The sequence below is a fragment of the Cenococcum geophilum genome (genome assembly GCF_001692895.1).
Source record: "Cenococcum geophilum 1.58 unplaced genomic scaffold K441scaffold_27, whole genome shotgun sequence".
NCBI classification, from domain to species: Eukaryota; Fungi; Ascomycota; class Dothideomycetes; order Gloniales; family Gloniaceae; genus Cenococcum; species Cenococcum geophilum.
Genome location: NW_027137585.1, coordinates 1,218,710 through 1,290,798, shown reverse-complemented (window position 1 = coordinate 1,290,798; position 72,089 = coordinate 1,218,710). Strand labels below are relative to the sequence as shown.

The 72,089-nt window shown below is 36.6% G+C and overlaps 5 protein-coding genes across 5 annotated transcripts; 1 reads left to right on the top strand and 4 right to left on the bottom strand.

Moving 5' to 3' along the window:
- Positions 1-40,501: 40,501 nt before the first annotated feature.
- Positions 40,502-41,308, bottom strand: K441DRAFT_565740 (ankyrin repeat protein; the record flags this gene model as incomplete). The annotated part of the gene is made up of 2 exons (XM_067643715.1): positions 40,502-40,798; positions 41,195-41,308. Coding segments are annotated over 2 exons (411 nt in total), but the record flags the coding sequence as incomplete, so codon positions are not given.
- Positions 41,309-45,949: 4,641 nt separating this feature from the next.
- On the top strand, positions 45,950-46,844 carry K441DRAFT_144908 (uncharacterized protein). Its single transcript, XM_067640155.1, has one exon. The coding sequence runs from the start codon at positions 46,233-46,235 to the stop codon at positions 46,752-46,754; it is 522 nt and encodes a 173-aa protein (XP_067502887.1). The 5' UTR covers positions 45,950-46,232; the 3' UTR covers positions 46,755-46,844.
- K441DRAFT_144922 (uncharacterized protein) lies at positions 46,845-49,077 on the bottom strand. The gene is made up of 2 exons (XM_067640156.1): positions 48,701-49,077; positions 46,845-48,626 (listed from the first exon to the last, which is right to left on the bottom strand). Exon 2 carries the CDS (start codon positions 48,616-48,618, stop codon positions 46,936-46,938), a length of 1,683 nt encoding a protein of 560 aa, XP_067502886.1. The 5' UTR covers positions 48,619-48,626; positions 48,701-49,077; the 3' UTR covers positions 46,845-46,935.
- A 385-nt stretch (positions 49,078-49,462) lies between these two features.
- On the bottom strand, positions 49,463-49,702 carry K441DRAFT_566122 (uncharacterized protein; the record flags this gene model as incomplete). Its single annotated transcript, XM_067643728.1, has 1 exon — positions 49,463-49,702. The coding sequence occupies one exon, from the start codon at positions 49,700-49,702 to the stop codon at positions 49,463-49,465; it is 240 nt and encodes a 79-aa protein (XP_067502885.1).
- Positions 49,703-53,317: 3,615 nt separating this feature from the next.
- On the bottom strand, positions 53,318-53,558 carry K441DRAFT_661724 (uncharacterized protein; the record flags this gene model as incomplete). Its single annotated transcript, XM_067648917.1, has 1 exon — positions 53,318-53,558. A coding segment is annotated over one exon (241 nt), but the record flags the coding sequence as incomplete, so codon positions are not given.
- Positions 53,559-72,089: the final 18,531 nt, after the last annotated feature.

Genomic DNA, 72,089 nt, shown 5'->3' with positions numbered 1-72,089 from the left:
ACGTTAAATAGGTTTTAAAGAGACTATAAGAAGAATAGATGCTAGTAGTAATTGAGAAATGCGAGTTCTTTACTAGGAAGACCGATTTTATTAAATTTATTATTAAACTAGGCTAACTTAGTATAGATTTAAAGAAGATTAAGGCTATAGTAAATTGGCAGGAACTAGAGAACGTTATACAGTTAAGATTGTTTCTAGGGTTTTGCAATTACTGCAGAAGGTTTATAGCGTAGTAGTTAAAGAATATTAAGCTATTTACGCGGTTAATAAAGAAAGAAAAACTATAGGTATAGGGAGAGGAGTAAAGAGAACTTTTTAAGAAAGTTAAAGAGTTGTTTACCTAGGAGCTAGTTCTTAAGATCTATTAACTAGGACTAGAGACGGTTGTAAAGACGGATGCATTAGACTATATACTAGGGGCGTGCTTTATATAAAGGTATTAAGATAGATAGTACCCAGTAGCATACTATAATTGGAAGATAATACCACCGGAGTTAAACTATAACATCTACAATAAGGAGTTGTTAGGTATAGTTGCAGTATTAAAGGAATAGAGAGTATTCTTACAAGGTATAGAGAAACTATTTGTGGTTAAAATGGATTATAAAAACCTAATAGGATTCCTAACGATAAAGGAACTTAACTAAAGATAGGTTAGATGGGTAGAGATGCTTGCGGAATACTATTTTAAGATTTAGTATACTAAAGGTATAGATAATACGCGGGCAGATACTCTAAGCCGTAAAGCTAAACTATAAAATAAGGAGAAGCTATTAGGGGCTTTATTACGAAAAGATATAGACGGATTAATTAGGTATAATTATCCGAAAATTGCAGTAACTTAAGAAGATAATAAACTAGAGAAAGTCTACAAGATACTAGAAAGCTTTTGGGTATAAAGAATTCTAAAAGCATAGCTAGAAGATCTATAGACGGATATATACGAAAATTAAGAAGTAAAGTATATCTTAAGAAGTATAATAGAGTAGTTTATGGAAGACTTCTATAAGGGACTAACTTAAGGACACAATAGAGCTACGGGCTTAGTATTAAAACTCTAGGAGGAGTATATTATTAACGGAATCTAGAGGATAGCTAGAAAGGTTATAAAGGAATATTTAAATTGCTAAAGGAATAAACTAATAAGGTATAAGCTATATAGAGGGCTACAACCTATTAAAATACTAGAGAGACTATAGGAGGTCATATTATAGGACTTTATTGTTAAGTTGCTAAAATTAAAAGATCCTATTACCGGATAAGATTATAACGCGATCTTAGTAATAGTAGATAAGCTTATAAAGTAGGGATACTTTATAGCATATACAGAAGAAATCTTAGCGGAAGATGTTACTAGAATCTATATTAAAGAAGTATTTATAAGATATAGAGCATTAAGCAAAATTATATCGGATAGAGATTTAAGATTTATAGTAGTATTTTAGGAAGTGTTCTTAGCGGAGCAAGGAGTTTAAGCAGCAACTTTTACTGCATATTATCCGCAGACAGACGGTTAAACGGAAAGGTTAAATTAGACGCTAGAGCAGTATCTAAGATACTATATTAATTACGTATAGAATAATTAGGTATCGCTATTACCAGTTATATAGTTTATATACAATACAACACCTTAAGAAGGAATAGGCATATTACTATTTAAGGCAAATTATAGATATAAGCCGAGAATATTGTTATTATTATGGCAAGTAAAGAAAACGAGTAGTATAGCTAAAGAGAGAATAAAGACATTAATAAATCTTTATATAGACCTTATAGAATTAGTAAAGAAAGTATAAGAGAGAATAAAAAGGTACTATGATGCTAAGAGATCTAAGGGACTAGATCTTAAGGAGGGAGATAAAGTATAGCTACTACACAAAAATTTTAAGAGTTGACGACTAAGTAAGAAGTTAGACTACGTTAGACTAGGACCTTTTAAAATTACGTAGAAAATTTCATTAGTTACGTTTAAGTTAAACCTACTAGCTAAAATGAAGATCTACCCTATATAGCATATTGTAATGCTAGAGCCAGTATATAGGAATATTAAGCCACCGGTTTATAAAGCAAACATATATAAAGGATAAGAAGAAGACAAATGGCAAGTTTTAAAGATTATTAATTATAAGGACATTAACAATAAAACATAGTATAAAGTAAAGTAGATAGGCTATAATAAGACTACCTAGGAACTACTAGAAAATCTAAAGAATGCTATAGAAAAGGTATAGGAGTATTAGAAAAAATTAGGTTAGGTAGTATTAATAAAGAAGGATCGCCAAAGAATAAGTTACCTAAGGGGGACCTAAGAAGAGCAGTTGCTGAACTACTTAAATCTGTTTCCTTCTCTGTTAGAGGAGAATCCGTTCTTTTATTACCTAGTTCCTACAGACCTTATTTTATAAGTTTCTACTCCTTAAAATAAACCTTCTTACGAACCTTCTTAAGACGAAGTAGACGAGCAGACGCCGCGATTTAAGCGTTTAGAGCCTTTTATTCCGCGTTACGGGAACGTTCTAACTTAGTAAGGGCTTATAATAGTTTACTATCTAGTTGCGCAGCAGTAGATTAAATATAAGACCCTAAGATAAGTTAATTAGGGAACTAGACGGCTATTAAGAGTAATAAGTCGCGTATATTTAGCATTAGAAGTAAAGCGAACGTTACAGGACAAACAAATATTTGCTTTAGTATACTCTAAGTAAGAGGACGGTTGTTGCGAAGATGGATTCGCCAACGTAATATAAACTAACCCCTTTTTTAAATAACGAGAATATGGAGACGGTATAATCTTACTAAGAGATAATATTGCAGCAATAGTGCGAGCACGACGTTAGGCGTATAAAGAAGAAATTGCTTTAGGTATAATAAGTAATAATATTAACCAAATTAATTAGACGGATATTATACCTCTAGTAAACAACTTGGAGATGTTTTAAATCTTTAAGGATAAAGATAAGGAGAAGGGAGATGGTATTACGGACGCTTTAAGTATAATATTACAACTACTTAAAGAAGAGACGGAAGAAGCTAGTTAGTTAATACAGGCACAGTCTAGGATGGAGCCGATAGAACTATATAACAAGGAATAGTAACTAAGGTTATATAATATGCTACGTATTAAATAAGAGGAATGAGAGAAACTTACGTACCTTATATATAAGACGTATATTATATATAAGAAGGATTTTATAAGAGTACGGTTGTGTATTTAAGGACCCTTAGTCCCTACCTAGATAGTTCCTTCCTTATAGTAATTCTTAGAATACAATTAGAGTTAATCTGTTGGGCAACCACTCCACCAGTTGTTATTACGTTGTTGACTTTTGTACTTGCATTTCCTATACACCTAGCCCATTAACGAGCCCACCGTAGTTCTTGCTATAAGGTTCCGTTACATTTTCCTTATTAAGGGTTTTTAGGAGTTTAAAGCAGGGGTTAGATAGATAGATAATATACAGCGGTATACTAACACCTCTTTAATATCTCTCTAAACCTATTTTAGGACAAGCCCTTATAATCTCCCTACCGTAAGGTAATAGCGATTGGGGGCTAACTATAAGAAGAGGGGGGGCAATATAAGGGATATTATTGCGGACACCTTAGGTTGCCCTTAGGATAACCCCCAAACGCCCCTTAAATAGTTACCGGTTACGTACTAAAGGCACGTGCCCGTAGTATATAGTCTCTACAATCCTAGAGGCCTTACCTTCTTAAGGATTTGTCTCTTTTACCAATCCATCCTATTCTATAATTGCGTCCTTATAGCCCCCTGTTTATAAGATCCCCTTATAAATACTTCCTAATTTTTTTATATAAAAAGTCTTTCTATATACGCATATTTTATATGGTTAAATATATTTTTATATATAGTTATATATTATAGGCCAGTAATACGCTTATTAAACTATCTTATATATCTTTATATAGCTAGAATATCCTACTGTAAAAGAGTTGTATATAAATTTAAGTATCTTAGATTATAGGGGTTTAGAATTTAGGATTACTATCTTCTATTAATAATATAACCAATTATTGCGGATTTTATATTTAGCGAGTGTAATATCCTTACATTACCATTTTCCTATTTAAATTACTTTTATTATATTTACTATCTAGGGGTTATTCTTATATTTATACTCTATTAATTTATTAATTTCTATATCCTACTTATTAATTTCCAATTTATTTCTATTAAGTTCTATATTTAGAAATATAGAGTATAGTTTCTTAAAGCGTTTAGGGGTAGTAGAATTTATAATTAATGTAACGGAGCCTTGTAGCAAGAACTACGGTAAACTCGCTAATAGGCTAGGTGTGTAGGTAATATAGGAAGTTAACAACGTAATAATCACTAGTAGAGTAGTTGCCTAATAGATTAACTCTAATTATATTCTAAGAATTACTACAAGGAAGAAACTATCTAGGTAGGGACTAAGGGTCCTTAAATACACAACCGTACTCCTATAAAATCCTTCTTATATATAAGGTATGTAATATACGTAAGGTATATAAGTTCCTCTTATTCCTTGCGTAGTATATATAGCATATTATATAACCTTGGTTACTATTCCTCGTTATATAGCTCTACCAGATCTATCTTAGACTATACCTATATTAACTAACTAGCTTCTTCTAACTCTTCTCTAAGTAGTTATAATATCGTACTTAAAGCGTCCGTAATACTATCTCCCTCCTCTTTATCTTTATCCTTAAAGATACCTAGCATCTCTAGGTCGTTTACTAGAGGTATAATATCCGTCTAATTAATTTGGTTAATATCGTTACTTATTATACCTAAAGCTTCTTCTTCTTTATACGCGTAACGCCGTATATATATAGTTGCTTCTATACTATCGCTTAGTAAAATAATACCGTCTCCTTATTCTTATTATACGAAAGAGGGGTTAGTCTATATTATGCTAGCGAGTCCCTTATCCTAGCAACCCTCTTTATATTTAGAGTGCACTAAAGCAAACATTTAATTGTCTTACGATATTCGCTTTTCTTCTAACGCTAAGTATACGCGTCCTATAACTTATAATAGTCTTTAAGTTCCCTAAGTAATTTATTATAGGGTTTTATATTTAATCTACCGCTATAAAGCTTAATGGTAACCTAGCGTAGGCCCTTACTAAGCTTAAGTATTCTTAAAATGCGGAGTAGAAGGCCCTAGATATTTATATTACGGCGTCCGCTCGGCTACTTCGCCTTAAGAAAGTTTATAAAAAGGTTCGTTCTAAAAAGTAGAAATTTATTGACCCAAGGTACGAGTAGTCTATATTTTCGGGTCCTAGATTTTAAAGTTCCGCCAAGCCAACTTCTAATTGGTTAGAAATTCGGCTTCTAATTAGTTAGAAACAAAACCGCACGCGGTAAAATATGGTAGAATCCACGTGACGAACATCAAAATATTATAAATATTAAAATATCTTAGTATTGCACCTTCCTTTTTGTTTATACCTCTATTAATACCACCATATACATTATAGATATGGCATATCCTACTGTAATTAAGTGCAGCAAGTGCCATATCCATAAGCCCCGCCTTAACTTTATTAAAGACGGCCCTTTAAAGAAGCTTTTAAAGCTATGCCAGTTATATCAATTAAAGGCGCGTCTTCCCTATATATTACTTCTACTTCTACTTACTTTTCTAGATCTCTAAATATAATTTAAATAAGCGGAGAGCTCTTATAGAGTTAGGTTCTACTACTAAAAATCGTCCCGTAAGGCGCCAGTGAACTACCGTGTTTTAGCGCGTGACGATCGCCCTCGCGTAACGATCGCTCGCATAAAATTTTAATTATTTTTATCTCTACCAATATAGCTCTAATTAAGGCCATATTAGATTTATTAGAATCGCTAAAGCCTAAAGAATCTTATAATTATACTAAAATATTTAAATAAGTAGAAATTTAAGCTACCTTTTATATAGTATTATCTCTTATATAGGGTTTCCTACTTTTTATACTACTTATAACTTAATAACCTCCTAATAAAATTCTATAAAAATTTAAATATAACCTATTAACTATTAAAACTATAATTTTATAATAAAAGAATTTAAAATATAGTAATATATTTATATTAAATTTAGGCTTAACAATATAGTATTTTATTATAAATTAGATCTATTATTATTATTACTAATAACTTTATTATATATATATATTTTATATATTATATATATATATATATATAAGTAAGTTTTTTAGTAACTATTAAATATATTTAATATATTATTATAATATACTTTATATAATTATAGCACCTATTATACTAACCACGTGCTTACGCGTTTAATATACTAAGTACGCGTTTACGCGTTCGGTATACCCACTCGCTTACGCGTCTAGTGCACTTCTAAAACACTAGCTAGTTAGGGGGGAGGTACGTTAGTATATAGACCACGTAGCCCACCTTAATAGAACCAATAGTCACCACCGTCTAAATAAGCATACGATACTATACGTATTTCGTGCCCCTAGACACAACTTACTTATACTATTAAATTAGTACTAACACTAATTAGTAAGCGCGCACAGATTAGGAGATATGCACTTGCTTAAAAGACGTCTAACGCTCCACCTTACCTAGAATTACCTTAAATCTACCCTGGTTTTAGAAGACGTTTACGCTCCACCTTAATCAGAGATATTAACCACTGTACCAGTAGTTAACGCGACCACGTTAAAAACACAATTACACCAAGAACGCGACCACTACACCCTACTAAAATACCCCGGCCTCCTCTCTAACCCCTTATAGAGACCCCTTACCCTTTTACGAACCGTTATGGACCCGTTAATTACTTTTATAGACCATTACGGAGACCTCTTACCCTCCTACGAACTACTACGGACCTATTAAGACCCTACGGAGACCCCCTTACCCTTCTACAAACCGTTATGGGCCCGTCAACCGATTTTACGGACCCTTATAAGACCTCTTCCACCCGCTACGCACTATACTATACTATACAGTATAGCAGATATTAGTAAGCAGGTTAATAAAGGTTAAAAGAAGTAAAGATAAGGAGTTAATATTACGTTTATAAATAACGTCAACAACTATATTAAATTTAAAATCCTTAAGTATAAATACTTTAAGCTTATAAACGTTAACCTATAGGAGTAATACTAGAAAGACTTTACGAACTTTATAGAAGCCATCTTCAAGAAATATAACCCTACTACCATCTATAACCTACGGACCCTTTTACATAACTAAGGCGTATAGGTTAAAAGGAACAAATAGGTTACTATTGCACGGTCCTTATACAATACAATATATAAGGAGGACCGAACGGAATAGACTAAGGAAGAAATCCTAAACAAGTATAACACTACTAAGGAACTCTTTACTTCTTCCAAACTTAATATAATCGCTAGCCTTATACCTAACCCTCTTAACTAAATTCGTCTTATAAACCTAAGTAGTTTCGGAATTAATCTTACTAGCTAAAGTATACCTAATACTCATGTTATGGACCATAATACCCCTATAACCCAAATTACGGACTATAATACCCCCGCGAACCAAAATACAGACCAAACCCCTTCTGTTATTTAAACTACAGATCCGCAACCTATATATCCGCAACCTATAAATCCGCAAGCTATAAACCCGCAAACTACCTAAGTAAAGACCTATAGCAAAGAGCTAGCTAACCTAGCTAAGCTCTATACCAACAAATCTAAGTACAGCGGTAAAAATAATAACTTTAACTTTAAACTAACTATCTTTACGGACCTCTGTTAGAAGGCCGATATTCCTAAATAAAAGTTCAGCTAAGCCTACTCTACTATACTGCGCGGCCTAGCACTTAACTATTACTACACTAACCTTAAAAGCAACCCCCTTGGTGTTCCCTTTAATAAGCTATATAAAGCTATATATAACTACTTTAAAGGACCGGAATATAGGCGTAATATCCTTACCTAATAGAATGCAACCAAGTTATGGACCGTAATGGATAAGAATACTAAAAAATTAACCATAGAGTGCCTACAAATCCTTATTAAAGACCTCCGCCACCTATAATACGGTCTTAATATTAAGCTTTAAACGGACGACTTCTTGCACAACAAACTAATTACGGCCTATTAGGAAATGGAACCCTACAAATACGCCTATTATAAGCCCGCAGACACCATAGCTAGCCTTATTAACAATTTATGGTCCTCCATTACAACGTATAAAGCCTTAAACCCGCCAGGCAGTACTTAAGCTTTTATTATAGACCTACAAAATCCGCAACCTAATTCAGATGCCTACTTTACGGACCGCCGATACCGCCAGCAGTATTCGTATCAACTAGGTTCTACCCGCAACCTCTATAGCAACTCCCGTACGAAAGCATACCCCCGCAAACGAACTAGTCAGAAGTACTTTATATGTAGTAAGGAAGGATATTAGTTTATAAGGCATACCTAGGAAGAATATAACAAGTCTAGAAAGAGACTTAATAACCAGATCAACTAGTTTATTTTAGAATACAAAGGAGAGGAAGTAGAGGAGCCCCCTAATGAGTTAATAGAAGCCCTTATAATTAACTTTAACTTAGACGTTTAGGAATAGGAGACCTCAGAGACATTCTTAACTACTTTTAGACCTTTTACAGACAGTTAAGCCTTTAATACTATAACCGTATTAGCCGACCGCTCCTTTATACACTTAATTACACCCGAAAACTGGCCCGTAAGTATACCTATTAGACCCGTTATAGACGTTACGGACCGCAAACAGGACCTATTTACATATATTACTATAGAACGCTATACCCCTAAAGAATTCTATAGCGTTATAATCAATATAGGTGCCTTTAAGAAGTCTACTACAGGTTATAGATAATACCTTATATATAAGACTACCGTAAATTATAATACGGACATTAACACTATGCAAGCTAGGGCCGTAAACGTCTAATTTGGCATTAGTTTAACCGCATTAATTAAATTAGTTACAGTTAAGACCCTAATTAGCCTAGTTAACTTCCATATAATAAAAGCGGACACCCCTTTTCTACTCTATCTTACAGATATAGATAGGTTATAGGTCTACTACAATAATATTACGGATACCTTAACTAGCCCCGTAACTGCCCTAAGAAGCAAGTATATCACCCTACCAATTACATAACAATTTGGACCCGTTCCTTATATAGGGAGAGACTTTACGGACCTACATTTAGGAATCTTTTAACTATAACCCGTGCTACCTTACTAGTACTAAAATCCACCGTTTGCACCGCCGTTTCGGCCACCTATTAGCCGAAAAGCTATATAGAGTTCTTAAATGCTCTGGACATAACAACATTAATAGAAAGGTAATTAACCACCTAACTAAATACTGCTCTTTTTGCTAGAAATACGGACGTTCCCTAGGCAGATTCAAGTTTACCCTTTATAAGGACCTTAACTTCAACCACTTAGTGTACATAGATATTATATATATTAACGGTAGTCCAGTATTATATATAGTTAACAAGGCAACCCACTATTAAGCCGCCTGTTAGTTGCAAAATATATCCGCAAAATATACTTAGGACATTTTACGGACCTATTAGATTAATATATACCTTAAACCCCCTAAGTATATCACCTACGACGCTAGTAGGAACTTTATTAGTAAGGAATTCTAATAGTACGCTACGGCCATGGCTATTTTAACAAAAGCCGTTCTAGTTAAGGCGCACTAGTTTATTAGACTTATTAAGCGAGCTTACCTAGCTTTATAAAGAGCTTACCAGATTATTATAGACGAGTATAAAAATATTTAAAAAAAACTGGCTTTACAGATAGCCGTAAAAGCCGTTAATAATACTACTAGCCCTAATGGACTAGTACCTACCCTTTTAGTCTACGGAGCCTACCTAAGGATAAGCAAACTGGACCCTCCTACCCCGTCTGTTACGGATTAAGCAGCTATAATATGGAAGGTAATAGCCAAAATAGTCAAATTACGGGCCAAATAAACTGTTAATAACGCTTTACACTACCGCAACGGACCTAATACAACCCTAGTACATAACCTCCCGCTTAACTCTAAAGTCCTCATGTGGCATAAAAGCGGCAATTGGACTAGACCTTACCATCTACTAGCCGTAAAAGATAAGACCTACTATATATAGCTCCCTAGCGGACCGATAAGCTTTAGAAGCACGTCTGTAAAACCCTATTTTCGGTCTAAAAATATCTATAACGTTAAGCTAGACGAACCAGAAGCACCTACTAAATTAAATAAACTAGAAGCACCCTTACCTACCCTAGAGGTCCCCTAGAAACCTAATAAACCTATGGAACCTACTATAAAGCGTGGCCGAGGACGCCCCCGTAAGAACCCTATAACGGAGAATTACCTAACCTCTATAGGTATATCCGCAAAGCAATCTCCGCCTATAGATATATTAATTCTAGTACAGGAAACCCCTTTTACGGACTTACGACGCAAAGAGATTAACGGACTACTTAAGAAGGGCGTCTTTATAATTATAATAGAGAGAGACGTTCCGCAAGGCGTCCGTATATTTAACTTACGCTTTATTAATAAAATTAAGCACCCTAGTACTAATAAAGCCTTTAAAAAGTTAAGGCTCGTTATATAAGCTTATAACAACCAGGGAAAGGACCTCGTCTTCACGCAATCGCCTATAATTTAACGGGTTAGTCAACGGATTATACTTACGCTTACGCCGGGACTATAGCAAACTAAACCCGTAGCCCTCTACTTACGGGATATCTTGCAAGCCTATATATAGTCTAATACCTACCTAAGTAGGGACATCTTTATACGGCTACCGCTCGAGCTTAATCTGCAACTAGGAATAATTTTATAGGTTATAAAACCACTTTATAGAGTGCCAGAAGCTAGAAACCACTAGTTTAAGACATACTATTAGCACCACGTCAGTAAACTTAAGATAGAGCAGTCAACCTATAACCCTTGCCTCCTATATACCCTATTAAACGGCCTTAGCATTATTAGACTTTAAACGGATAATACCCTCTTTCTAGTGGACTAAACTTTTGCGGACGTAGAAGAGACTAAACTATAAGAAGCCAAGTTCCTAGCAAAGCCGCAAGAGCAGTTAACTAAATAAACTCCAATTAAGTTTAACGGAGGCTTAATTATATAAAAGGGTAACTTAATTTAGCTAACTTAGGAAAGCTAAGCTTAAAATCTAAAGCCCGTTATAGCAAAGCCTACGGACCTTACTAGTTCCCGTAAAGAGACCTATAAGACCATAAATATAAAGGACTAATACGCTGCATAGCGTACAAGAGGTGCCTATATCGCTATAGTCTATTAACCCAAATCTGCCTATAACTTATCCTTTATGGCCCAGGCAGTAGATCTGCAAGAAGAAAATATTAAGTAGCTTAATAAGCGTATCTAATGGCAAATTAACAATGCGACAAAAGGACTTACTTTTATACCGCTAGACCTAAATTCTATTAGCGTAATGGTATTTACGGACACCTCCTTTGCCAATAATAGGGACCTATTATCGCAAATTGGCTTTATAATTATACTTACGGACTATAACTAAGACGCAAATATACTGCATTGGTCTTTAATTAAATGCAAACGAGTAACCCGCAGTATACTAGCTTCTAAACTATATATACTAGCCCATGGCTTTAATATAGCAGCCGTAATCAAATCAACGATCCAGAAGATCCTATAATTGGAGTAGCTACCCCTGGTTTTATATACTAATTTAAAGTCTCTCTACAACTGCCTAGTTAAGCTAGGTACGACATAGGAGAAGAGACTTATGGTCAACCTAATGTGCTTATATTAGGCCTATAAACAACATAAGATTACGGAGGTTAAATAGATCACTAGTGGAGATAACCCAGTAGACGCCATAACTAAGGCAAAGCCGTGTTAAGCTCTTAAGACCCTAATTAATACAAACAAACTTAACTTAAAAGTTATAGAATGGGTAGAGCGAGACTAACGGAGTATTTACAGTTCAGTTACGGCCCGCTGGAAGGCCATATAGTTTATTTACGGCCTGTTAAAAGGCCGCATAGTTCATTTTACGGACCGTAAAGCAGGGCCTACGGCTAGCTTAGGGCACTGTTTGGAAGGTAGCCCAGAGGGCACCTTAGGAGGGATTTCCTATATATTTTCTTACCCCTTTTATGGTTCTATTAAGGCAATTACAGAGGCTATATATAAGTAGTTCCATTTTCCAAGTACCGCTAGTATATAATTACAGCACCTATTATACTAACTACGTGCTTACGCGTTTAATACACCAAGTACGCGTTTACGCGTTTAGTATACCCACTTGCTTACGCGTTTGGTGCACTCCTAAAACACTAGCTAGTTAGGGGGGAGGTGCGTTAGTATATAGACTATGTAGCCCACCTTAATAGAACCGATAGTCACCACCGTCTAAATAAGCATACGATACTATATATATTTCGTGCCCCTAGACACGACTCACTTATACCATTAAATTAGTACCAACATACTTTATAGGCAGGTTATTTACTTTTTTTCTTACTAAAACTATAAAGTAGTATCTTAATAATGGCTTAATAATAAATTCCAAAAATTTATAATTAAGCTTTTATAAGATAAGATAAGATATTTAATTACGCTGTTGCGGCTCCCGTTAGGGTCTATATAGTGGGTCTATATAGGTATATATGTATAAAAGGGAAACCGTACAGCTATAGCCGGATAAAACCTCTCCTTTTGCTATTATGCGGCCTATATAGCCTCTCTTCTAAATAGTAGCTGCTAAGCACAAGTAGACGTCTCCTTAAGGCGCTATAAAAAAGCCATCTTAATGCGTACTCCTAGGTCTGTCCAGTGGGGTATATAGCTAAGGCCTAAGTTCCGTCCTAGTTGGTTTAGTTATTTAGGCAGGGCAAGGGCCAGCGGCCCGCAAGGCTGGTAGTGTAGAAGTCTATATACAGCTCTATAGCTCCGTAGCTATAATAGTGCTAGGGCGCGTTACCTACTAAATTTTATTAAGTTCTGCTAAGTTCTACTAACTTACCGAATTCTGCTAAGTTTTACTAACTTGCTAAGTTCTGCCAAATTCTGCTAAATTCTGCTAGCTTGCTAATTTCTATCAAATTCTACCAGCTTGCTAATTTCTGCTATATTCTACTAACTTACTACATTCTACTAACTTCTATTAACTTATTAAGTTCTACTAGGTTCTGCTAGCTTACTAAGTTCTACTAAATTCTGCTAAATTGCTAGATTCTGCTAGATTCTGCTATACCTAAGTATTCTGCTATATTCGGCGAATTACCGCAACATTGCCGCAATTTGCTGTACTTTACTGTACTCCACTATTCTCCTCTTCTTAAGGTACTTCCTAGCCTCCTCCCTTTACCCTAGCCAGCTCCCTAGCTAGTAAGAGGTATAGTAGGAGGTTTGTCTATATAAACTAGTCCACAACTACCTTAGCAGCCTTTAGCTTACCTAGGAGCTCTCTATATAAGGATATTCCGGTATAGTAATATATTTCCGCCTAACTAGCGGTATGCCTAGGGCAAAATACTATTATATATATCGTTAATTATTAGTTGTGGCTATATAGGTAGGCCGGAGTTAGGTACCCTAGTACTTTCCGGTAGTAAAGGTATCTATTAAGCCCTATATACTCTGTTCTAAGTAGCGTATTAATTATACTCTCTATCTTAGTAAGCCTTATATAGCGTTTATAGACCTTCTTATTCCATAGTTCGGCCTAGGCCGTCGTGTGGTGCGTAAGTATACTCTAGTACTTTTTCCATTCCTTTTTCCACTGCTCTTTAAACGCCTCTTATACCCTAGCCCTTCTGCTCTTTCTATGCTATACTTTAGATAGGTCCGCTAGCCGCATATCTGTCCCTATAATAGTAGCCGCTATCCTCTTAAGCTTATCCCTTCTAGTGGGCCGTATTAGTGGCCTTATTCTAGGCTAGATCTAGTAGGCTATTATGGTTTATATAATATTATACTCCCTCTTAATATATTCTTTTACCTACCCCTTCCGTATTCTCTCCGTGTAAGCTATAGCTAGCTCCTTTAGGTATATCTAAAGCGGCGGAAACCCCGTCTTATACTCTAGCACTACTATTAGTATTAATTTATACGCCCCCATAATAATACGGAGGTATAGGTTCTACGCTATGCCTAGTTGGCGTAGCTTAGCTTTACTTATCTCCTTAGGCTTCGCCCACTCCGGTAGCGAGTACCAGGTGCTATATTTATATAAGATTACTAGCCGGACTACGGCGGAGTATATCGTCCGCGCCTTCTAAAAGGAGGCGCCCTATATGGAGGCTATGAGCCGAGTTAGTGCGGCTATTTGCGTAACCGTCTTTGTCTTAATAATGTTAATATATGATCCCTATTTAAGCTTTAAGTTGACCTGTACCCCTAGCACGCGTAGGTTGCTAACTAGGCCTTCCGTAAATCCACGTATATTAACTGTGGCCTTTATATTAAACTTCTTATGGCTTCTTATAAAATGGATAAGGTGGTACTTTTCTAAGGCGAATACTACTCCGTGCCGGCGTGCCCACTTTATATATATTTTGTGCGCCCTTTCTAGGGCTCTATAGTTCTCCTCCGTGGTTTTACTATACGTTAGTATATTAGAGTTATTAACGAACCTAAACGCTATAGTAGTGCCCCCTTATAGCTCCGGCAGGAGCGTGTAAGTAAAGAAAAGGAATAAGATCGGCGATAGCGCTAAGCCTTGGGGTATGCCAGTGTTTGTCTATATTATTTGCGCCATATATCCTCCAATTAAGAGCCTCGTTATTCGGTTATTAAGGAAGGACTTTATAAACTCTACTATCTAGTAGGGCACGGCTTAGGCTTTTATATTATAGATTATTCTTTTATAGGAGACTTAGTTAAAAGCCCCAGAAATATTAAGGCTAAGTAGTAATACTACTAGGTTTAGGTTGCTCCTCTATACTATATATACCTATTAAGTTAGTAGTTCTAGCGCTATCTGTGTTAAGCGCCCCAGCCTTGCTCCTATCTGGCTAGCCGGTAGTATACCCATCTCTTCCGTAATTCTAAATAACCTGCCGGCTACTATTCTCTTAAGTAGCTTCCTAATAGTGTTAAGTAGCGCAATTGGCCGGTAGGCCTTTGCCGTAGAGTAGAACGGCTTCTACGGTTTCTAGAGGACTACTATAATAGAGTCTTTAAACGGTTTTGGGTGGTATTTAATTACTATACAGCTGCTAAAGAGCTTGGCTAGTACTAGGGCTAGCTGCTCTCCATACATCTTAAGAAATTAATTAGTAATCTTCTTTAGGCCTAGGGCCTTATTAGGGGCAAGCCCCTTTAGGGCCGCAATAATGTCCTCCTCCTTAACTTCTTCCTTTGCCGTTCTCGGCTCTAAGTATATAAAACCCGGTATATTACTAAGGTCTACCTCTATAGGCAGCAGGAAAAAATGCTCTGCAAGGATAGCGGCCTTCTCCTCATTATTATAGTATAGGGTCTCTTCTCCTGGTCTACTAATAGGAGGGAACTATAGTAGGGCCTTCGGCTTCCCATCCGCTATACGCGCCCATTTTACTAACCTCCACACTCCCTTAGGGTCGTTTGTTAGCTTCTTAACAGTGTGTCTCCATAGCTTATTAGCCTCTCGCCGGCTAGAATATATTTGCATTGCAGAGCTACAAGAGTTATATACAAAGTAGAGTTGCGGAGGCCCTCCTGCCAGGGCCCTCTACCATAGTTTTCCACTTCGGACGCCCCTCAAACGCCTATCTGCTTCCACAGCAGCTAGCCGGCTAAAACTAACTACTGCCTATATGCACCTGATTTGCTCCATAAGCCTATCCTTACAGCCTGCCCCTGCCTAGGTAGACCAACACGCGCGTCTGTTCTTTTAGGCTATACAGACAGTGTCGTCAACAAGGTGTTAATCCTTCCTCTAAGATAGGTCTACTAGGAGTTAGAGCCTAGCAAAGGGGTAAGGTTCCTAAAGTCGTCCGTCGTTACCATTATATACTACGCCCCATAGCCGTTACCGACTGCTTCGCGTTACCTATAACGCTCTTGCAACTATAGGCCGACCATATCTTATAAACGTGGGCCCATAATAACTCGACTCCGCGCAGCTATCGTCCCTTAGCCGTCCACTAACCAAACTTATTGTCCTTACGCCTTAACTAACACCTATCCATCTTTATCCGTTCCTTTACCTCTACTAGGTTTATTCCTAGCTCTTCTCTAAGTTTAAGGCCTACTAGGCTAACTAAGTCGCTAGAGAGTCTAAGGCCTGCACCTTGCGACCGATCTAAGTCGCCCCTAAGTCTAAGGCCTGCGCCTAACTAACCAACGCCGTTAAAAAAGCGTAAGGATTAACGCCGCCAATATCAATAGAGGATTAACGTTGTCCAATGCGGTTAACGGTGTCGAGATTCTTCCTATGCCCTCGCTGCTATAGTAGTCTTAGAGCGGAATAAGTACAGAAGTGCCCTATCATCCCCTTAGACCTATCGCTTCTGCCAGCAAATACAAGCGCTGGCTTGTGGCCCTAGATCGGTAGCCTAAGTAAAGAAACGTCAGGTAGTTTTTAAAACTATTCCTCTGTTTATAGTTGTCTTTGGTAATATTTAGGTCTTAGCACGCCAAGACCTACGAAAACTCTGCTATTCTAATGGCGTCAAGGACTAAGCATTCGAAAGCGCCCTCTAGCCACGATATAACGCCGCTGCATCAGTAACAAACAAGATCCTTACTCTTAGCTTAACTGTGCGGACAAGATAAGACGGAAGGGAACCCCTATAGGACAGTATGGGTCGGATCTCGCTTTTGGTGTTCCTTATAAGCTTTTATATACTATTATATTACCCTATAGAAATTTAGGAGTAATATATATTTTAGTTTTAAAAATATTATATCTTATAGTATATTTTAACCTATAAATTTAGGCTAAATAACTTAATCTTAATAACTACTATATACTTTACTCCTAAATTCCTATAGGGTAATATAATAGTATATAAAAGCTTAATTATAAATTTTTGGAATTTATTATTAAGCCATTATTAAGATACTACTTTATAGTTTTAGTAAGAAAAAAAGTAAACAACTTGCTTATAAAGTATATTATAATAATATATTAAATATATTTAATAGTTACTAAAAAACTTACTTATATATATAATAATTCATTACTTAACGTCCGATTCGGATCCCTATTGGGCCTATGCGGACTACTCCTTATTTACATATAGGGAGAAAACTCTATTTAAGAAAAATAAGAAAACCCCGTAATCCATCTCCCCGCCTTTTAGGACTCGCCTACTTAGCGCCTGCGAGTCGCCTATAGTGCTCTACTACCTTACTATTTGACCTTCTTAGGAACCACTGCTGCCGTAACAAGCCTACGGACGCGCTAGTATTATAAACTATTACTCTACTACTGTAGAGTTACTAGGGGGCACCTACTGCTCGCCCCCTTGCCTTCTATTACCATTTCCCTTACAACCTAGAACTAATTTAGCACATTTTAACTAATAAGCCACTAGGTAACCGCCTTAAGGCCTTTTTATATTAAGAGTAGTGTATTATAGTTCTCTATGCTAGCTGTTAAGAGTATTATTTCTTAATTGGTGCGTAGGGGGCATAGCAGTATTACGTGTTTTGGTGTCTGTCTTGGCTAGCCATATTTGCATCTTAGGCTACCTACTAAGACACCTACCTAGTAAAGCTAATCTTTTAGTCCTATTATTCCTATTCTTAAAAGTATTGCTATTATATTTTCTGCCTTTATTAGGCCTTCTTAAAGCCCTTAGGTATTTACCCCCTATAGCGTTAACTATACTATAGCTTAGGTTCGTCTTGCCTAAGTTAGCCTCTGTACCTTTAACTCCTATTTACCTCTTTAGCGTTAGTCTAACCAGTATTATATTACGGTAGATAGTTTCCTAACGTTCTTACGTGTTCTACTTTAACTCCTTTCTCTGTCTTACTATTGTCTTTACTAACCTCTTACACATCTCCCTTTCTCCTCTATATAGGCCTAGGCCCTAAAGCGGCACTATTCTTCTTCTACTTTCTTTACCTATTTCTCTAATATCTCTTCCCTACTTTAGGGTTGTTGGTTTATTCTCCTACGGGGCACCCTAAAGTCCCTCTATAGTTTACTTAGGCGTATCTTAATATACTTTATAATATTAAAGTTGCGTTTATTTTACATCCTTTATATTATAGCAGCTTTAATATATAACTATAGGGGGGGAATATTGGATTCCTTCTTAAGCAGTACTATAGCCGTTTGCTTATACCCGCCTATAATACTTTAAAGGCAGGCTGTCTAGACCTTTTAAAGTAGTTTAAGGAGTAATTTAGGGAGGCCCTTCTTAGTTTCTCTAATGGCCTAAATACTAAATCTATATATTATGGTTGGCCGGACAACTACTATATATAGTAGGCGTAACCTCTAGAAGTATAGACCCCATATAGAATTAACAATCCTAGATAAAGCGATAAACTGTGCTTGGCCTTTACAGGCCGCTTATACCGCATATACGCTCCACTAAAGCTTACTATCTACCTATACTCCTAATACCCTTAGGCCCTAAACTAGTTAACCCCTAAAGCCTTAAATGCGAATTATATGCTAGAGATCTGCAGATTAGTTGCGTTTTCTTATAAAATAGATTAGCTGGTATTTCTCTAGTAAGAATTAAACTCTATAACGTTTTGCCTATTCTATATAAGTGTTATAGGCTTTCTCTAGTGTTCTGCAATTCTCTGCGGCTATTGGCCCGTATATAATTAGGTTTGTATCATTAACAAAGCCTATCCCCTAGGTCGCCTTTTCCTTAAAGGAGTTAAGCAGGTTGCTTATAAAGAAAAGGAAGAGTATAGGCAAGAGGGGTAATCCTTATAGTATTCCTGTTGTAACTGCAATAGGGGGGCTCTGGTATCCACTAAAGACTAGTAATATTTCTTTCTAGCCTATAAACCCTTAGACAAATTATATAATCCATTCTAAGAAGCCCTTTACCCTAAGGATATATAGGAGACGCTTATAGGGTATATTGTTATAGGCACTACTAATATCTAGGCTAAGCATTAATACTACAAAGTCCTTTCGTATCGCCTATGCAGATTTAATGGTGGTAGCGAGTAGCGTAAGTGCTAATAGTGTTAAGCGGTTCTTTCTTGCCCCTATTTAGCTTTATAGTAGTAGGGCGTGTTCCTCTACTATGTCTGCTATGTATTCTGCTATTACCCTTTTTAAGATCTTACTAAGGGTGTTTTCTAAGGTAATAGGGCGGTAGCTTCCTAGGATTAAGTAATCTGCTTTACCTTCTTTTTATAGGATAACTGTTGTTATAAATCTTCCGAGTTATAGGTAGTAGCCTATAGTAAAGTATGCTCTAGCTATATCTATAAGCCAAGGTGCTATAAGTGGCCCATAGGTTTTTAGGGCCTTATTTGGAATCCTATCTAATCCTAGTGCTATATTATTTAAAAGGCGGCTAATAGTTCTAGCCATTTCCTCTATTATTATGTCGCTGTTAACCCGCAGGCGAGTTACTAGTGTTTCGCCCGTAATATTACTAAGGTCTACTAGAGCTAGTTAGGGGAAGAACCTTTCTATAAGGATCTTTGCCTTCTTATTATTGTTATTTATAGCCTGTAATTCTCCTGCTCTTCGTAGGGGTAGTAGGTGTAAGTTTTCTACTAGGCGCCCTGCCTTTTTCTTTACCTATTTTGCTATAGCCCAAAGGCCCTTATTATAGGGGAGGCTTAGGTTAAAAGTATGCTTGTTTATAAACCGTCTCTAGTTATTCCTTACTTCTTTTTTTAGGGTATTTTTTAGCTAGTTTCTTGTGTCTTTGTATCATCTCTTGTCTTTAGGGTTGTGGCTACTTATATATTTCCTTCTTGCTTATCGTTAGCTGGCAACTAGAACTGCGTATTGTATAGACCATGCGTATCGCGTATAGGGGCCCGGTTTTAAGATCGGGCAGTGCTCTTCTAGCCTATTTTTAATTGCTGCCTAGATCCTTTCTAGTCTTTAGTTGATTTCCTTGGGGGTGGCTAATAAGCCTCGCTTGTTTAGTATTGGGTGGATTTCTTTTAGGTCTTAGAGTTGTTGTTTAACTGCATTAAGGAAACTATTTGTCTTAAGCTTCCTTATTGCGTATCTTTTTCTATTTAGTTGCGCTTTAGTATCTAGGTCTAGCTATATCTAGATAGGGATATAGTCTAGGGTGAGTGCCCATTCTTCTTTGGGGTTGCATCTTTCAAGTCTTTAGTATAGGCCTTCGTCCATAAATATGAGGTCAATTGTACTTCTGGCGGTGCCTCGTTACCATATAATTGCTCCTAGGGGGGTAGCTAGCTTAAGGCCCCAGATATCTATAGTACTTATATATATATATATATATAATATATAAAATATATATATATAATAAAGTTATTAGTAATAATAATAATAGATCTAATTTATAATAAAATACTATATTGTTAAGCCTAAATTTAATATAAATATATTACTATATTTTAAATTCTTTTATTATAAAATTATAGTTTTAATAGTTAATAGGTTATATTTAAATTTTTATAGAATTTTATTAGGAGGTTATTAAGTTATAAGTAGTATAAAAAGTAGGAAACCCTATATAAGAGATAATACTATATAAAAGGTAGCTTAAATTTCTACTTATTTAAATATTTTAGTATAATTATAAGATTCTTTAGGCTTTAGCGATTCTAATAAATCTAATATGGCCTTAATTAGAGCTATATTGGTAGAGATAAAAATAATTAAAATTTTATGCGAGCGATCGTTACGCGAGGGCGATCGTCACGCGCTAAAACACGGTACTCCACCTGAAAACGATACCGAGAACACCTTCCTGCCTCGCGGCCAGAACAGTCAAGATACCCCTAAAATGGCTTAACGGCGGGGTGAAGCTTACTCGCCTACTCCTCCGCTATATACTATAGATAAAGCTCCATACAGTAGAAGAGGCACTCTAAATGGCCTAAATGCGTCCTTGCTGGAACTAGCTCCTATGCCTACTCTACTATTAATACCTACCCTACCTCTAATACCAACTCTACCACTAATACCACCTTCCTTGCGGCAAGCTCCCTTGCGGCAAGCTCCCTTACAGCAAGCTCCCTCGCGATAAGCTCCCTCGCGGTAAGCTCCCTCGCGGTAAGCTCTAACTACGGCTACACCACTACCCGTTTTGGCTGTTAATTAGGAGCGAATTAAGAAGTTTAGGAGTATACTACAGGCTAAATATATAGAGACGTGCAGTTGTTATAAGGAGCGGTGGTTTTAAATAGGCCTAGCTACGGAGGGTGACAATATAGGTATATATAAAGCCTACATTAAGGACGCCAATAAACTTAAAGATTTAACCCTTTCTCCCCTATTTAGTGAAAGCAATGGGCTTAATCTAGGGCCTGTTCCTAACTTCCTACCTATACTTACCGCGGTAGAGGAGCTTCTGATTGCGCGCATATACGTTTATTTACAAGTCGTGCGTATACGCGGCCAGCAACATCGCTATACTAGCTACGTTTACTGCTTTGGCCAAAACATACTAAAGACTTAAAGGTAGCTACTACGGCTACCTACTAAACTTAATATACTGGTCGTAAGGCCTACGGTAGTAGAGGGTAGCAAATACCTAAGTCGGCGGTTTACTAAGCGGTATACTATAAGGCGCTCTGCTATAGTATAGTAGCTTTACTTTCTAAAGATTAATTATCCTAATTATCGCGACGTTAAAATATATAGCACCCGGCTTACCAGCTTACCTAAAAATAGCTCTATATTAGATTAGCTACCCTATATTAATAAGTTAGAGTCTGACTCTAGTGGCCCAATAGCTTACCCTACTATTCCTGTATAACGTCCTCTTACTATTAATTCTCTGCCTACCAAGCTTAGCAGTAATATACTAGACGGCGAATTTAATAACAATATATTGGATACTTTGGTTCCTAATCTAATACCTAACCTTAGTAAATTGGAGCTTTTAGGTCGTAAGGTTTAATACTAACAAGACCTACAAGCGGGCCTAGAAGTTCCTACTATACGATAGACACCTCTCTCTAAGCAATTAGCTAGTTTCATTATGCGCGGCGCCTTTCTTACTCTATTTCCTTATAGTAAAGCCAATTTTAATATGCCACAAAGCCGTACGGTTACCCTAGCTGCGTACGCTAAGCATATGCTTAAGTATTAAGACGATCGGTTTAGCCGCCACCCCTTATTTCGCTACTATGTGTTTAATCGGATTATAAAAGAGCAAGCCCTTAACGCCACCCGCTTCCTTTACGGCCGATTAGATAAAAATAGTCTATCTTTAAATAAGCTTAGTAATCTTATAAATGGCAATAGGGGTAGCCAGTTACTAAATAAGATTGTACAGCATATACGGAGCCTTAAGGGCACTAGACCTTACTAGAGGTAGAAGAGAAATAAGCTTACGGCTTATACTAAGAATATTAAAAGCGGTCTCTATTCTTTACACTTAGCGCTACTAATCTACATTAGTATAATCTACACTCTTATATGCCTCTATTTAACAAATATAAGGCTACTAATAAGGCTTAGCGCTACCAAATTGCTTCTTAAAATCTTAACGATAATCCGCATATTGCTACTTACTAGCTGCATCGCCACTTTAATCTATTTAGGAAGCACGTACTTATAGGCCTATTTAATAGCACTAACTTTTAGTCCTAATATAAGTGGTAGGTATAAGGTAGCGGCTACATATATAGCTTCTTATGGAGTTTAACAGCCCCAAGGCTAGATCTGTCAGCTATTAAATTAAGGGCGGCTTTTACTAAATACTAGGCTACTTTTATATCCGCAATTAATCCTAATCAATCTAGGCCTCCCGATCTCTAATATCCTTCTACTCTAAGCTATAAAGAACAGCTTAATACTAGTAAGCTTCTTACTACCTACCTTAATCAATTTTAACGGCACCATAATTACACTGAATCTTACTACTTAAGATTAAAGAAAGGCTCTATTAGAGCAAAGGAATGCCGCTTCTATTTTCCACAGTCTCTTATAATAAGGCTACTGTATCAAAGGATTAAAATCCATATTACTAGACGTTCTGTCTATAGTGTAACAATAAGCTTCTTAATAGTTACAATATAGCTATAATATTAGCGTAGATAGCAAATATTAATACGTCACCCGCTACAAGCATATTAGTAATAGTTAACTATATAGGCAAATATTGCAGCAAGGAAGAGAAGAAGTTAACTTCCTACTAGGAGTTACTCCAATTAGTATAGCCGTACGCCAATAGCCTTTATACCTTTAGTTTGGTTATAGCTAAGTTTATAAACAAGCTTATTGCTAAACGCGATTAATTAGCGCAGGAGGTATACCATTTACTTCTTAACATTCCCCTTTACAAAGGCTCTAAAAATATAGTAACTTTAGACTACCGCTAGGAGGATAATTAAAGCGCTATATATAAGCTTAATAATAGGCAACTAAGAGGGTGCGGACTGTCTAACTATAAGAAATATAAGCGCCGCCTAGATTAGGTAGAGGACATTACTTTCCTTAATTTTCTACTCTATTTTAATTACTCTACTTATAAGCGTTAGCTAAGAGCAAGGCCTTAAGTTATATCGTACTTTCCGTAGTATAACGGCAATTATTCCCATCTGTAGTATCCTAAGTTCTGCCGTGTAAAGCTTATTCTTTATTACCCATAGAGGGAGTATAAGGAAGTAGCTACTTATACTAATAGATTCGGGGCCCCTAATTATATAGCTTCCTATTAGGCTTATATTAACTCTCATTAGCACCTACCTAACTACTTCTATAATTAGAAACTAGAGGAAGGTCGCGAAACTACTAATAATATTAATAAGTTTAAGGGCGATTTTATAGACGACTTAGAGCTATACCAGTCCTTTAAGGCCCTACATACCCGCATTTAAAATACTAACGGAGTTAAAATTAAGGATCCTAACAGGCTTAGTGATAGGGAGCTTAATTATATCTACGACTGAAGTACGTATTAGGGTACGTACCCACAGCTTAATAAGAGAACTTATTAGTAGGAAGCACAACTACAGCCTCTACCGTAGAGCCGCCTATCCTAAACAGCAACTCCGTCCTCCTTACAACTAGGTTAGCGTCATATCTATAATATTATAGTTAATCACTACAGGCAGATCTAAGTGGGCCTTAGCCCCCCCCCCCCCCCCCCCACAACGAATTAACATTAATGGAGAGGTAGGAACCGGCAAGTTACATTTTATTACTATTCTGTCTACTACGCTCTATAATATAGCTATATCTAATAGCAAGCCGTCGCCATTAGTTCGAGCCGCCCCTACTAGAGTAGCTGCCTTTAATATTAACAGTAGAACTACGTACAAACTATTAAGGTTGCCAGTAAATCGCCCCTTTAAGAAATTACCTACTACTAGTCTTACGCCTCTACAACAAGCTTTTAAGGATATTCACTATCTTATCCTTAACAAGAAATCTATAATCGGGCAAGTACATCTAGCCTAGATTAATCGCCGCCTCCGTTAAATCTACCCTACGCGTAATAACAACTACTTTAGAGGCTTAAACATCTTGCTAGTAGGCAATTTCCATTAGCTTCCCCCTATAGGTTAGGCGGCCTTATATAGCAATCTACTCACTAGGCTATTAGAGCTCGCTAGCCATAAAAAGGGAGCCTATAAGGCGATTAACCAAACAGCTATCCTAGATTAAGTTATATGGTAGGGCGGTAATAATACTAAAAGCTCTATATTTAGGACCGCCCTTATAAAGCTACGTAGTAATTCTATAAGTAATTTAACCTGGAAGCTTCTTTTAACTAGGTGTAAGTAGGGCCTATCTACCAATAAGGTTGCGGGCTTTAATAACGTAATTCGGCTATATAGCACACGCGCTGCTATAGGTAAGTATAACGCTATTCGGCTTTACGACCTTTTACAGCTAGTGGTGGCTATTAAGTTAGTTAATACTAGTGTAGGTATACGGAAAGTTACTTCTAATTAGTGCGATACTATAGAGAATTTAGCCCTATATATTAGCGTAAAAGTAATATTAATATAAAATATCTGGGTTAAACTAGGCTTAGTAAACGGTACTACTAGTATAGTTAAAGATATTATATAAAAGGGACACGCGGATATTAAAAAGGATCAGCCTTAGTTATTACTAATTATAGTAGATGGGTATAACAAACCTGCCCTATTTACTTAACAGGATAGTAAGAAAGTTGTCCCTATATTTTCCGTGCTTTATAAGTAGGAGGGTATAAAAGGCTTTTGCTTACGGCGTCAATTTCTAATTACTTTAGCTTTTGCTCTTACCGTATATAAAAGCTAGGGCCTAATACTTAACCAGGTGGTTTTAGATATTAAAGAAAAGGATAAGACAGCTGGGCTAACCTATATAGCAATCTCACGAGTTAAGAAGCTTTTAGGGCTTATATTTAAATGTGGGTTTAATATAGAATAATTTTAGTTATCTATAAGTAAGACCAAAGAGGTATAATAAGAAGATTTTGCACGGAGGTAGCAGTAACTACTCGTAAATAACTTTTCCTAATTAGGAAATTATATACTAGCTTGGAGGTAAGCGGAGAATGCGGCATTTGTTTTAGTTTCCTAACTTTTAAACAGCTTAACCGCAAAATCCAATTTTCTAAATTTTAACCCCCTTATCCGTCCTACCTTCTTACCACTTCTAGAGCTGTTAGATATACATACAGTGGTATATAGGGAGAATTGGTAGTATTGCCGGATCAATATTGCTGCTATCTATAGCGTTAATCGATTTTTGGAAATTTTTAATTTTTTTTTGAAGGGCGGAAATGTCGCTTACTATCGTTGCCGAAATATTGTGAACTCGCGCCGGAGTAAAGCCGGTCATCGCGCACCACCCAATTTTACATAGAAATCGATGTATTTAATTATTTCTACCTGCCCACGCCGTTATAATGGGCCGTTGTCTTCTAATTGAGGTTATAAACCAAATCAAGCTTTGTTTAGATCTTAATAAGTACATACCTAATATAGCGGTTGCTTTAGGGCTATTAAAAATAACCGTCTATAAGCTTTAATTGAACTGGGACCTTTAGGGCTAACTATACACGCTACCTAGTGTAAAACTAGGTAGACCAGGCGTTCTTTTGGAGTATTAAAAGCAGGTCAGTATTCTTGGCATAGTGTTAAGTTTTTTATTAACGTTCTTGCCCGCTTATAGCAACTGCTTAAGTACCTTAAAGAGAGGCCTATCGCGTATCTTAATGAGATGCAAGACTTCCTCTTTAACGAATTTAACATCCAAGCCTCTATTACCACTATTTGCCGTATTCTTAAGGCAGCTCAGTAGTCTCAAAAGGTAGTCTCTAAACGTGCCGCTTAGTAAAGCGCATCGCTCCGCTATATATGGCAGAGTAGGTAGAAAGAATAGCTCGCTAACTAGCTTATCTTTCTTAATAAGTCGGCTTTGAATAAGAGGACTGGTGATAGAAAACGAGGCTAGGCGTTAGTTGGTGCAGACTATAAGGTGTTAACGCCATATAAAAGATCTAAACGGTGGAGTATCTTACCGGCGTTAACGCTTAAAGGCTATATAGACTATATTATCTTTTAAGGAGCTTTTACAAGTAAGCTTTTTGAGGCTTTTATAGAATATAAAGTTCTACCTAATTATACACCGTACCTAGGGCCGCGATTAATTATTATACTAGATAACGCATCTGTTTATAAGTTAAAGCGGCTTTAAAAGCTTTGCGACCAGGCGGGTATTATTCTTAAGTTCTTACTACTATATTCGCCAGATTTGAATCCAATTAAGGCAACTTTTAAAGATCTAAAGGCTTGGATAAAAAGAAACTATATACTAGCGGCTAGCTTTAAGAGCTTTAATAGATTTCTAAAGTTTATAATTAGTTAAGCTTATAGAGTTTACGCGGAAGGCCATTTTAAAAGGGCTGGTTATATAGTAGAATAAGGCTCTTTATAGAAACTCTCTATAATCTACTCTCTACTTATAGTGTACTACTCTCTGCCGTTTAAACTCTCCTATTTTCTCTCTTATCCGCGGTAGCGTACTAATTAGAAAGCTATAATCCTTCTAGATCTCAATCGTCATATCTTTTAAAGATCTTATTTTATTAATATCCCAATCGTCTTCTACTAACGTATCCCTAATTAACTCCAGAATCTGCCTTTAGCGCTTATTAGAATAGTTTGGTTAAGCTATTAGCTAATTAAAGAACTGTAAGAGGATCTTGTAATAATCCATTTCTAACCGTACTAGGCTTAATTAAGCAGGCGGCTCAATACTAGAGGGAGGCGGGGGTTAAGTATACTGCTGTTAATCTAGACGCCTTATTAAGTGTAACTTCTAAATGGTAAATAGCTAAATGAGGTCCTTGACTTGCTCAAATAGTAAGCCTCCTACTACTGCTGGTTCTTAACTCTTTAGTAGCTGCTGTTTTATTTTCTAAGCTAACAGCTAACAGACTATATTTTGCGATGGCTCCTTAACCGTTAATATATCTAATTAGATCTCTCTACTCCACCTCTAAAGGATATAAGTATTAATAGGATAGTAGTGCTTAACTTAATCGGCTTTATTTCCACATCTATTTTACTAGTAGGTAGCTCCTTTATTGGAATAGTAGCTATTAATATAAGGCTACCTACTTGCTAAAGCCGGAATTCTATTGCTAGCAGCTTCCTCTACGGCAATAATATTAGGGAGATTGGCTTCTTAGATTTGGATAGTAGTTCTTTTATTAGATCTTGCTGCTTGGCTAGAGGAAGGTGTTAATAATAGCGCTAGTATCTCTTGGGGCTTCTCCTCAATTATATATAAAGTAAGATCCAAGTATAATAACTTAGTAGGATTCTGCTTATAAAGATCCTTAAGTAGCTCAGTTACCTTATATAGATTACGACTCTCACTAATCTTATAGCGGAAGTAATTAGTCTTTAATTGCTTTTTATAGAAGGCAGCGGCTTTAAGGCGATTAACGGTAAAGATCCGCGGCAGGTACTTAGTAATAACACTGTCTCGCCAGCGCTCAATTAGGTGGTAGAAGAGGTTGGTAGTGTTATATTTTGAAGATACCGCATTAGGCAAGGCCTCTCTCCCATATACTGCCTTTTACCGACTTATAAAGCTAATAGGAAGCTCCTTTGGCTCCTCCTTTGGCTCCTCCTCCGGCTCCTCCTCTGGCTGCTCCTCTAGCTCCTCTTCCTCCTCCTCTTCCTCCTCCTCTTCCTCCTCCTCTTCCTCCTCCTCTTCCTCCTTCTCTTCCTCCTCCCCTAGCTCCTCCTCCGGCTCCTCCTCCGGCTTCTTTTCTTCCTTCGGCTTCTCTAGCTGCTCTAACCGCGGTGGCGAAGACTTTATAAATATTGGTGACGGTAGTTGCCGCGGTGGTTCTATACGACGCCTTGCTTGACGATTTAGAGCCTTCTTTAAAGTTCGCTTTAAAGGACGCTTTGGAGTCCTTTTAGAAGCCTAGGATAGCGAGGTAGTAGACAATATACGCTTGCGATTTTGGCCCTTATTGGCGCGACCAGATACACGTGTAGGTGGCTCTATAGTTAACACCAGTAATTCTATACAATTGGCTTAATGCAGCTAGGCCAAAGTATGATTTTATACTGTAATTGTTGGGGGTGGAAGGCGTAGGCAAGCAAAAATAATCAATTACATCGATTTCTATGTAAAATTGGGTGGTGCGCGATGACCGGCTTTACTCCGGCGCGAGTTCACGATATTTCGGCAACGATAGTATATAAGGAGTTACGTAACCTCCGAGAATATATGCTACTTAAGACCGTATATTAGCAGCCACGACTTCTCTATACTATAGTTAAGATTTTATATATACCGTACCTGGAGCTGCTTGAAATAACTATTACCTATAGATCTGCCGATTTATAAATTAAAAATTAGACGTGGTTAGAGCTGTTAGTAGGGGTTATTAATTGCGCTCCCTATAACAAAATCTAACTGACGAACGAACTGATGAATTAAATCAAAAGTTTGGAACGTCTAAATAAGGTTCTGCTAAGACGCTAGCTAGACCCTGACCTGGACCCTTCCTGACCTGTTAAATTCTAAAAATAACGACCTCTACCGAATTAAAAATTAAACTTATTTTTAATAAGCTATCTGATTGGATTTAATGGTTCTTTATTATCTAAGATATAGCTAAAACTAATGAGGTATGGCACTATTTAAGAAGAAAGACGATCTTTTAAAGCTAGAACTACTAAGTCGGCCTACACTAAGGGATATACTACCTATGGCTACATCAATAGCAAAGCTAGACCCAAATCAGCTCACTACCTATAATTAGCTCTACGCTGAATATAAGGACGATCTACGCGTATACTAGAAGTAAAAACAGGCTATAAACGATATCAACAACTATATTGTTTGCACCACATCGGTAGCCTACCTTTCACTTATTAACAGCCTCAGTAGTTAGTTATATCAAATATTTGAGGCGTCTCTACTACTATAGTAGTTACTGCAGTGACAGAGACACCCTGTATTTTGGTAAGTAATTAAGCCCATCTTGTATGAGAATCTCGTGCTTATTAGTACTTACTAAATTACGTACTCGTAAGGCCTCCTCCCGTCTATAAATACTCCCTTCTCTACACCTTCCTCTCTTTTTTTCTTCTTCCTTATAAGAGCTAGTGGTTCTCTAATACTCCTCCTTAGTCCCCACTAAGGGATTTATTAGTTGATATGGCGATATAGATAGTATTGGACGAGAAAACAGGTAAGAGAGAAGATAGGAAGGACGGAGGAGTCTTTAGTAGGTGTTAGCCGAGTAATATTAACGTCTATATTATGGCTGCCTAATCTCCCGTTTGTAGGCCTCCTCCCGTCTATAAATACTCCCTCCTTTACACCTTCCTTTCTTCTTTTCTTCTTCCTTATAAGAGCTAGAGGTGCTCTAATACTTCTCCCTAGTCCCCACTAAGGGATCTATTGGTTAATGTGGCGATATGGATAGTATCTAATAAGGAGATAGGTAAGAGAGGAGATAGGAAGGACAGAGGGGCGTCTAGTAGGTGTTAGTTAAGCAACGTTAATATCTATATTATGGCTGCCTAATCTCCCGTTTATAGGCTTTCTTCCGTCTATAAATACTCCCTCTTTTATACCTTCCTTTTTTCTTCTTTCTTCTTCCTTATAAGAGCTAGAGGTGCTCTAATACCCCTCCCCAGTCCCTACTAAGGGATTTATTGGTTAATATGGCAATATGGATAGCATCTAATAAGGAGATAAGTGAGAGAGGAGATAGGAAGGACGGAGGGGCGTCTAGTAGGTGTTAGTTGAGCAACGTTAATATCTATATTATAGCTACCTAATCTCCCGTTTGCAGGCCTCCTCTTATCTATAAATACTCCCTTTTCTATACCTTCTTTTTTTCTTCTTTCTTCTTCCTTATAAGAGCTAGAGGCGCTTTAATACCCCTCCTTAGTCTTTACTAAGGGATCTATTGGTTAATATAGCAATATAGACAGTATCGGACGAGGAGATAGGTAAGAGAGGAGATAGGAAGGACGGAGGAACCTCTGGTAGGTGTTAGTTGAGCAACATCAACGGCGGTTTTCGTCACCCAAAAATTGCGTTACGTGACGATATTTGGGAACGCAAATATATACCCCCGTCCTATACCCACACTACTACTAAATATTCTAGATTTTGCACTTAGAGCTGCTTATAATAGGCATTCCTAGAATATCTACTAGTTTAAAGCTCTACAATTAAACGTTATTAACGTTTTATATAGGGGTTGTCGATTAAGCTCCTGGGACACAATTTTTAAAGTTTAACACTATACTAATATTACGACCTTCTTGCAGTGGCCAAGCCACCCCCAATCTCCTCCCCCTCCTCCTCCTTCCCATTACTCGGCGCCGAGCTATTATATTGTCGCTAAGCTATCGCGTCGTTATACGTCCGAACTGGGTGGGTAATAACGTAGTTACTTAATTATATCAGATGTCTCTGTATATAGTTATATCTCTTCCTATACGCGTATTTAACCGAGTTAGGGTAGTAGACTTACTTTAATTCCAGCTATACGGCGATTTAGTTATTAGGTATTAAAAATATTTAGTATATAAAGCTTTAAATTAGAATTATAATCTACTATATTAGATCCTACGTAGAGGGCTCTATATTAAAGCTCTGTAGTCCAAATATATACTAGATTCGTGACTAATATAATCCTTAAGCCTAGCTTAAGTAGGGCGCCTTGGTCACTGTAGTAGATCCTTACCTAGCAGTAACTAAGGCGCCTTAATCTTACTATTACTTCTAAATTAAGTAAAAGCTTTATATAGGGGGGTCCTAGGGGGTCTCCCCTTAGAAAACCTTATCTTTATATATATTAATTAAAGTCTATATAATAAAGCTCTAAAATTAATTGGCTTATTACTTATAAACTTAGGTTAAAATTTACGTTGGGGGATTAACGTTCTGTATGTTAAAATAAGGTTTACAGGAACTTAGCAATAAAAGAATAGATTCTTTTTTAACAGAGAAGGAAACAACTCTAAATAGTTTGGCAATCGTTCCTCCTAGGTCCCCCTTAGGTAGTTAATTTTTTTGCGATTCTTTTTTATTAATACTACCTAACCTTTTCCCTTCTAATACTCCTATACCTTTCCTATAGCGTTTTTTAAATTTTTTAGTGGCTTTTAGGTAGTCTCATTATAGCCTATTTACTTTACTTTATACTATATTTTATTATTAACGTCCTTATAACTAATAATCCTTAAAACTTACTATTTGTCTTCCTTCTATCCTCTATACGTGTCTACCTCGTAAATTAGTGGCTTAATATTCCTATATACTAGCTCTAGTATCGCAATATACTATATAGGGTAGATCTTTATTTTAGCTGGTAGGTTTAACTTAAACGTAACTAGTAAAATCCTTTTTTTAATTTTAAAAGGTCCTAGTCTAACATAGTCTAATTTTTTACTTAGTTATTAACTCTTAAAAATTTTGTGTAGTAGCTATGCTTTATTTTCCTCCTTAAGATCTGGTCCCTTAGATCTCTTAGCGTTATAGTACTTTTTTATTCTCTACTATACCACCTTAACTATTTCCGTAAGGTCTATATAAAGATTTATTAATATCTCCATTCTTTATTTAGCTATACTACTTATTTTCTTTACTTAACGTGGTAATAATAATGTTTTTAGCTTATATCCGTAATTTGCCTTAAATAGTAATATTCCTATTCCTTCTTAGGGTGTTATATTATATATAAACTATATAACTAGTAATAATAATACCTAATTATTCTGTATATAATTAATATAGTGTCTTAGATACTACTCTAGTGTCTAATTTAATCTTTCTATTTAACCGTCTGTCTGCGGATAATATATAGTGGAAGTTGCTGCTTAAACTCCTTATTCCGCTAAGAATACCTTTTAAAATACTGCTATAAATCTTAAATCTCTATCCAATATAATCTTGCTTAGTGCTCTATATCTTATAAATACTTCCTTAACATAGATTTTAGTAATATCTTCCGCTGAGATTTCTTCTATATACGCTATAAAGTATCCCTACTTTATTAACTTGTTTACTATTACTAAGATTACGTTATAATCTTATTTAGTAATAGGATCTCTTAATTTTAGCAACTTTATAATAAAGTCCTATAATATAACCTCCTATAGTCTCTCTAGTATTTTAATAGGTTATAGCCCTCTATATAGCTTATACCTCGTTAGTTTATTTCTTTAATAATTTAGGCATTTCTTTATAACTTGTCTTACTAGTCCCTAAATTCTATTAATAATATACTCCTCTTAAAGTCTTAACACTAAGCCCGTAGCTCTATTATGTCCTTAAGTTAATTCCTTATAGAATAACTTAATAAATTCTTTTATAATATTTCTTAGCACGTATGTTACTTCTTAGTTTTTATACTGCTTTAAGTTTAGATCCTTTGCCTATATATCTTAAATCTTTTATAACTATATACTCTCTAGTGCTTTATAGGTCTAGCTAATTTCCTTTATTACTATAATTTTTAGATAATTATATCTAATTAATCCATTTATATCCTTTCGCAGTAAAGCTCCTAATGGCTTTTTGTTATTTTATAGTTTAGCCTTTTTACTTAAAGTATCTGCTTGTGTATTATCTGTACCCTTAGTATACTAAATCTTGAAATAGTATTCTATAAGTATCTCTACCTATCTAACCTGTTTTTAATTAAGTTCTTTTATTATTAGGAACCCTATTAGGTTCTTATAATCTATTTTAACTATAAATAGTTTCTCTATGCCTTATAAGAATGCTCTCTATTTTTAAAGTGCTGTAACTATACCTAATAACTCCTTATTATAGATGTTATAGTTTAGTTTTAGCGGTGTTATTTTCCGACTATAGTATGCTACTAGGTGCCATCTATCTTTATATTTCTATAGGAAGTACGCCCCTAGTATAAAGTCTAATGCATTCGTTTTAACCACTATCTCTAGCTTTAGTTAGTAGATTTTAAGGATTAGGTCCTAAGTAAACAACTCCTTAATCTCCTTAAATAGTTTCCTTTACTCTTTTCTTTATACCTAAGGTTCTTCTTTCTTTGTTAACCTTGTAAATAGCTTAATATTCTTTAACTATTAAGCTATAAACCTTCTGTAGTAATTGCAAAACCCTAGAAATAACCTTAACTATATAACATTCTTTAGTTCTTGCTAATTTACTATAGCCTCGATCTTCTTTAAATCTATACTAAGTTAGCCTGGTTTAATGATAAATTTAATAAAATCTGTCTTTCTAGTAAAGAACTTATATTTCTTAATTGCTACTAGTATCTGTTTTTCCTATAGTCTCTTTAAGACCTATTTAACGTATTCTCCGTGCTCTTCCTTACTTATTAAGTAGATAATATTATTATTAAGGTATACTATAATAAATTTATCTAAGTGTTCCCTTAATATGTTATTAATACGTTTCTAAAACGTTGCTAGTGTATTTATAAGTCCGAACTGCATTACTAATAGTTTATATAGTCCTTCCTTTAACCTAAAGGCTGCCTTCTATTTATTGCCTTTCTTAATTCTAATCTAATGGTACGCCTATCTTGGATCTATCTTTGTAAAGATTTACGTGTTACTAATTCTATCCTAGATCTTGCTAATTAAGGGTAAAGGATACCTATCCTTTTTAGTAATGCTATTTAACTGTTTATAGTTAATATATAGCCTAAGTTTCCCGTTTTTCTTTAATATAAATAGTACTGGATAACCTGCTGATAATTATAATGGTTTAATATATCCCTTTTATAAGTTCTCCTAGATAAACTCTTTTAGTGCTCTTTTTTCTTCTTTAGTAAGCTTATAGATTGGAAAGAACCTTAAACTTATTTCTAGTTTTAATTCTATCTTATAGTCCTATACTGCATACTTTAATAGCTTTTTACTTTTTAGTAACTATAGTTTCTTACTGCACTTATGGTATCTCTTTAGTATATAACTTAGTCCTTTATCTATTTCCTTATAGGTTGCCCCTACTTAGTACTATACTATTTTGGTTTATTATTATATCTTATAGTATTAAGTATCCCTAATATTAACCTGACCTGTAATCCAATTAATCTTTAGATTGTATTCTTATAATTAAGGCATTCTTAGTACTGCCTTATTATTCCCTAATGGTAATATGTTAAAAGACATCTTAATTTATCTCCCTTTAATAGTTATCTAAATAGGTCCTGTTTTAAAATTAATAATACCTCCTCTATAGGCTATTAGATCTCCTAAGATTGTAACTAGTAGATAAGGGTGCTTTTTCTATTTATGCAGTAGCCCTATCCTTTTAACTACTACTAGTAAGATATGGTTCCTTATTGCTCTACTATCTATTAATACTTTAAACTGCTAATCTTGCCATTTAACTTATAAATTTAGGTATTGTTCTTAAATTCCTTTAAGGGTCTAAGGCTCTACTACTAGCTCCCTTTGGTTCTATAGGCCTCTACTTTTCCTAACTATTAGCTGTTAGATCCTGTTATACTTGGCTTACTTTTTAGCCAATATCTAGTTCGCTTTTTATCCTTAATATGCTATAGACACGTATTCTTTAAGTATTTCTACTACTATTGTCCGTCTAAGCATTCTTCTATAAGGAATCTTTTTAGTTAAAGTATTAAGTTTTCTAACTCCTAAACTTCTACTAGATGCCAGCTGTATATATACTTAGTATTTCTATACTATCGCTTATCTAGCGCCCAATATATCCTTATAGGGTATTTCCGGTTTTTCTCTTTTGGATTTTTATATATATCGCATATATTATCTATATATGCAATCTATGCCAATATATAATACGCTAGGTGCTTTAGGTTAACTCTTAGCTCATCTTTATTCTTAAGTTTAAACCTTTATTATACTAATCTAAATATTATAACTTTATTTATAGATACTAAGATACGTCTTTTACTTTTTTAGTCCTCTGACCGTTTCTTTAGGTCCTTTAATATTATAATTAAGGCTCCCTTAATATAATTTATTGCTTTTTCCGTAATTAGGTAGTTCTAGATAACTCTCTCGTCTAACTATATATAGAAATCTTCCCACTTATTATTGTGTCTTTGTCTATACTACTTTTAGTATAGCTATTAGAGTATATACGGTCTATCCGTAAGGAAGTATCTTTTTATTACCGCGTTGTAATAGCCTTTTATATGCCGTTCCTTAAACCTAGTTAAATTTTTTAGATCCTCTTTATTCTCTAGTTTAGTAAGCCATTTAGCTCTTAGCATACCTACTTTCAGCCTATTAGTGATTCTTTATACTAGTGCTTTATCTTATATACAACTTATATCTAGTTTCTTTTCTTACTATATAATAATTCTTGCTTTAAACTTATCTATTATCTCTTTAACTACTCGCCTTACAAGTGGATTCTTAAAGTCTTTTTACTTTTTAATTATAATATTAACTTTCTAATCTTTAGGCTAAACACTGCGTTCCCCTAGTAAGTCTTTTAGGTCTATATATCTGTCTCCTAATCTAACTACTATTTATATTATAGATTCTCTAATCTATAAAGAAGCCTCTTACCTCTTACTTATAGGTGTCCTAATTTATACTCCAAATTCTTAGCCCTTTAGATTCTTTAATCCTAAGCTTGCTTTTTTCTTAAGCTGTGCTCTAGCCTTAGTTTAACTAGGCTTTACTAGTGTTCTTATCTCGTCTTAAGAGTTTTAAATCTCACTTATTTTATCTTAAAAGTCTTATACCTTTAGAAAACTTCGTCCTAAGCTTATTTATATATTACTAAACTAAGCTATTACTCTGCTCTATTAGTTATTATCCGTTATAGGTCCCTAAGCATGCCTTATCTTATTTTAAGAATCTTAAGCCTTTAGCCTTTTACCTTTATTAAGTAGTAAGCTAGTACTAGTAGTTATCTACTTACTTAATTACCTTTAAATATTACTCCTTCCGTCTTATAAAGCGATAGATGCCATATCTAACGGTGTTATAATACCCGTTACTAAACCTTGCTTTATAGCGGTTTTAATCTTTACTTCTATCGCGTATCTAAGGCTTAGATACCCCTAGTTAGTTCCTTTTTCTTCCTTATCGCTATTAATTAATAAGTACTCCAACTTTATTATTATTATTACTAATCTTTATCCGCATATTATTATAATATCTTAATTTAGCTTATAGAGTTAATCTTATTCTTTATCTAACTCTCTAGTTCCTTTAAGTCCTCTTAACTCTAGCTTTTATAGCTAATAGCTTACGCTATACTTAGCGTCTTTATAAATTTGGTATACGTTATTATAATAAAATATAAAACTTTTAATTAAACATTCTTTTGTTCCTTATAGTACACTATTATCCCTCTATACGTATATATTATATACTATTAGTCTAGTTCCCTTTACTATATAGTAACTCTAACTACTTTTATAGTCTTTAGTAAAATAACCTTATTTTCTATAATTTATATAAGCTCCGTCTTTAAACTATTACTTTTGCTATAGAGTCCGCTTAAACGTCTTCTACTATTAAGATCCTTGGTTTAGCCTATACTCCTTAGTTCTATAATTACTTAATTCTTAACTTTTAGGTTTTTATAGTTGTTTTCTCTATTTTTATAGGTTTCTTTAGTACCACTTAGGTCTATTAGCTCTGCGCTATACTATAGTTTCTAATTTAGCTTTAGTTGTTATATACTTTACGCCTTATATAACTATAAAACTCTATCCTAGCCTCTTTTAGCCTATTCCCTTTAGAAGATCCTATTGTTAATCTTAATCGCTTAATCTATTAATTCCCTAAGGGTATCCGCATCTTTTATTAAAATAATTATATCCTAGACTTTAGCCTTAAGTCCTTATTTATACTATGCTATAAGCGCCTTATTATTCCATTTAACTTATATAGCTAATGTGTAAAACTACGTTATATACTTAATTATTAAGGTTCGCTGCGTTAGGTTCTAAAGCTTTCTTTCTACTATAGTTATTACTTTTAGGTCCCTAAATATTTATATTAATTATTCCGTAAATCTAGTCTAGCTTATAAATATATATCGTACTTCCTAATTAATAGTTATTATACTATTATCTTATATTTCCGTAAGGTAGGGTTTAAACTATTTAAGCGCCCTTCCCGTTAGGAATAATCCTGTGTATACTACTTAATCTATAGGTGTTACTAGTCTTACTCCTTCCTATATAACTTTAAAGTATATTTACGTAAGGAATCCTTTAAGCTTTAATCTCTCTCCTAAGAATAGTTTAATTAAAGGTAACTTAACCTTAGCTGCTCCTATTCCGTTAACCCTATTTTTAAGTGCTATATTATTATCTATTAACTAATTAACTATTGCCTATAACTATTCGATTGTAATTAGTTATAAGTTAGTATCTGCTATACTAGTATCGTTACCTAACCCTAAGGTCGTTGCTGCCGTTAATAGCGTCGTTATAGCTGCTTTTGGTAATATATTGTTTAACTTCTAATACTATAACTATAGTAGTAATTATATAACGGAGCCTTATAGCAAGAACCATGGTAGACTTATTAATAGGCTAGGTGTATAGGTAATGTAGAAAGTTAATAACGTAATAATAACTGGTAGAGTGGTTACCTAATAGATTAACTCTAATTGTATTCTAAGAATTACTATAAGAAAGGAACTATCTAGGTAGGGACTAAGGGTCCTTAAATACACAACCATACTCCTATAAAATCCTTCTTATACGTAAGGTACATAATATATATAAAGTACGTAAGTTCCTCTCGTTCCTCGCGTAGCATACATAGCATATTATGTAACCTCGGTTACTATTCCTCGTCACATAGCTCTACCGGATCTATCCTAGACCGTACCTGTATTAACCAACTAGCTTCTTTTAACTCTTCTCCAAGTAGTCGTAATATTGTACTTAAAGCGTCCGTAACAATTAATTTATAATCCGTTTATTAAAGGTAGCTATATGTAAGTCCTATCATTATTATATTAATAAGTTAGGCTTTTAATTAAGTTTACTAAGTTAGTATATAATCTCAAAGTTAAATTATAAGAGGTATTTAGCCTAACCAATTTAGCGCTATATTAATTACTTTATAATTATAAAGTATTGTAAGTTTTTATAGTCTATTTATATATATATATATTAGAAATAATAATTCTTTTAGTTTTAGACGATTTTCGCTTATCGGTATTTATCGCTTTTATTTCGATAATTTCTTAGCATACCCCACTTAGAAAAAATTCTCTACTTTTAATAAAGTATCGTACGAACTATAGCTTCTAAAGCAGACTCCTCCCTTCTTATAAGTATAATTAATACTTCTAGCACAAAACAGGCCAATTAGAAAAGATCTCTAATCTATAACTACTCTTATAAACTAGATAAAGGAGAGCTAATATATAACTTAAAGAAACGGAAATATATCTACTATAAATACTATATATACGGTGTAATATTAATAACTAACCTTCGGAACTACCTAAAGTTAAAGTATAGAATTATTATTAAGACAATATAAAGTCGTATAAAGGCATTAATAAGTTAAAAGTTAAAGGAGCTTTATAAGTAAGCGGCAGCCAAAAATAAGATGGACGACTTTAATTCCTATATACTAAAGAAGGTCCTTAATAAGGAAGTTATTAACTAGGCTCTTATAAATTTAATTATTATATAAAACCTTCTATTTCGGACTATTAAATGGCTAGAGTTCTATATTTTCTACTAGGCTTTTAACCAAGCGTTAGATAAATATCTTATAATAACTTACTTAGAAGTTAGCCGGATAATTAATTAGTTATTCTAGTTATAAAAGGATATTGTATAAAAACAAATTTAGTTAGCATTAGTAAGTATTTATCTCTCTATTAATATCTAGACCTCTTTAAATAACTACCTTCTCCTTAGAATTTGCGCCTACTTTATTAACAGTTAGGAGAAGCGGATAAAAGCTCTTCTTACTCTTTATACAGTAGCTACTTACAGTAGAGAAGAGTAATGGATTACTCTCCTTTTAGTGCTATAGGAGTATAGGATTCTTTAAAAGCTTGGAGCTATTATTGCTAATAACTCTATAATAAATAATATACTATGTTGTATAATTTATAAGTATCTTACTAATAATAAGGATATTACCTAGGATCCTATCTAACAACGTATCCGCTACTAGGGGTATACTATTAATCTCGCCGTCTAGGCCTTCCTCTTTAAAAATACTCTTAAACTTAAGGCTATTAAGTTATATAAAAGGAATAATGTAAGCGGAAAGAAGTGAAGTTATAAGGAAGAGATTAAGCAGAAATATGCCTTTTAAGTAATAGGCCTACTTAGCAAGCTTTATAATATTATAGTATACTTTTATACATTAGCGAGTTATATAAAGGAGTTTAAGACTTTAGTTAAAAGATAAGTTTTACTATATATACTAGCGGTGTTAGACCATCTTTATCCTTAGACTTTAGCTTAGCACCCTTTTTAAGTAGCAGCTTTATAACTACCTTATACCTATTCTCCGCTACCTATACTAGCGGTATTAGACTATCTTTATCCTTAGACTTTAGCTTAGCGCCCTCCTTAAACAGCAGCTTTATAACTGCCTTATACCCATTCTCTACTACCTATAATAGCGGTGTCTGACCATCTTTATCCTTAGAACTATTTTTATCCTTAGAACTATCTTTATCCTTTAACTCTAGCTTAGCACTATTTTTAAGAAGCAGCTTTATAACTGATTTATACCCATTCTCTACTACCTATAATAGCGGTATTAGACCATCTTTATCCTTATACTTTAGCTCAGCACCCTTTTTAAGCAGTAGTATTATAACTGCTTTATGCCTATTCTCTACTGCTAATAAAAGCGGCGTGTAACCCTAGTTATCCTTAAACTCTAGCTTAGCGCCTTTTTTAAGCAGCAGTTTTATAACTGCCTTATACCCATTCTCTACTGCCTATAATAGCGATATTAGACTATCTTTATCCTTAAACTCTAGCTTAGTACCCTTCTTAGGTAATAGCTTTATAACTGCCTTATACCCATTCTTTACTACATATACTAGCGGTATTAGACTATTTTTATCCTTAAACTCTAGCTTAGTACCCTTTTTAAGTAGCAGCTTTATAACTGTCTTATACCTATTCTTTACTATATATACTAGCGGCGTCCACCTCTTTTTAGCCTTAGACTCTAGCTTAGCACCCTTTTTAAATAGCAGTTTTATAACTACCTTATGCCCATTCTTTACTGCCTATACCAGTGGTATTAAACTATCTTTATCCTTAAACTCTAGCTTAGTATCCTTCTTAAGTAGTAGCTTTACTACTGCCTTATACCCATTCCTTACTACTAATAACAGCGGCGTGTACCCTTATTTACCCTTAGATTCTAGCTCAACACCCTTCTTAAGTAGTAGCTTTACTACTACCTTATGCCCACCCTATACTACTAATAACAGCGGCGTCTAACTATTTTTAGTCTTAGACTTTAGCTTAGCACCCTTCTTAAATAGTAGCTTTACTACTGCCTTATACCTATTCCTTACTGCTAATAACAGCGGCGTATACCCCCGTTTAGCCTTAGACTCTAGCTTAGCACCCTTCTTAAATAGCAGCTTTACTACTACCTTATGCCCACCTTATACTACTAATAATAGCGGCGTCCAACTATTTTCAGCCTTAGACTTTAGCTTAGCACCCATTTTAAGTAGCAGCTTTACTACTACCTTATGCCCATTTCTTACTACTAATAATAGCGGCGTCTAACCATTTTTAGCCTTAGACTCTTCCTTATACTTATCTCTTACTAGTAAAAACAGTAGCACCTAACTATATTTAGCCTTAGACTCTAGCTTAGTACCCTTCTTAAGAAGCAGCTTTATAACTGCCTTATACCTATTTACTACTGCTAATAATAGTAGCCTCTAACTATTTTTAGCCTTAGACTCTAGCTTAGCACCCTTTTTAAGTAGTAGCTTTACTACTACCTTATACCTATCCTGTACTATACATACTAGCGGCGTTTAATAATAGCTTCTACTTCTAAACTCTAGCTTAGCGCCTTTCTTAAATAGTAGCTTTACTACCTCCTTATGTTCATTTATTACTGCATATATTAACGGCGTTTAATTAAGGGTATCCTTAGACTTAAGCTTAGTACCCCTCTTAAGCAGCAGCTGTACTACTACCTTATCCCCACCCTGTGCTACTAATAATAGCGATATTAGACTACCTAATATCTCCTTAAACTCTAGCTTAGCGCCCTTTTTAAGCAGCAGCTTTATGACTACCTTGTGCCCGTTATTTACTACTAATAAAAGCGGCGTGCAGCCTAAGCAATCCTTAGACTCTAGCTTAGCGCCTTTTATAAGTAGCAGCTTTACTACCGCCTTATACCCATTCTCCGTTGCCTATAATAGTGGTGTCCAATTATAAGAATCTTAAAGATCTGGATTATACCCCTTATTTAATAAACTTATTATTAGGCTCTCTAGTCCAAAGTACGCTACAACGTGTACTTCTGTCGTTGGTATTGGCGGACATTAATAAAAGTCTAAGAAATATCTAGAAGCTATTATCGCCTAGTTAGCGGTAGAGACCTTAGTTCTACTCTTTAAGAATTTAAGAATTAAATCTTCTTTAATTAACGCTGTGTGCGTATAATAACCCTAATATTACGCTATATAGTCGTAAAAGACGTTTGTCCGCAATCGTGCCTTAAACTCTTTATTAGATTGACAGAAGCCCGTCTTAAAGGTATTAAATAATAGGTAGGTAATATAGACACTTATAATATATATCTAGGCATCGGGAAACTAAGAAGTCTATATCTGCTTAAAGTATTCCTGCGTTATATAATGGACTAACTAGATAATATTACTCTCTTTATTAACTATAACTAGTCTAGCATATATAGAGACCATATCTTCAATCTTTAGGAGGTTTTCTTTATTAAGGTTAGGCTGGCTAACCTTTACTATAAGTGCATTCTAAAGTTCTAACGTAGTAAATGGTCTCTTTATATAGGTAATCTATAATAGAACCTGCTTTACTAGCTCTATAGAGTCCGGATTATAATCCGTAATCCTTTTTATAGCATCTTTATAAGTATAGTTATATGCTTTCAGTCCCGTTGGGAGCTTATTTAACATATCTTTTATCTTCTTAAGTGTCCTTTTAGTACTTATAGATTGAAAATAAAGCTACGTAAGAAGAAACCTATTTAGACGTTAATTAATCAGTCTATTATAACAGCAAGGCAGGAACTTACATTCCATTAACTACCCTTATAATCTTAGTTTTAATCTCTTTATAGTAGGTCTATAAAAACTTTAGTTCTAATAGTAATATCTAGCTGTCTAAATAGTTTTATATATTCTTATCATGAGCACGGATCTTAAATATTGTGCCGCCGTTAAATTTCTTAGTAACCTCTAGGATAAATCTAGAAGTAGTAAAGATATTTAGACCATATTTAGCTTAGAGGTTAAAAAGTTTTAAAAGGAACATTGCCCGACAGCTATTAAATGCTTAATATTTATTAAGTATATTAATAATAATAAAGACTCTTAAATATATAGCAGTCACAGCCTAGAGAGTTTTGGCGATATTATTAAGTAATAGTTATGTCCAGTTGGCGTTGTGTTAATTATATAGCTCTTTAACACTCCTTGGCAGAGAAGACTAGCTCTATATAAGTTGTTTTAGTAGACTTGCTAGCAAGTCATCTATCTCCTAGTCGTCTTTCCGCTAGAAGCTATAATAGACATATACAATACTAATCGTTGGGTTATAGGAAAACTGGGTAGTTAAATAGTTAACAATAATTAATATAAAAATCGTCTTCCCTGCTCCAGGAATGCCTAGATAGAATAATATCTATTTATCTATATTTAGCTAAGTCTAGTACTTAGCAGAGTTTAAAAGCTATTAGCTAGTTCCCGGTTATCGTCTTCTAAGAATATTGCCATATTAAGAACTGTAGTTAATTAACGTAAGCTAATTTAGGATTTTAAGGTCTTCCTTTCTATCCAATTTGGACTTCACTATTATAACATTATTAAAAACTACCATTTTTAGAAGCTCGTTACCAACTATATAGAAGGACTTAAGAATAACTAACCCTAGCTTAATATATCCTTTACTAGACGCTCTCCGTTAACATTACTCAGCTATATATATCCTAAAAGCTCCTTTACATACGCCGTAGCTATAGTTACAGCATACTCCTGCCAATCTTTGTTCTTTTATAAGTCGGTATAATCGCAGATGCCTTAGATAACGATATATAGAAAGTCGTTTATCAGCCCTACTGCCTCCATTTTAACGCAAAAAACATTTCCGCTAAGACTTTCGTTAAGACTATTACGGAGTCTATTGTCCTTAATTACCTAGCTACTAGATATAATTAGACTGTAATATATATATATATTTCTAGGCTTCCTCTAATCTCTATTAACTACAGTGCTTACTATAGTAGGGCTCCTTACTTACTCGGCACTAAGCTTTATTAAAGTAAACGCCAACCAGCCTAAGAGGTACCTAAGAATAGCCAGAATTATATCCCAGAGCGTCGTAAATATAGCATACCATCTATTCTAATTATAGTAGGAATTGTCTGCCGCGAATAAAGGGTCCTTAAGGGAAGCTGATTGCGTATACTTTAGTATAAGGTTTGGCCACTTCTTTTCTATATTATCCAGGTACTAATATATCTTTAACCCATTTATCTTATACTTAGTCTCTAGTTTAGCTACTACTATCAGCAGCGCCATCGGCGGATTGTTTAGCGCGCCTATTTATTTAAAGTTACCATCCTTTTCTGCCTTACCGAAATCCTACTAGACCACCCAGAATATTAGTTAACTAGTAAGCTAATTACAACATCGCTAAGTCTAACCTTAGGCGGAATACCGCCGCCAATACTAACCATAAGGCCGACCTTAATGGATAAAAAAGTACCAACTATACTAGCCGCGACTATCGCTACTAAATTATTGCTATACTTGCCCTTTAGTAAGCAGGCTATAACAACTTTATAGTTACAGATGGATCCTAGGGTATATATTATAGTCACTTAGTGGCTTAGGGAGATCCGGATATATTTAGTCTAATATAGCCGTTGCTGCGGTCTGCTCCTTAGGCAGCGCGCAGACCCATCCCATAGTATAGTTATTATAGGTAAACTCGGTTAGATAAGGCGACTTATTTACCTCCCTTATCTTATTCTTACTTAATATAGGTTCTTTACACCTAACCTCTCCGCTTCTCTTAGACATCTTTTAGGGTAAGCGTTTAGGTATAAAATTAAAGCCTCCTTAGTTAGTAAATCTTTTACAATTAATTACTTTTAGCGAAGCAGAGATTTGTCGAGTAAAGAATAAAGGAATAATAATATAGTAACTAAAAGCGTTAGTCTAGATATGTTGGACTTAGAGTTTAGTATAGCTGCTTAGCAACAATACTAAATAGTAGGAGGAAAATGCGGGCGATATAGAAGCACTATTTAAACCGATTATTAGCTATACTATCCTTTATAGCATACACCTAGGAAACACTTACAGTAAGTAGTACTTATAGAGCTCTATAAATGCGAGTAGATAAGGTCTTTAAGAAGACAAATTTAAGTTTAGGTGCTTTAGATATATGTAGTTAGTTTTAGTAAATCGCAAGCGCTCCTAAGTAAGGTTTAGTAGCTTTAGCTTACTCTAAGCAAAATCAGGCGCTAAGCATCTCGCGAGGGTACGAGATTTGGATCCATTAGAGAGAACATAATAAAATATAGGCAAAACTTCTTAATACAATACCGGGTATATAACGATATATTTGGTATTATAATCTACACGCCCTAATTAAGACTTTTTTGGTGTAATTAACGATTATCTAACTTTCGACGATATCGTTAAGCTCTACTACCAATATCGGTATAACTAGTTATATAGCAAGGCGTATATCTAGCCCGTAAGGAGGAACATTTATACCCTTTAGGCTTTAAGATCTACTTTTTATTAAGTTTTTACTACTTATTTACCCTACACGTAACTCTTAATCTAACAATACTATTAGTATTACGATACATTTGGCGCCAAAACCCATATTATACTAAGGAGTTTTGCTTGTAGTCATAAAAGGAACTAGGAAATAGAATTAGGCGGAGATATGGCGACTGATTTAGCCTTACGGGCTAAAATCTAGTGAGACACTTGGCACTAGGCAGCACAGAACAGCTGCAGCCAACTTATATTTTGTGGCTCCAATTAGACCAAGGTCTTCGCACACCCCAATAAATTCGGCGTGGCATCTCGTCTTAGCTAAGAGATATAGCCTCCTAGCGCGTCCGGTGGTTAGCGTGTTTTATTAACTTTCCCCTTAAACAGCAAAAATACCAAAACTTCCCCTACAAAAAGGCCGTGCAGACGTGGCTGCGCTAACCACCGGAATTAAAGAGGCGCTGTGCATTATGTGGATGCTTAGCGTTTTCTTAATACTTTGCTGGTAGATAGGAAAGCTATACGGAAATTTTATCACTGGATTAGGATTTTTTACGCCATTTGCTTAAAAGGAAAAGTAAAGGTTAAAGACAGGAGCGAGGAGGTTCGGGGGATCGAGTAGACCCTAAAAATGGAGTACCCAATTTTAGGCGCTCCAAACATCCAAAAATAGCCCTTCGTTCACACCTGAAACTGGATGCTCGATTTTCAGAGCCTACTTGATTCCCTTCTTTCTTTCTTCCCGAGTCCAGGCAGCAGCCTTGGATACAACTCACATAAAACGGCGCAGGGCAACTCGTTGAAGCGCAAGCCAGTAAGGCTTAGCGAAGCGTGCCAACCAATTAAAAGCCGAGAAGCTGAGGACAAAAATAATTCCCAGCGATTCGCTCAATTATGGAAGCCCTTGCGTTTCCCCTGGGGGTTCATTCCCTTGGGGGTGCATTCCCCTGGGGGTACATTCCCCCAGGGCTTCGTTCCCCCAGGGCTTCGTTCCCCCAGGGCTTCGTTCCCCCAGGGCTTCGTTCCCCCAGGGCTTCGTTCCCCCAGGGCTTCGTTCCCCCAGGGCCTCGTTCCCCCAGGGCTTCGTTCCCTTAGGGCTTCTTTCCTTACGCTTCCTCTCCCCTCTAAGCTCGCTAAGATCTGCCCCATCCGCACGATTCCCCGGCACAATCGAGGGGCCAATCACCGTCTTTGGAACCGTGCAGCGCAGGTACGATGAGAGAATGCTGGACGTTCTGAGCTGGACAAGTAACGGGACAGGAGGAGACAGACGGGATCTCGTCAGATAACTCCGAACTCCGGAACCCAGGAAAACCTCTTCCTTTCCACTTCGTGGTCAGCCAGCTCCTGCTCGGATTGCAACAATTGAAAAAGCAGATCTTTTGCTCTTAAGCAGACTATCAATCTTGTACTATCACCGCTCGCAGTTCTTCAAGTTCCTGGAGCTCATCGGCATCAGTAGCTCGGAACGATCGCCCGTCATACTGGACTTTGGTTTGTCCACGGCTGGTGATGATGTCCTCCGCTTCTATTGCTCTATCGACTGGATCAAGCAGAGGAGCATTGAACGCTTTGGCCGTTTCTAACGGACTCAAGGTCACAATACGATCTAGCTCCCAAATTCCCCAAAACAAAGACGCCACAGATATCAGTCCAGCTAACATTACTCCTAAAGCGGTTCCAACGAACGTTGCATCGATGTAATATTGGAGAGTAGGTCTGTATTCTTCGGCAGTAATGTCCTGGAACTTTGTTGTAGTCGTAGAGTTTCCGGTGGCGCTCCAATGCGAAGCTATAAAGAGAAGGAAGTTCATCGAATTCAGAATGGTCGTTGCAGGTCTTTGATAAACATTCGAACAATCTGGCTTTTTTGCCACTGTATTCCAGAATAACTTAGTTATTATAGCACTAGTGACCGAGCTGTTCGACGTAAGGATGGCATCGCCACTGTAATAGTTAATCACCAAACTTTGGAGTGAAAGTAGGACCCCGGCGGGATAATCTCCTTCAGGAAGTTGTCTATAATCATGAGCGTTCATGAGCCCTGGAGTGTCTCCGCTATAGACATAGTCCTCAACAGATGTTGCATTCGTCCACGGGGGTGGCTGGAGGGTGAAGTTGGACCATCTTAACGCAACGCGCTGTTCAAAGATCCCTAGTCGTATGTCACAAGTTTCATTGACCATTCGACCAACACAGTCTGCATCAGTGAAGTTGTTGTACTTGGTTTCCAGCCGAAGAAAGGGGTCTTCTGGAGAGCCCCTAAGATGACTGTCGATTGAAAAAATAGTCCTGTCAAAATTTCTCGGATCCGTGAAGTTGAACTGTTCGATAAAAATGCTACAATTAGAGCGGGTCATGAGAAATGGGACCCGAGCAATGCAGGTACTATTGTTTGGACATGCGAAGCCACCACATGTGTCTAGTTGCTGTGGACAATGCTGTAGCCATGTCGTTAAGTTGCCAGGCGCATTTAGCAGAGCACCTTCGTAATTCGTCAAAAATAGACGGAAAACTTCTGCTCCACGACCGGTGATAGAGACGTTGGTCGGTGACTCAAGACGAGTATTGAGATACCCTTCTGGAACAATCCGATTAAGGACAATTTTCATGGGGGTATCATGAACTTTGGTGATCCATCGGTTCCCTGGAGATTGCTGGAGTAGTGGTCCGTTCGAGAAGCGTGCTACTGCGATGATAGCGGCGGCAAGAGCAGCATGGCGAGCATGTGAGCCACCAGTTATGGATGAAAGGAATGTTAATCCCATTCTCCGATCCCAGATTTGGTGCAGTTCCTTAAGTGTTGTTCCATGCGATGCGACCCTCCACCAAAGAGTTGCAATTCCAAGGGAGACGAGGGAACTAAGACAGACATTGAAAACGGAGGAAATGATAGCGAGAATAAAGGCAGGGTTATAGATCCACTTCTCAACTGCTTCGCCGTTCAAAATCCTCAATGTAGATGCTGCTGCAGCTATGCAAAGTGCTGAGACAGTCATGAGGAGGAGGGAAAGCCATGGGATTAGAGTGTGATGCCGACCAGGGACTGAATCGCTGACGCGGAGGTAGCTTGAATTGGCCATTGCAAATGCTAATGCTGGACAATAGATTGTCAGTGCATCATCGATATCGGAAAGCAGATCAGACGTCTTCTGGAATTTATACTTCGCCTGATCGGGCTTCAATAGACCCGTGAGAGACGATATGATGACCCACCGGCCTATTTTTATATCTGCTCGAAACGCGTCGAGCTGAAAAAATTCCGCTCGCAGACCAAGAGGAAGGGAGAAGAGCGTTTGAAAAGCCGGCAGGCAGCTTATGAGATACGAGCCAGACCTCCCAGAATATTTAAATTCCGAACTAACGGGCCGGATCAGTCCACAGGCGGTGCCCGTGACCTTGTCTTCGCTCCGCTCAACTCTGGAAGATGCAGTTCTCGCGCACGCCAAGATGGAGTGATGACGTGGGAAAGGAGGCGCAGTCGAAAACGCGCGGTCTCTGGGTGTTGTTGCAGCTGAAGTCGGAACGATCTCCGAAAAAGCGAAGTCAAGCTCAATCTTGAAACTCTTGACGGCTGATGATCCCTTGACTCAAGCTTGTCAGCAATTAAGGAATGAACGATGGCATAGAGTTGAGACTCTGTTAAGATCCACTCTCAACTACACCAAAAAGACGGTAGTGACTCGCAACCAGCGAGTTTGAGCGGTTTTCTAGTTAAATCCTAACACCCTTATAGATATGTTAAAAGGCAAGCTTTACCTAATCCTGCAATCCCAGTTTTAGACCAACACGGCGCACATGGTCAATGCTTACGACAGCTCAGGCTCGCCGCTCGCGAACGGCAGGTATGGACGTAGCTCATCAATACCATCGTTTCCGACGGCAAATGCACCCATCTTTATAGGATTGTAAGTTAGGGTGACATTCCTAGATACAACAAGTGTCCACCCAGAAGTATCGCAGGTCGTCCTTCGCTCGTTTTCCGCAGAGCCAGAGCTTGTCATAGCCAGCTTTGCCGCTCCCAGTGCTCTCCACTAGGTCTCTGAATGTGACTCCATCGCTGTCCGCACACCAAGTATGCGAAAGTATAGCGTAGCGAGGAATGTCGTCGCCGACGAACTCGGTCAGGCTGAAGTTGCCATGACTGTTTAGTTCTAACAGTCGCATTGCTGTGCGTAGATTCGGAGAGATTTAGAAGCGAGAATCTTTCAAGGAAGATGCCGATACGGCGACCATTGGCGGTGCATTCTCTAGGTTGAAGGTGGGTGGTGAAGGCTTTGCACTATTCTTCAGCTCGTTCCATGATGGTTGTGCAGGCAGCAGCCACTGGAAAGTGGCGCAGTAAGATGGAGAATCGTTGAAAACTAGCGGCAAGTTGACCTGACCGCATTAGTCAGCAGCATATGCAAAATGGAAAGCCAAGTCTTCACCGTTTCAATACGCGGGGTAAACCAAAAGCATAAATTATACTTTTGGCTTACTAACGACGCTAAGAATGCCAATATGATATCTCGGCGTATATCTGAGCACGCATCAAACCCTAGCCATAAACTAGTTGTTAAGAAATCTACCTCTAAAAATGGATGCTTTGCGCCTTGTTTTAAGGGTTAGGAAGTCTAAGGATAGAGAAAGCTTGTATTACTATTTTACAGCTAAATACTTCCTGCCACCAACGCCACAAAAACAAGGGTCTGGTTGGTGCGGCTTGGCCACCCTTTCTGCTAGTGGGGGCTTAAGGTATTTTACGCTTTAACCACCTGCTGTAAATACCGCTAATTATGCTGCCCGTCCTGATGAGCCTTTGCAGATATTTGGCTTGGCTTAGCGCTCGAATTTGTGTTTGTGCGGTGAAAACGGTCAGCTGACCTGAGTCCGGAATAATTACAGGACCGATATATGTAGGCAGCTTGATTGAACTGCCCCGCCTTCGCAAACACAGTCCTAGAATTATCCCTTAACCCTAGTATAAAAGCGCAAACCAAAGTTAAGAGCTATTAGCGTGGGAGTTAACTAACGCAACCTTGTGCAATATATCGTTATCTCTATTAGCTGCGGTTGAACTTATTCCGATGGGTTAAGATATGTGGGAGGACAGATCGTTTATGGTAGGGTCTGTCACAGTACGTGCGGACTGTCAAGGTACGATGTACGAGGTGACTGTATATGATTGACAAACGATGTCGTGTGAGGATCTATGTAGGAGGTGAGGTGGTATATATACACGTCGCTCAGGGGTCAGGTCTGTGCTCATGTATACGCGTAGCCATAACAACGCGTCAGGTCAGTGCCGTGACAGGGTCCGACAGCAACTGGACAATATTATTTTAGCTAATGGTGTAGGTATAGAGGGTAAATGTTCCCGGAGTATATTCTAGATATTCTACTAATATACTTAGTTGTAGGAAGTAAGTAGACCTGTAAATACTAAGATGTATAGCTGCTGCTAACCTTGTCCTGTTTGTTGGTATAGGTTGTAAGTAGACCTATAAATACCAAAATATACGGCTGCTGCTAACCTTGTCCTGTTTGTTGGTGTAGCAAGTAAGTAGATCTACGAATACCAAGATATGTGGCTGCTGCTAACCTTGTCCTATTTGTTAGTATAGTATATAAGTAGACCTACGAATACTAAGATATACGGCTACTGCTAACCTTGTCCCGTTTGTTAGTATAGGTTATAAGTAGACCTACGAATACTAAGATGTACGGCTACTGCTAACCTTGCCCTATTTATTGGCGTAGTAAGTAAGTAAACCCGTAAATACTAAGATATATAGCTGCTGCTAACCTTGTCTTATTTATTGGTATAGCTAGTAAGTAGACCTACGAATACTAAGATATACGGCTACTGCTAACCTTGTTCTGTTTGTTGGTATAGCTAGTAAGTAGACCTGTAAATACTAAGATGTATAGCTACTGCTAACCTTGTCCTGTTTATTAGTATAGGGAGTAAGTGTTACGGCACTGACTTGCCGCATACTGTTCCATACTGTCTTGTACTATTTCCTACCGTTGGCTAGCCTACCACTAGCGCCTTGGCGGCTGGCCCTACTATTCATATACAATACCCCTTTTTACCTTCTTCTCCCCTTTATACTATAACGTAGTTATTTAGTCTACTTTATTGCAGCACCATAACAGTTTGTGGTATCTCCTCTTACGCCCCATCGCGATCTTTATCTTCCTAGTTTACCGCCTCCGCCTATAGTCTCTATTTTTCCCAGTATAATCGCGACTTAGCGCGACTAATAACACCATACCACAGTCTTAGTATAGCCTTAGTATAGCCTTAGCATAGTCCCAGACAGTCTTAATAACCTTAGTATTATAGCCAGCCTTATAGGATTTCAACTACCCTATCTAGATCCCTTAAAATGGGCGACTAAAATATAAATAATACCCCGTTAACGAACACACGCAAAGTACTTACCCGCCTCTTTAACACTACCCACACTAACATTACCTAGGCGATTAGGAATAGTCCTAAGTACCCTAAGGACCTTAATATAGTAGAAACCTTCTAGCACTTCTCTATATGTACAACCTTTTTAACTAGCGTTAAGAGCGGTTTCTAAACGGTCTATAATAAAGGTTAAACTATAAAGTCCTAACTTAAAGAAGCTTAACACAGAATTAACTCCCTTATAACGCTTAAACTATATATATAATAATACAAATAGCAAGCTTTTATATATACTAAGACTATATAAAGTCTAAGCTCTTAGATCGCTATACTTACTTAGGCTATTACTAATAAGAACATAAACCCTATAATTAGCTCCTCTCTTCCAGCTAAGCCCCGTAGAAAAAAACGTAAAGTAAAAGATCTAACCCCATTTAATGGCAAGGGATCACTAATTAAAAAGTAAGAAAAATTTAAAATATAGGAAATAAAGATCTAAGGCGTTTTCTAGAGGGATATAAAGTGCTTTAAGACCCTAATGGACGAAGTCCTCTATATGTTAGACATGCTAATAGATAAGGCCTATAACTATATTAAATATGGCCTTAATATGCTACGTATATACCCGAACGATCTAAGCAAATGGACTTTTTCTAACTAAGAGTCTATGTTTACATACATAAAAAGACACTATAAGACTATAGATATAACCCAAGCGGCTAAAAATAAGTTGGATACTTTATATTAAGGCGAGCGTAACTACTAGTCTTAGAAAGCAGAGCTTAATAAGTTAATAATTAAAGCAAATAAGACTAAGGAACAAAAAGTGGATTTACTTAGAAAGAATATTTCCCCTAAGATAAAGGACCTAGCCTTTACCCTTAGCTGCAAGATCGATAATGCCGACTACAAGGGCTGGAGCAAGCAAATAGACGTATTTGCTCACAACCTATAGAACTATACCCACTATACTAAGCTAAATGCCGCCGAGCTAAACACCGCTAGTAGATATCGACCTGTATTACCTAATAATAATACTCCAGTTGTAAGCTTTGCAGTGGAAGAATTGCAAGAACGACTTAATTGTAAATCTATGGAAATCAAGTGATATAAATACATGAGGAAGGTGTTGGTAATAAGATGAAAGGGGAGACTACTACGTAACTAAAACAGCGTGATACGTAAGTGATACGCAGGCAATACGCAGTCGATACGCAGGTGATACGTAGGTGTTTTGGCATAGTACCGGTAGTCGGTTACACCAGTACTAGCACTATAGAATGACCTAATAGACCTTAACGCCGCTAAATTCAGCGGCGGTAGTAGTAGCCTCCCTAATGACGTCTAAAGATATCGCATAGATAATAGACTTTATATAGTGTCGGTTTCACAGGGGGGTGGCCTATTAAGAGTATACTCTTGTTCTGATGTTGTTTTAAATAGGTATCGAAAGCAGAGGATCGTAAGGATCGCAGTGCCTAAGTAGGGGGCTGATGAGTCATCATAAGGATGACTAATTAGGGACACGCAACTGCGTGATATACATTCCAATACTGGCAGTTCTTTCTTTGTGCGTAGAACGGCTATCCTAAGACATATAACCACGTAACCTCTGTATATACACTCCAATATAACCTCTATCTATATATTCCGACACTAGCAGTTTTTTCTTTATGCTTATAGCACTATAGGAAGGCAGTAGAAGTTAATTAGCTGTAGGTGGGGCAGTAAAGGTATGTTTGTTTACTGCGGGCAGAGCAGTAAGGTGTCGGTATAGCTGCAGGCGGAGCAGCAAGTTATTGGCGGCTGCGGGTAAGGCAGCGAGGGTAGGTCTACTGCAGGCGGAGCAGCCGAAAGTTAATGTGGTGCTGCAGGCAGGGCAGTAAGGTGTTAGTTAGCTGCAGGTAGAGCAGCTAGAGGTTAATTGGGTTACTATAGGCAGGAGCAGTAGAGGGTCTGTTCGTTCGGGTAGCAGTACGGTGCTAGCGTCAAGTGGTAATAGCAGGTTGAGCGTTCGGAGCTCGGTCTATCAGCTGGTTGATAGATAGTAGGCATATTGGCGCTATCGTAGGTCAATAGATTGTAGGCGTATAGGCACGATCATTCGGTCGGTAGATCGCAGGTGTATTGGCGCAATCAGTATCGTAATAGCAGGCATAGCGGCGCTATTAGTTTATCGATGGTATGTGGCAGTATTTGACTTATTCGTAGCCGTCATCGCCATAATTATCGCTATAGCCATCGTCATCCCAATCCTCGCCTTCTGATTGGCTATCGTCTTCGTCGTCGTTGTTGACTTCGTAGCTAAAATCATATTATTCGTGGCTCTTAGAGGTCTCTTATTGTTCTTATTTGTTTAAAGGCCAAGACCAGTTATTGTCGTCGTCGTATTAAACTAATTGTTGAGAGGCTTAAGGCTGAGCTTAAGGCTAAACGAAGGGAGGTTGAATCGAGTATTGAGATTGCGGGGAAACTCGATATTGCGGTTGAAGTTGTGAGTATTAAGGTTATTGCAAAGAAGCTTAATTCGCAGAATTCAGAGGTGCAGAATTTGGAGGTGCTCGATTCGTAGGCTGAGGCTTTGGAGGTAGGGTAGGTTCCTCTAGCAGTTTCTTCTCTAAGCAAGCTTGTAAAGCGTCTGCGCAAGAAAAACCTCTTCTTAGTGTATTAACAGGTATTCTGTAGCTAACCAGAAGGTTGCGGAGATCTTATAGAGTGACTTGGTAAGCTAACTTAAACGTATTAACAGTATATCCCTTAAATCCTTCTTAAAATCTCTTCCAAATATTATCTCGTGAAGCACCCTTAAGCGCTTGTATCTGCCGCTTGATATAATTATCGACTTCGGAGGCTTGCATCTTATGTAAGGTTCGTAGGTCGCGGAAGGTTCGTGGGGGGGGGGGGGGGGGGGGGGGCACGCTAGCGTTTGGGGCGCGCTATTAACGTAGTTTTTGACGTGGTTTCTTAACAGGTTTAGTAAAGAAGTCGAGTTTGACGTTGCGTAAGAGGTAAGGGGTAGTTGCGTAAGAAGCTAAGGGGGAGTCGGGGAACGCGTGGTCTTCTTCGTGTTTGTGTAAGGAAGTAAAGGTGGCAAGCTTGCGGTAAGCGTGATGGACGTAGAATTAAGGGCGGGTAAGGCTGTTGATTCCTTGAATATCTTTTAGATTCTTTGCTTATGTAAGGAGGAAAGAAAATATCTAATATTTCTTAGCATAAGGTAGTTCCGTAAGTTCGTGTAAGGAAGTTGCAGAGGCCTTATCTCTTCTAAAAAGACCTTGTTAATCTATGGTATAACCTATAAGGTTAACCATTAATTAATGTCGGTTTCACAGGGGGGTGGCCTATTAAGAGTATACTCTTGTTCTAATGTTGTTTTAAATAGGTGTCAAAAGCAGAGGATCGTAAGGATCGCAGTGCCTAAGTAGGGGGCTGATAAGTCATCATAAGGATGACTAATTAGGGACACGCAACTGCGTGATATATATTCCAACATATAGTATATAGTTAATCTAGCTACTAGAAAGATACCTATAACCCCCAGATAAACCTAAATCCCCTTCTAATACTACCGCGCTAACCCCCTTCTAGCCACGGCAGATTCTTTAGTAGAGGGGATGGTAATTAAGGCGGTAACCAGGGATAAGGACGTAGGTTCGGACACAAAAACCTACCCCCGCAATTTCCCTCCCTAATATAGCCCTAGCTAACGGTCCCATATATAAACTATAGATAAGTGCTCCGTACCGCTACTAATCGTAAGACCGGCTATATTATTGGAGAAGTACCCTTTAGCATATATACACCGTCAGAGACCAATATATTAGGATATACTAGCTAAGACTATAGCTACTAACTAAGCCCTATAATCTAGTTATTAAAAGGCTAACCCTTAGACTAAGTCGCCTCCAAAGGTTAGAACTATATAAGGAGGAGAATAAAAGGATTAGATCTATACTACTAGATTAGTTAAACCTTATTTTAAGCTAGCTGCTACTTAATCTTAGAACAGCAAATAATAATAGAAATACTATCCTTATTTAGACCTACCTCTCCTTACTACATAACCTACTCCTAGAAGTTTTTATTAAAATAGTAAGCCTTATTAATAGTAGTAGTATAGCACTAGTATTTATAAACGAAGACTCGCTTATAAAAAAGCATAATATTATAATAAAAAGACTCCTAGTCCTAAAACCACTCCGCCTTACCAACGGACTCCTATCTAGCTTTATTACCCATTACTTTATAGTAAAGATAATAATTGGCCACTATACAGAATCTATGCTTTTCTACATTAAAAAGTTATTACCCTTAATACTAGTAATTCTTAGAATGCCCTAGCTTAAAAAGCACAACCTAAAAATAGACTTCCCCGTTCTAGAGCTTAAGTTTAACTCTAATTACTATACCTATAACTGTCTCCTATAGTATACCCCTAACTATAACTAAGTAGCACTATACGGACGTATCGTACGACTAACGCTTAGATACTATTAGCTAATAGTAAAAAAGGTGACTAATACCAGTAAGCTAATATACGCAGTAAACGAAACAGAGATTCTGGAAGACTGGACCACTGCCCTATTTTTAAAAAAATAAACACCGCTAGAACTATAAGTCCCCTATATATACCCGCTTAACCTAGATTAGCTAATAAGACACCTAACTTTAAGATATTTACCACACGTATATATGACCGCGCGTATAACAGCTAAGGGCTTTATAGCCAAGGCCAAAACCAGAGCAATTAAGACCTCCCCCCTATAACGCCCAACCTCATACCTGTCCCCTGCGCGTACTATATAGGGCCACCGCCTCGTTTCCGCCCCCTTAGGCCGACTAAGCTATGCTAGCCTAGTTATAGCACCGGAGAACCAGATACGCCCTAACCTAAACAACATTAAATGCACTTATACCGTTAACTTTACCCAGTTTTATAAATAAAAAGGCGTAAAGGTAATAAGGATCTATATAGCGGAGCTAGTAGAACTAGTTAAATAAGAAAAACATTAATAGCTGCTTAAGGAGCTGCCTATAGGCCTAATAAAAGTACCAGACCTATTAGAAAGGTCTTTCTGCTGGCTAGTAGAAGGCGACTATATAATAAAGGAAGCCCGTAAAGCGCTACCCTCTTATTTTTATAACTTCCTTAAGATAAACCTAGGGACTAAGTCCAAGTCTCTATGCTAGAAGATAGTCGATACTAATATTAAAAAATTCCTAAAAGGCAAACTAGAATTAACCTACGAAGACATTTTATAACGCTTACTAAAGGAGTTTTATAAATATATTAAACACTTCCTTCCTAAGAATATAGATAAGCTGCCCCCTTACCAACTATAGGACTATAAAATTGAGATTATACCCGGAAAGCAGGCCCTATATTATAAGAATAGACCACTCTTACCCGCTAAACTTAGTTATATAAAGAAGTAGATTAACGAGATGCTAGATAAGGGTTTTATTTATAAATTAACCTCACTAGCCGCCGTACTACTCCTCCTTGCTGTAAAACCTAGCGGCGGTATACAAATCTGCTATAACTACTAAGGCCTAAATATAGTTACTATTAAGAATTGGTATCTATTGCTACTAATCTGTAAGATACTTAACGCACTCTATAGTGCTAAGTACTTTACCAAGCTTAACATAATTGCTGCGTTTAACCGGATCCGGATTACGGAGGGCCATAAGTAGCTTACAGTATTTATTACCCGGTTTGGGCTCTATAAAATATTAGTTATACTATTTAGTCTCTATAACGCACCCGCTATATTCTAGAACTATATTAACTATATTTTATATAACGCCCTTAACGGCTACTGTACTGCGTATCTTAATAATGTCCTTATTTTCTTAAAAACACGTACTAAGTATACGAAATATGTAAACGAAATTATCTAAAGACTTAGTAATACTGGACTCTAGATTAATATTAATAAGTTTAAGTTTTATGCTACTAAAACAAAATACCTTAGCTTAATTATCTCTATTAATAGCATAACTATAGACCCTAAGAAGGTGCAGGCCTTGTAGGAATAAAAGAACCTAACATTAGTTAAGGAACTACAGCAGTTTCTTAGCTTCGCGAACTTTTACTAATAATTTATCTAAGGCTATTCTAAGGTAGTTAAACCTATAACTAGGCTACTAAAGAAGAGCACTAACTAGTTATGGGGCCCTAATTAAGCATAAGCATTCTAGACCCTAAAAATAGCGTTTACTATAGCACCGGTCCTAGCGTATTACAACTATATAAAGAAGACTGTAGTAGAGACAGACGCCTTAAACTAGGCTTTAGGTAGAGTGCTCTACTAAGCTAATGAAAGTAATAAGCTTAAGCTAGTTACATTCTTCTCCGCTAAGCACTTAGCCTCTAAATATAACTATAAAATATACAATAAGGAGCTCCTAGCAATCGTTAAAGCACTAAAAAAATAGCGCCCCAAACTATAAGAAACTAAGTAGCCGTTTAAATTTATTATGGACTATAAGAACCTCTAGACCTTTATAATAACAAAATAACTAAACTAGCGCTAAGTCTATTAGGCTAAGTTCCTCTCTTAGTTTAACTTTGTTATTATCTATAGGCCTAGCACTAAAGCTATAATCCTAGACGCTCTTAGCCGCCTCTTAGGCGTAGTACCTGCTAATACAGGTAACAAATGTCTATAATACCGAGACCGCGTTATCTTACTACCAAAAAAAGTTAACCCCGCTATCCTAGAAGAGCTACTAAGTAAATCCTAAGACTAGAGCGTTAAAGACTTTATTATAGTAATAAACCTAAAGCCTAAGAAAAAACCCCTTAAGAAGCTTATTAGGAATACCTATAAGGAGAATAAACTTGCTAAGGATATGCTAGCTACACTATGCAAACGGGAAGGCCGTAAAGCACGCCATTAGCCTAAGTAGATTAGGAAGTTACTTTACTATAACAAATCTAAATATTTAATTATTAATGGCCTAATCTACTATAGGAATTAAGTATTTGTCCCTAATTTACCTAAACTCTAACTAGAAGTTGTACACCGCATATATATAGTTTAGGTCCTGCGGGCCACCCAGGCCGCGTTAAAACACTAAACCTCCTTAATTAAACCTATTAATAGCTAGGTATTTTATAGTTTACAGCTACCTTTATAAAAGACTGCGCTCTCTACTTCCGTATTAAAACCCTACACTTAGCACCGCCCGGTTTCCTAAAACTACTAAAACTACCAGTCCGCCCGTGGACTAATATCTCTATTAACTACGTTATTAACCTACCTAAGTGCCTTTACAACGGTAAAATATATAGATATATCTTTATTGTTATTAACCGCCTAATAAAGATAAGACACTTTATCCCTATTACTAGCTTAGATATAAAGGAGCTTGTTAAAGCATTTATTTATACTATCTATAAGTTACACGGCGCCCTAAGTACTATCGTCTCCAATAAAGGCTCTTTATTCATTTCCGACTTCTAGCGCCGCCTAAACTAGCGCCTAAAGGTAACTCTAAGCTCTAGTTCCGTATAGTACCCTAAAATAGATAGCTAGACTAAAATTATTAACGCAGCAATAAATAAGTATCTACGCGCTTTTATAAGCTTCACCTAAGATAACTGGGTAGATTGGCTCCCCCTTACCAAGTTTACTATAAATAACTAGGTTAACAAAACTATAGAAATCTTACTATTTTTTACCAACTATGGCTATAACCTACGTTCAGGTATTAAAACAGTAGGCCCCTAGCCATTAGCTTTATCTATATATATATAAAAAGAGTATTTATAAGCGGATGCTATTACTAACCGCTTTAAGCGTATCCTAACTTAGCTTAAGGCCCTAGCTTATATCTTCTAGCAATACTATAAAGACAACGCTAATACAAAACGGGACGAAGGTATAATATTTAAAAAGGATGATATAGTTATAGTTAGCCTTAAAAATATAAAAACTAATCGGCCTAAGAGAAAATAAAATAATAACTAGGATAGACCCTAGCCCGTCTTAGCTGCCTATAGAGGGGCAATTATAGTGGATCTCCTAGACCACATTTGTGTTAATAAGTCTTTCTATACTACAAAAGTCCGCCTCTAGTTCCCTAAAGAGATCCCCGGCTAAGTATATATTAATAAAGAGGAACGTTATAATATTATAGGCAGAATAGCCGAAAGAGATAATAACGGTAATATTACAAATAAGTGGGAATTTAAGAAGATTTTTAATATATATAATAAATAAATGGACGAGCATAGCTTAATATATTGTATTAAGTAGAAGTATTATAATAAGGAAACCTGGGAACCTAAAAAATCCCTAAAAGGGTACGAGCGCGTACCACTAAAGTTTTATAAGCAACACCCTAAGAAGCTAGGACCCCTAAACTAGGCATAAGATAAGGGAGAGTTATTACGCCAAGATTAATTACATAATGGTTAAGATATTATAGAACTTTAACCGCCAGTTAAAGTTGTTTAATTAGTTAGATTCTTGCCAAAGGCATAGCACTAGATTAATTTGGATAGTGGTGTAGAATTCTACTAACTCTATTTACTAAGCCGACCAATTAGAATTTTTTATCCCCAGGATAGAAAATTACTATTAGCCCGGCTAAGGGCGGTAAGTGGAACTAACATCCTTATAACAAAAAACGCGTATTGCCTATTTTTGGATTTACTTATTTAGTTTAAAGTTATTTGTTTGGTTTAGGGACTAAACCTTTTAGGGGAGGGGAGTACTGTTACGGTACTAACTTACCGCATACTGTTCTATACTGTCTTATACTGTTTCCTACCGTTAGCTAGCCTACTACTAGCGCCTTAGCGGCTAGCCCTACTATTTATATACAATACCCCTTTTCACCTTTTTCTCCCCTTTATACTATAACGTAGTTATTTAGTCTACTTTATTGCAGCACCGTAATAGTAAGTAGACTTATAAATACTAAGATATACGGCTACTGCTAACCTTATTCTATTTATTAGTATAGATTGTAAGTAGACCTATAAATACTAAGATATGCGGCTACTACTAACCTTATTCTATTTATTAGTGTAGCTAGTAAGTAGACCTATAGATACTAGGATATACGGCTACTGCTAACCTTGTTTTATTTATTAGTATAGAAAGTAAGTAGACCCGCAAACACTAAGATATATAGCTACTGCTAACTTTGTTCTATTTATTAGCATAGCTAGTAAGTAGACCTATAAATACTAAGATGTGCGGCTGCTGCTAACCTTGTCCTATTTATTAGTATAGCTAGTAAGTAGACCTATAAATACTAAGATATGCGGCTGCTGCTAACCTTATTCTATTTATTAATGTAGAAAGTAAGTAAACCCGCAAATACTAAGATATACAGTAGCTGCTAACCTTGTCCTATTTATTAGTATAGCTAGTAAGTAGACCTATAAATACTAAGATGTATAGCTGTTGCTAACCTTGTCCTATTTATTAGTATAGCTAGTAAGTAGACCTATAAATACCGAGATGTACGGCTACTGCTAACCTTATCCTATTTATTAGTGTAGCTAGTAAGTAGACCTACAAATACTAAGATATATAGCTGCTGCTAACCTTATCCTGTTTATTAGTATAGGGAGTAAGTAGACCTACGAATATTAAAATATATAGCTGCTGCTAACCTTGTCCTATTTATTAGTATAGGTTATAAGTAGACCTATAAATACTAAGATATATAGCTGCTGCTAACCTTATCCTATTTATTAGTATAGATTGTAAGTAGATATGCAAATACTAAGATATATAGCTACTACTAACCTTGTCCTGTTTATTAGTGTAGTATATAAGTAGACCTTTAAATACCGAAATATGCGGCTACTACTAACCTTGTCCTATTTAATAGTATAGGAAGTAAGTAGACCTATAAACACTAAGATATACGGCTACTGCTAACCTTATCTTATTTATTAGTATAGGTTATAAGTAGACCTATAAATATTAAGATGTATAGCTACTGCTAACCTTATCCTATTTATTAGTATAAGTTATAAGTAGACCTATAAATACTAAGATATGCGGCTGCTACTAACCTTACTCTATTTATTAGTATAGTATATAAGTAGACCTACAAATACCGAGATATATAGCTATTATTAACCTTGTCCTGTCTATTAGTATAGGAGTAAGTAGATCTGCAAATACTAAGATATATAGCTGCTACTAACCTTGTTCTATTTATTGGTATAGAGAGTAAGTAGACCTATAAATACTAAGATATGCGGCTGCTGCTAACCTTATCCTATTTATTAGTATAGAATATAAATAGACCTGCAAATACCGAGATATACGGCTACTGCTAACCTTGTCCTATTTATTAGTATAGGTATAAGTAGATCTGCGAATACCAAGATTATATAGCTACTGCTAACCTTGTCCTATTTATTAGTATAGCGTATAAGTAGACCTATAAATACTAAGATATACGGCTATTACTAACCTTGTCCTGTTTATTAGTGTAGCGTATAAGTAGACCATAAATTACTAAGATATATAGCTACTGCTAACCTTGTCCTATTTATTAGTATAGGTCGTAAGTAGATCTACAAATACCGGAATATACGGCTACTGCTAACCTTGTCCTATTTATTAGTATAGGTTGTAAGTAGACCTATAAATACTAAGATATATAGCTACTGCTAACCTTATCCTATTTATTAGTATAGTATATAAGTAGACATACGAATACTAAGATATACGGCTACTACTAACCTTGTCCTGTTATTAGTATAGCATATAAGTAGACCTACAAATACTAAGATATACGGCTACTACTAACTTTATCCTATTGTTAGTATAGTATATAAGTAGATCTATAAATACCAAGATATGCGGCTACTGCTAACCTTGTCTTGTTTATTAGTATAGTATATAAGTAGACGTGCGAATACCAAGATATATAGCTACTACTAACCTTGTCCTATTTATTGGTGTAGGGAGTAAGTAGACCTATAAATACCGAGATATACGGCTACTGCTAACCTTGTCCTATTTATTAGTATAGGGAGTAAGTAGACCTATAAATACTAAGATATGTAGCTACTGCTAACCTTGTCCTATTTATTAGTATAGGATATATATAGATCTGCAAATACCCCTTATATGTGACCGCTTAAATTAGTACTAATATAGATATAGCCCGACGACTGGTTCTATACCTTTAACAATACATTTACTTAAGATTTCGTTAAAAGCCTACTATTTAGCACGCTACCGAGCTAGCTTACCCTAGTCTAGTGTTATACCTACTATAGTACCATTATGGCTGCTAGCTGCAACATTAATCTTTCTAAAGTCCATATTGCTAAAAAAAGTTGTTAGCTCTGCGCTCTACTCCTCCATACACTTAAACGCTACTGCAATAATAATAAACCATATATTCAAACATTAGGAAATTTTTTTTCGGGCTCGTTGTTGCAGTTTGCGGCAATTTGCGGCAAACTATATGGTCGCGGCAGTCGTATATAGTCTTGTGCGGTTTACGTATTTTGCGGCAAACTGTATAGAGCCTGCGTATTTTGTAGTAACTTACAGCAAACTGCACAGAGCCTGCGCATTTTATAGTAACTCGCAGTAAACGCGCAGAGCCTGTATATTTTACACGTTTTGTATATTTTATATATTTTATATATTTTGCACATTTTACACATTTTATATTTTGCATATTTTATATTCCTATATAACTATATAAAATGTAGAGCTATTTATTAAGCAATTAAGATAAGGGGGATACCCTTTACAAAGGCTCNAAATNATNAATTGGCGGTATTCCTAACGATCTGCTGGCTGTGTACCGATTTCCTAACTAGGCCTAGTGCCTGCCTGCCTGCTTGCCTGCCTATCTACCTGCCTGCCTGCCTGCCTACCTGTCTGTCTGTCTGTCTGTCTGTCTGTACCTACCTATGCCTACCTGCCTATGCCTACTGTCTATGCCTACTATCTATGCCTACCTGTCTGTGCCTACTGTCTATGCCTACCTATCTGTACCTACCTATCTGTGCTACCTGTCTATGCCTACCTGTCTATACCTACCGTCTGTGCCTACCGTCTGTGCCTCCTATTTGTGCTACTGTCTATGCCTACCTGTCTGTAATTTGGGGGAAAGGTCGGCCCGATCGAAGGCTCCGCCTGATTTGATTGATCGATTAATCGTATTAATTCGAATCGTTCTCTACGGCCGTTCGCTGGCTGTATATTCGAACGGTGGTCGTCTGGCTCTGGCGACGGTCGACGGTCGTCTAGTTCTGGCGACGGTCGACAGTCGTCTGGTTCTGGCGACGGTCCTCAGCTAGCTGCCGTTCTGGTGCCTCCCTAGGTAGGGAGGATGTAAGGAAGGAAGGGTAAAAAATAAGGTGGCTACCTAGGTATATAGATAAGGGGTACACTTGGCAGAGGCACGTGTAGAGGCTATCGGGAATATAGCGGGGACCCAATGCAGAGCTTCGTGTAGAGCCTCCGTATGTCGCGCAAAGCCTCGTGCAGAGCCTCTGTACGTAGAGCTTCGTATAGAGCTTCGTGCAGAGCTTCGTGTAGAGCCTCCGTATATAGAGCTTCGCGCAAAGCCTCGTACAGAGCCTCTGTACGTAGAGCTTCGTGTAGAGCCTTGTGTAGAGCTTCGTGTAGAGCTTCGTGTAGAGCCTCATGCAGAGCCTTATGCAAAGCTTCGTGTAGAGCTTCGTGTAGAGCCTCGCGCAAAGCTTCGTGCAGAGCTTTATGTAGAGCTTCGTGTAGAGCTTCGTGCAGAGCTTCGTGTAGAGCTTCGTGCAGAGCCTCGTATAGAGCTTCGTACAGAGCCTCATACAGAGCCTCTGTACGCAGAGCTTCGTATAGAGCCTCGTGTAGAGCCTCGTGCAAAGCTTTGTGCAGAGCTTCGTGTAGAGCTTCGTGCAGAGCTTCGTGTAGAGCTCGTGTAGAGCTCGTGTAGAGCTTCGTGCAGAGCCTCGTGTAGAGCTTCTGGCATAGTAGCAGCCGTCTAACGCAGAGCTTCGTATGCAGAGCTTCGTGCAGAGCTTCGTGTAGAGGCCTCATGCAGAGCCTGTGCAAAGCTTCGTGTAGAGCTTCGTGTAGCCTCGCGCAAAGCTTCGTGCAGAGCTTTGTGTAGAGCTTCGTGTAGAGCTTCGTGTAGAGCTTTATGCAAAGCTTCGTGCAGAGCTTCGTGTAGAGCTTCGTGCAGAGCCTCGTGTAGAGCTTCGTGTAGAGCTTTATGCAGAGCTTCGTGTAGAGCTTCGTGTAGAGCTTCGTGCAGAGCTTCGTGTAGAGCTTCGTGTAGAGCTTCAGCTTCGTGTAGAGCTTCGTATACCTCGTGTAGAGCTTCGTGTAGAGCTTCGTTGTAAGAGCTTCGTGTAGAGCTTCGTGTAGAGCTTCGTGTAGAGCTTCGTGTAGAGCTTCGTGTAGAGCTTCGTGTAGCACTCTCGTGTAGAGCTTCGTGCAAGCTTCTCGTGTAGAGCTTCGTGCAAAGCTTCGTGTAGAGCTTCATGCAGAGCCTCGTGTAGAGCTTCGTGCAGAGCCTCGTACAGAGCCTCTATACGCAGAGCTTCGTATAGAGCTTTCGTGCAGAGCTTCGTGCAGAGCTTCGTGTAGAGCTTTGTGCAGAGCCTCGTGCAGAGCTTCGTGCAGAGCTTCGTGCAGAGCTTCGTGTAGAGCTTTGTGCAGAGCCTCGTGCAAAGCTTCGTGCAGAGCTTCGTGTAGAGCTTTATGCAGAGCTTCGTGCAGAGCTTTGTGTAGAGCTTCGTGTAGAGCTTTATAGTATTTTTGTTGCGTTTTTTGTTGCAGCCAAAAATTAGGGTCTACTTAAGTCGCAATTTGCGGCGATTTACATGGGTAGCCTATGTATTTGTAGCAAATCGCCGCAAGTTGCCGCAAATCGCTAAAATCGCGACTTACGCAGGTTTTGCAGACCCCGATTTTCGCTTGCGACAACGTGCCCAAAAAAAAATTTCCTGATGAATAGTTAGAGAACAGTTAGCATTGAAAATAGAAGAGGGGGGGCCACGTATTCTCCAGTTATATTTTAATTCAGGTTAGTATCTTCAACTCCTTACATACGCTGGGCAGGGCCATTACTTACTACATATCTTTACGCATAGAATATTTAGCTAATCCTAGTAGCGGCATCTAGATCAGCTTCCTAGTCTTACCCAAAGCTAAAAGTCCTACACGATTTGCACTACTTTGTATATAGCTTCGTTAGTGTAATAAGTCCCACGATTATAATAGGCATTATATTAAGTCCAATATAAAATTGCCAATAAGACTCCTCTACGTCGGTAATCCGGATAATCTAGATTATAATCCTAATATCTTACGTCTTAATTATACTACGCAAATAGACAGAGGAAAATATATTGCTTTATCCTATTACTAGGGCGAACTTCCAATTAAAGATAAGAAACAATTTTATATAACCTAGGATAATATTATCTAATAGCTAGGGGGATTTAGTATCTCTAACCTAATAAAGACTTTCTAGGACGCTATTAAAGTGACTTAAAAACTTCGCGTACTATACCTCTAGATCAACTTACTCTGCATAATCCAATATAAGGACAATAAAGAAGATTAGAAACGCGAATCTAGGCGTATAAAAACGGTCTTCTCTTTAGCTTACTGCACAATTACAATAACTTCGGCTGTCTATTTAAAAGCGGGATTCCTTAAGCGGAATATAAGCACTAAGTATATCCTTATTTAAGATACCTTAGGCAGGCGATTCTATATCTGCACCAGTAGAGATAATTTTAATAACGATATAGAGAAGGCTCGGCTTAACACGCGAGCATAGGTAATATAAGAAAGGGTTTTATCACAACAAACTATCTATTTTAGTAACAATTAAACATACTAGGAATGTAGTAAAGGGGTTTACTACAAAAACTTTACTAGACTAAAAAGGTAAGAGCTTAAGCAATATCTAATAGACCAACATCTTCTTAACTTAGATATTTTACTCCTCAGCTTATTTTAAAGGAAGTTCTTTATACTTAATCCAAACTTCCCAAACTAGCTCCTTAAGTCAGGCTACCAACGTACCATAGAATTCATTTACTTTCTTTTTAAGGGCTACTTAAAGCGTAGCCTTATAGACAAGGCCAATAGATCTATTGCAATATCTAGGTTAGAGGCCCGTATTATAGGCGCTCTAGGGTGTCAAAGCAGATACGGTATCTTTCAGCAATACCTTTATAGGAATCTCCTATAGCAGGCGTCTAACAATAAAATGGAGCGGATTAAGTACCCCAAGCGGAATGGGTACTTTAAGCAAAATATACCATCGTGGTCATAGATAGCATATAATAGAGGCATTCAGTTTATAGATATCCCTTTTAGCACAGTTAATTAGATTAATAACCTCTGGTTTAATAAGGGGCGCGAACTTATACTAATCACTAACATAGGGGAGTTTTGGAATTGTATAATAGAACCAAATAGGAAACATTATACTATCTTAGATTTCGGCAGAACGAAAAGAGGATAAATACAGTATAATATTAAGGAGGACGAGGATCTTTTTAAGGAACAATATATTGTTATTAGAAAGGAGTCTAGCAAGAATAAGAATAAGATTAAGAATAGGGATAGATTGGATATTAAGGAGTACTATATATTAGTTATTAGGCTAACTAGTATAGATAGCAAGTACAAAAGGGTTAGAGTTGGGTTGATTTAGAGTAACTATATAGTAAAACAGAGGCTTAACGTGCGAGTTATATAAATAACTTCGCATTAAAAAATCTGGCGGAGTAACTAATACATACATTAATTTAATTTCAAATTATAAGGTATGGTCTATATATAAGCTTCATCTACCTACAATATTAATAATAGTTTAGTACTTCTTACTATAGTAGAGGTGCTTGGTTAGAGCTAGGGCGACTAAAGAGATAAACCAATCTATACGAGATACTTTACTGTAAAAAGCATTATAGTAGGCTATAATGGCATACTATCCTCATGTAGCCGTCTAAGCATGGCGTTTAACTATTCTGGGTAAAGCTTACTGCTAAGACTACTGCCTAAGGTAAGTTAGAGTGGGTTTATTATACGCTTAGCTACGGGGCTACCTTCTACCGATACCCGCACTTCGACTTAGCACAGGACGGGTTTAGCAGTAGCATAATTAGCAGTATATATAGCAGGTAATTAAAGCGTAAAATACTTTAAGCTCGCTTTTAGTAGCCGAGCCGCACCAACCAGACCCTTATCAAGGTGGCGTTTCCTAGATATTAGCGGTTAAAGCTCTAGCGCAATTATTATATAGGGTGTTATCCATTTAACCAAAGCCTCTTTCCTTAGCCAAAGAAAGGTAGCCGCTATAGAGTCGGCCGCCATAATTATAGGAGGTGGGTTCGTCTGGGATTTTAAATATATGGCCTAGAGCGATCGTTATTAATAGTGGTTATTAATAGAGCTGTTGCCCTGCAAGGCTAGGTCTGCCTTTTATTGCTTAAAATATTTAGGTGGTTAATAAGCCGAGACCTATATCTTTATAGGTGACTTTGTTTTACTACCTTCTACTTATATATATAAGTGTAGTGTCCACCTTTAAACTATAATCCCCTTACTTACAACAAACCGACTTAAGGCATGCCGATTAATACTATTAGTGCTAAGATAGAAAATATATACCTTCTTTACTTCCCCCTTCGCGTTTAATTTTTATAACTAATATAGCTATTATAGGAAATTACAATCCTTTAATATAATGTCTACTTTAAGCTTAACTAGCTCTTAGATATAAATCTAAAGTATTTCTAGCTAATCTATAATTAGGCGCTTATACTTTCCGCAGTTATTAATTCTATAGCTATATACCATATTGCTACCAAAGACTTATTTAAAGAAGATTTATAAAATTGTAATAGTAATTTTATTAATCCTAGTAAGCTCCTTTTAGCTTCTAGCTTATCCCCTTTACCTATAGGTAAGCTAGCTAAATAGACCAAGGCAAGCACTACTAATCAGTTTTCCTCTTATAACGGTAATTTAACGCCATCTTAAGGCGCTAACACGACCCCCTAAAAGTCTCCCGCGCCTTCTCTTTAATACCCTTTATTCTATATAGAAAACCAGTTCCCTTCTACAGCTACAAACTTATTAATCTAAAGTGCGGAGATATTGCAGTAAAGTCCTAGTAGTTAACCCTATAATTATATAGATAACTAGAAAGGAGAGAAAAAATAGTTACTATCTTAGGTAAATAAGCAACACTATAAAGAGCCTTAATAATTAATTAACTATAATCTCTAATATATAAGGCGGGACGACCAAATATAGGCGTGTAAAGAGGGGCAGAATAAGGTAGAGTTAGATAATATTTACAGACAGAATAACGTAATAGAAGAAGTTAGATACAATCCTAAACTATAAAGTAAAATATACTAAAAAGAAGGAGCATAATCGCCTATAAATAAAAAGCAACTATAGTGAGCTAAGCCTACCAAAACACTAAACACAGCGATTACTAGGTCTGGAAGGACGATATTAAAGCGGCTTTAGAGCAAACGAAAAGTTAACAATTAACACTCCTATAAGGTCAAGAGGCTATAGAAATAAACTCTAAAAGAGATTCCACCTATTTATAACTATAAATTTCCGTTAATAGAGATATATTAAACCTTTGCTAACTATAGCTCGTTAGACAATTCTAATAGACTCTAGCTCCTTACTTGCTTATTCTTTGCGGTTGCTAGCTAGAACACTTTTATATAGCTACGGAATTCCTATCTTACCATTTAGGAGAGTATAAGCACAGTTATTCTTTCTTCTAGTAATATAGTATCCGTAAACATAGAGTCTCTAGATTAATTAGATATCTTACTTACTATAGCTTTTATTATAAAGCGATTTTACCTAATTAGATTGGTGGAAGCTCGTATACAGCTAGAATAGAATTACCAGCTTTAATTGGTCTAGTAGACTAGATATTAGTGGAATAAAAAGTAAATATTAAAACTAGGTTACTGCGGCCGGGCTACTTTTTATACTTTAGACGATATGCTATCCCAAGCGTATTCTAAACTTATAAAATATATAGTTAAGTATAATAAACAACTAACCACCCTAAAAAATAGACTTAGTTAGGGACGTAACTGGCATATACTAGCAACTTAATTTAGTACTAGTATTCTTGATTTAGTCCTAACTAATAATAATTTTAGTATCTATAACCGCGAGTAAGCTTCCTTCCTCCTAGCAGAATCTATACTAGGCTAACTTCCTATAGTATTAAAAGACTTCCAGTAAATAATTTTTAATTGCTTATTAATATTTTAGATAAAGAACGTAGTGGTTTTCTCTATAAATATAGCTAATAGATAACTTACTTTCTTAATCTCCTCTTAGGACCAATTCTAGAGAGAAAATATATGCTTAAGGATATAGATAGATCCCTTATAAAGGAGGAGCCATTTAACTTACTAGGTTTAATAGAATACCTAAAACTAGATAGGTAAAAATTAGCGTAGATTTTTGCAGTATATAGAAATGTGTCAATTATATATATAGATTATTACAACTAAAAAGCTTAATATAGCTCTCACTATGTTTATTTATAAACTTTACGCAAAGACAAATTTAACAGGCATTGTATTTAGGTTTAGGGCTTCTAGGAGGCTCTTAATTTAAAAAAAACTAATCTTAATTACCTATTTCTACCTTTATTTTCTAGTATAATTACTATAGAGAAACTATAAACAGTGCAAATAGTAGTAAAAAAATAAAATATTAGAGATATAGTAAAGTGTAAGGCTTTATACGCCTAAGGCAACACTAAGCTAGGTGCTATACTGCGCTACGCTACGTATAGGGCCAGAATAATAAAATATATACCTCACTCCTTATAATAAGCAATGACTAAGGGAGCATCCAACTAACCTAAAAAAGTCTTTTATTTAATGCCTAAAATTAGGTACTTGATTTTTAAGGTCTATTTAGTTCTCTAAACCTTCTTAACATTATTACCTCCTCTCTAGCGCTCGGCCCTAAGTTAAGCAGCAATGCTAATTATTTAAGTAATAGGAAATTCTATTAATAACTCTCCACTCCGCCTAATTGCTTTTATAGCATCTTAAGTCCGAATAAATCTAGAATATCTTTTTAATAGGCATTCTCGTCTTGTCTTTACGCTTGCTTTAGTTACTCTTATTTATATCGGCCCTAATCTTAACACAGTGCTTAACGGCCTTATTTCCAGTCTAACTACTATACTTAATAAGAAAGAGAACAAACCTCGCCATTTTGCTATAACGTATAGTCTTGTAAATATTACAATACTACTTAATCGCTTTAAGCCTGGTAAGGATATATATCTTTAACTTCTATAATTGCGCCTCTAAAGTGGCATACTTATAGCACACACTTTTAAAGATATAAAACTCTTAGGGCGTATTAACAACTAACTAAAAGCAATCTATAAATACTAACTAAAGCTAGAGGTTCCTTTTAGATATATTAAAAACTAGTACGGATATAGACCTAGAGATCACCTTATTTATATATAAATAGTAAACGCTAGTTGTTACGAAACTCGTATTAAGCTATTCATTAATGAAATGGGTTAATTAATTGATGATCTTGATCGTCTCTTGACCTAGGGCCCCTGGGCTTAGATGAAGATATTTACAAAGTACAGGCCCCGTGTATGTGACTCGTGTATATCCTGCGCCACCGAGAATATAGATTATCTGATATACCCCCTTAGCTTTAAGCTCTTTAAGGTCAAAGCTAACCACCTTCTTATGTCTGTTAATACGTCAATTAAACTATAATCTCATCTAAATCCTTCCGTCTCGCTCTAATATTCTCCCTTAGGTCCTCCAGTTACTTCTCCTTATTTAGCCGCTCCTTAATATCTACTATCCCAATTATATTAACGAAGCTTTAAAACCTCTACTTAGGTAGGGCCTTTATAAGTCCATTAACAATCATCTCCTTCATCACTATCTATCGAAATCGTACTCGTCTCGTTGCGTATTCCTAACGTAGCCAGTATTAATAGATATTAACATGTCGGAGCTTTGTAATCAGCTTTGCCGTGTCTTCTATAATTAGTCGGAGCGTCTAGGTGTTGTTACAGTTAATAATTAAGGGCTTGTTTAGTTATAACGTCATTACTTTAAATAGCCTACTAATAAAGATAGCT

Bases quoted from the DNA above. Each gene is read 5' to 3' on its own strand.
- K441DRAFT_144908 (XM_067640155.1), top strand. From the start codon at position 46,233: ATGCTCGATTTTCAGAGCCTACTTGATTCCCTTCTTTCTTTCTTCCCG.
- K441DRAFT_144922 (XM_067640156.1), bottom strand. From the start codon at position 48,618: ATGGCCAATTCAAGCTACCTCCGCGTCAGCGATTCAGTCCCTGGTCGG.